The sequence below is a fragment of the Agelaius phoeniceus genome, chromosome 9 (assembly GCF_051311805.1).
Source record: "Agelaius phoeniceus isolate bAgePho1 chromosome 9, bAgePho1.hap1, whole genome shotgun sequence".
Taxonomy (NCBI): Eukaryota; Metazoa; Chordata; class Aves; order Passeriformes; family Icteridae; genus Agelaius; species Agelaius phoeniceus.
This window is the reverse complement of record NC_135273.1, coordinates 18,730,737-18,801,552: the sequence shown is the minus strand read 5'-3', so window position 1 is coordinate 18,801,552 and position 70,816 is coordinate 18,730,737. Positions and strand designations below refer to the sequence as shown.

General features: G+C 46.3%; 2 protein-coding genes across 2 annotated transcripts; one reads left to right on the top strand and one right to left on the bottom strand.

The window, feature by feature from the left end:
• Positions 1-14,986: 14,986 nt before the first annotated feature.
• On the bottom strand, positions 14,987-36,147 carry SCD (stearoyl-CoA desaturase). Its single transcript, XM_054637629.2, has 6 exons — positions 35,734-36,147; positions 31,701-31,983; positions 24,945-25,075; positions 21,427-21,632; positions 19,947-20,179; positions 14,987-18,724 (listed from the first exon to the last, which is right to left on the bottom strand). Exons 1-6 carry the CDS (start codon positions 35,758-35,760, stop codon positions 18,525-18,527), a joined length of 1,080 nt encoding a protein of 359 aa, XP_054493604.1. The 5' UTR covers positions 35,761-36,147; the 3' UTR covers positions 14,987-18,524.
• Positions 36,148-51,014: 14,867 nt separating this feature from the next.
• On the top strand, positions 51,015-70,513 carry PKD2L1 (polycystin 2 like 1, transient receptor potential cation channel). Its single transcript, XM_054637434.2, has 15 exons — positions 51,015-51,762; positions 55,561-55,674; positions 57,003-57,130; positions 58,237-58,493; positions 59,346-59,570; positions 59,951-60,179; positions 60,548-60,718; positions 61,429-61,610; positions 62,598-62,718; positions 63,297-63,395; positions 64,132-64,253; positions 64,569-64,686; positions 64,916-65,052; positions 65,799-65,946; positions 66,989-70,513. The coding sequence occupies exons 1-15, from the start codon at positions 51,468-51,470 to the stop codon at positions 67,172-67,174; spliced, it is 2,532 nt and encodes an 843-aa protein (XP_054493409.2). The 5' UTR covers positions 51,015-51,467; the 3' UTR covers positions 67,175-70,513.
• The last annotated feature ends 303 nt before the right edge of the window (positions 70,514-70,816 follow it).

Genomic DNA, 70,816 nt, shown 5'->3' with positions numbered 1-70,816 from the left:
ACCAGAGAAGGAACTGGTTCTTTCCTTAAAGGGAGCACTCTACCCATCTGAGGAGGGGCAAAAACACAGGTTTTAGGAGACTGGACCCTCCAGCCCTCTAGTCCCTTTTCCATTTTTAAGTCCAGGCTAGAAACACCACAGGAGATAGAGAGCATCAGTTCTAAAGGAAAACTTCCTTTTGACTAAAAAAATCTCACAAAGGACATTTTAATGGAGAGATTTTGAGCATAAGTAGTGTAAGAACCATTAATAGTGTTTCACCGTAATTAAGAGAGTGAACTTTCCATCTTGTGTGGCAGAAGAGCAGACCCCCAGTGTACCTCACCTCCAAGAGTATGTCTTCCAGCTTTGCTGGGCTGCAAGGAGCAGATCTGTGTGCAGCCTCTACCAGAGAGTTTTTTTCATTGGTGTACTACTACCTCTCTTAACCAAGATATCAGTCAGTCATTCAAAAGACCTGGTAGTGCTTCCTTAGGCCAGTTTGGTGCCTTATGTGTCTCCTCCACTCCAGCTCAATAGACACATATCCACACTGTGCAGGATCCTCCTGGCAACAGTAGGCATACCAAAGCAACAGTGAACCTCTGTTCCTCATTAGCCAGCCACTTTCTAATCCAAGCCTTGCTATTTTTATCCAGTTCAGATTTCTTCACTCCGTTATTAGATAAATAATGTGGCAATCTCTCAAATGTCTGGCCAAAGGCAAGGCAGTTTGCAGTCATTTCTGGCCCTACTGCCAGAAATCAAATGGCATCTTGCTTGCTAAGCTGACCCCAGTAACAGGTTCTCCTCTCAGAGGAAGCATCTGGATATCAGGACTCTATCAACATTTCCACTAAACAAGGGGTCTCTTTCCCCTTCTCTCCCAAAACAACTGCATTAATGATGTAGTAGAGGAGAATTCAGCAGCATCCTGTCATGTCCACCATCTTCCCAAACACCAAAGGAGCAAGTGCCTTATGTGCCTCAAGGGAGGTTGTAGGACCTCCAAAAAATCATTCACTCCTCTGAGATTTCTTCCCTCAATGTTACAACAGATGGGAACAGTGTCCAGTGCCCTGTCCTCTTGTGACCTTACCCCCAGTGTGCCCTAGATGTGATGCCTCTCATTGAGAGCAGAGGACCTGGCTTGGACCACCAGGAGACACAGCTGGGGCTTCATCTGAGGCATGTCAAAGCACACACATTCAAAATGAGCTGAGCCCTATAATAACGGAGAAGGTGGCCCCAAATATGTTGTTTGTAGCATCAGCTAAATGCTAATTTGGAGCTGGTTTTCCTCCCACTTTGCTGGGCTATCTTGACAGAACAAAAGCCAGAATTCCTGAGGAACTAGCAATTACTACCAAGTTTCCAAGGGCAAAACTCAGAAAACATCTTAAAAAAAACAAAAAACCCCACAAAACCAAAATCAACAACAACAACAACAACAAAAAAAGTCATAAAAATTTCTGGTTTCTGAAAAATAGAGTCCTTCCCCTCTGAAAACTCTGCTTCACACTGTCTTTGGTAGGATTTCCAAAATCACCTGTATATAAAAGCCTTGGGCTGGGTATCCTTTATGCAAGGCTAAGATGGTGGATCATTCTCTTATGGTCAGTCAAATATGCTAATAAATTTCTTTAAGGCCTAGTTAGGGGCTTAGCCTGTGCATTTTAGAGTTTGTACTGAAAGTAGCACAAGCTGGAAACTACTCTGCTGAAAAAAGGTAGACTGCCTCCCACTGAACTTCAGTTATGCCCTATCCCTCCTTTCAGGTGGGGGGATTTCTAGGGAATAGAGGGCAGCTGAGCAGTTGGACTTTCCTATAAAAGGGGACTATGGGGGTAGAACTTCTGGAAGACTGGGGGATGCAGGCATGTAGGGTATTGATGATATGTGCTAGGGAAAGGGTGGGTTGCAGCAAAACTGTAATGCAGGTTTGGAGATTAGGCCTCAGAAACTCTGTGGTTTAGGCCGTTGCTTAAGGCTAAAGCAGCTGCTAGAGAAAAGGGGAAACAGATGAATTTGAATACTACTTATTATAACTGGTACCATGGAGGGGAAGGGGAGCAAAGCAATGCATGGTCTGCTCTCAGGGAGGGAAGCATACTTGGATGAGTATGCTATTTTAAGTGCCTTTGTTCCCTCTTCCAGAGGCACAGGAAAGCTATGGCTTTTAGGTCTCTGAACATCTTAATAGTTCATTGGTAGGCTCTTCCCTGTGTCAGAGCAGGTCTGCTGTGGGATCTCTTTGGGCAAGCCAGGAGTATTTCTCAGCTGATGACCTCTCAGATACAGGGGTGGAGGAGCAGAGCTCCAGGAAGTGCCATCACAGGTCTGGAGACTGAGGCCATCCTTGGATGAGGTCTGTCACTGACCTGCTGTCTTGGCTGGGTGATGTCATCCTTAGTGAAGGTTGGTGTGCTGGCAGTGCCTGGTCAGGACATTTCACTGAAGTAACCCCTTGTTCCTCACATGTCAGAGCATGTGGGACTGTATCAAACAGACATTTGCCTGGCACCACTCTTATCTGAGGGTCACTGTTCTCAGGTTTCTGTGCTCAGCCAAAGATTTGGCAACTCCCTGGTGCTTGTAGCCAAACAGAAAATCTGGCATTTGTGTTAGTGTGACCATGTCCCTGCAGGACAGGAACTGGTCTGAGGGAAAATGAGAGTTTGATATTCAAACAGTGTCCACTGGGACCCCTACTAGATCTGAACAGATATCTCTGATATCTGAAAAGCAGGTATTAACCTGAAAGGCTACCAGTAGCTATACCCCTGCTTTTTCATCCCTAGGCAAATAAACAGTTTGCAAACCTTTTTATTACTTACTGATGTGAATTTTTAAAAGGTTTTTGGGCCCACAATTGACTTTTTTCTTCATTTGCAAAAAAGATCTTAATCAAGATTGCAGAATCAAATAGGCTGTGGATGGTTCAAACCCAACTGCTCTGCCAAGCCTCTGGCCATATAGGATAGGTCCAGAGTTAGTCCTTTAATGGGTGCAGCAGGATCACAGGCTGCAGCAGGGGTTTGTTGCATAGGGCTAGGTGCAGTGGGATTAGTACTTCTTGTGAAGAAGGAACAGGAAGATATGGAAGAGGTTACTCAGCTGATCAGTGGCAGAGTGAGAATAAGCTCCAGTTCGTGTTTTATGCATCAGGGGGGGAAAAAACCCACATTTTTAAAATTCTCATTAGACTTCTACAGGGGTAAAGGGGAGTGGGAAATTTCTGCCCTATTGATGGAGAAGCTGATATGCTCACCTTGTTGCATACAGAGCCAGACCAGAGACACTTCTTTAAGGGGAAGGAATGGATGTAACTGGGGTTTAACTTGAGTAGGTGTATAAATTACCTCATACAAATTCCCTTGCTCTGTAATTAATTTATCTTCTAAAGTGATGGGATTTAATCTTAGTGTTCTTGCTGGCTCCCCTCTGGCATTTCTGGCAATATAGCCTTGGAGAGCTCTCACTTGATGCCCTAAGGCTTTCTAAATGCCACAAGAGGTGACTTCTGTTTAGGTTGCTGGCAGCAGCAGTGGGGAAGCTTTAGAGGGCACTGGAGCCGTGCCATCAGCTGCCATACTTGCTGGTGCACGGGCAGAGGTGAAGGCATGTTGCATTCTGAAGCTGGGAGGCTTCTGGTGGAAGTGTGGGGGTTTGACAATGTTTTGGCACTGGTAGAGAGGATTAGAAATTAGTTCCTCTAGCTCTACGGGTGCTTACACCCCAAAGGCTTTACTTAAAGTCTGAGGCAGAAGTGGAAGTAACAAAGCTAAGCAAAGTTTTCGGGACTGTCTCAGCGGGACTGATACCACCCATTTGACACAGATGAAAGAGATTAGAGGAAAAAGGAAAGCAAGAATTGAGAACATTGAGTGAGTAAAAATTCATTAGTAATATCATTAAAGCATAGCTGAGCCAGCTCATTTTCCCTGTTCTTCGATCACACACTATTTGGCTTCTTTCACTTGAGCACTAAACAAATCCAACAGCTGTAAGCAATGTGTAGGCTCAGGAGGTCCCACAGCCTGGAGGGCCTTCTTTTGCCCTCCAAATGAGGTACTTGGCACAAAAGCAAACATTTCATTATCTGCCCATGCAGGCAGGTGACAGTGGGAAGTCAGCTGCTGATTGCAAATGTTTGCTGACCACAGCTTGCCAGCTCCAGCTGCCAGCACCCAGAAAGATCTCAAAGCCAGAACCTCATCAGTGAGGACAATGGTGGGGGAGGGAAAACACTGGAAAAATCTGTTGCATGTCTTAATAAATCATAATGTTGCTGATATCAGTGTGCTGGTACTGAAGGAGTTACTGGAGGCCATAAGCTCATCAAGCAGCAAGTTTTGCTTGAATGGCTGGGCATGAGCTAGCACTGTGCTCCTGCATGCTTGAAGGTCAGGTGTGCACGAGGGATTTCAGTGATCAGGCTGAAACAGCACCAGAAAATCTGGAAGGAGATTTCATCTGTCAAAGCTTTTGTTTCTTTAGTTTAATCACTTTTGTCATGTTTTGGACAGATAGTTTTGAAAATATAACCTAGTGGCAAGAGACTGCATTTGCTTCTCAGCTTTGCCATGAATGCTCTGGGCTGCCTCTTGCAAGGAAGCTCTGTGCCTGTATTTGTAGATGGGGATTTCACCTCTTGGGTTATAAACTCTCTCTGGGGAGGAGCTGCAAGATTGTGTGATGTGCTCAAACCTTTCAGTACTTACATGGAAGGAGTGCTTCACAGAAGGTGAGGTTATTGTAGTTATTAAAAATAGAGGTCCAGATATAATCTGGCTGTTCTTCTATAGCATCTTCAAAGCATCTGCTGCTGGTGGTGGTTAGTCAAAGGATACCTTTGGTCTGACACAATAAAGCTAGTTTTGTTGCAATAGGTAGTCAAACAACCTCACATTCTTTTTATAGATGGAAAAATCTGACTGTTGCTTAATTGGAGGTACAAACTTCAGAGCCCTGGAGAGATGGGAATGCAGATTACCTGGAGGCAGATTAAAAGGGAGGCTTATTAAGATAAATTGTCAGGGGTCTCATTTATTTGCAGCAGTGTGACTTCCAACATTTGTTACTTTTCTGCTTTAGAAGTGATGAGTTTGCACAGATTCTCTGGACATCTGTGGAAACCACAAGGCATGTGGAGATACTTTAGTAAAACAGCAGACTCGAGCAATGCCCATGTTTGCAGAGTGACAAAGTGGCAGAGTTGGGTCTGCCAGTTCACGGTCCCCAGCCATGCATGTATTGAAGCTTGAAGGGAAGACAACATGTGGGTGGTGGAGCAGAAAGCACTTAGCTGGCTCTTACATGGGACCTTCTCCTTTTGAAGAGATCTTGCCCTTACAGACATGCACGTGGTTCCTGTCAAGACCCTCCACAGGGCTGAATTTGACTGAATTTCCTATAGTATATTTCTGGGGGAGGAACATGTTCCCCACAGCCACCAATTCTCTCTGGCAAACAGTAGCATGTGTTTCACTGGGCTTTCCACGTGGTTTGTTTTGTCACAGAAGCTGTCCTGTGCTAGCACTGTCTGTCCTAGCTGGATCTGCAGGTGCCACCATGAAGAGTTATGCTTGCCACACTCTCTTTAACATGTTTTTCCCAAAGAGGTTGTATAAGGTCCTATTTTCTTTTATATGGAATACTCGTGGGGAAAAACTCTGATTACAACTGCTATTTCTTAAAATATCTTTTATTCATCAGCTGCTGTTAATAGAATCAAGATGTTATTAGTAAAGCAGATAGCTATTCACACAACACATCACTCATTCATGTTCACTCGTTAGTGGGAGCAGCCATTAGAAGGCCAATCCCAATGTGAATGCTTGGAAGCAGAAGGTCATCCCGGCTCACCACTGCCTTCTGGGCAGGTCTTTAGAAATTCGTTCAGAGGACACTTTGTTTCACCACCTGCACACATAACTCTGTAATCTTAATCTGTGTAGAGCAGCCGCTGCCCTCCTGGTGTGATCCAAGTTATACAACCTGGTGCAGGTTCTAATGTGTGCTGGCAGCCTTGTAGAGCATTAAACACTGGTGGTCTAAGTTTATAATTTTATAAGTTTATAAGTTTCTTGCATGAGGATTAGTTATCTCTGAAGCTTATCAGCCCCTAGGAAACTTTCATATAATATCTTTTAGCATATATCTATCTTGACTGTGTCCTGTAATATTTCCCAGTAACTATTTCCACACCTGAATCTATAGAAGCCTACAAACTTGTACATAGGGGGCTTCTATGATACCAGGAGATAGTATTTAACTGGGGTGGTGGTGGAACATGTACATCCTCTGCAGAATATGTGATACTGTGGCCTAAGGTGGGCTCAAATTCATTTGGAATAAACTGGAAGGATACCAGTACTTGGGCACACTGATGCTGTCATCTTCCCATGGATGGAGTTGACATTTACCTACTCCAGCTGGTTTAAGAGCCTGTATGTGACACATAGAAAGACTCTCTGCCACAGCTCCTCTTCATGTTTTGCAGGCTGGTTGGGGGTCCCCTGGTGTTCCAGCTCTCTCATACATGGAGCAGTGACCTCCTCTGACAGCTGTGTTGTAATGCCCAGCATGGTGAAGAACAGAGCTCCCTGCAGACCCTAGAAGGGCTAGGGAGGAGCAGTGTAATTGCATAGCACCCAGTAGATACCAATTTACATCTCTGCCCTATATGGGAACTTACCAGAGCAGGATGGCCCAAGCTTTCAAACCAGGAGAGAGCTCTGTGGATCCCAGCCATATGGCATGCAGTGCTGGTTACTCATGAATAGGTTTGCTTGGGGCTTTCCTAGATGTGTGGTTAATGAGACAGTCTGCTCCTTTAGCAGGTCTCAGTCTGGCTCCTTTTTGAGCAGCACTGGCTCACACTGGTGCTTTTGCTAGTGCTCCTGGTTGGCTTTCTGTGGTCTTGCCCAGATGAGTCTTGGTCTTCTGCTTCAGAAAGAAAAAACCCTGTTCCTGGCTGCACAGCAAGCATCTCCAAAGCAGTCTGAGCTGTAGATGGAGTAGAGCTGGCCAGCCTGAATGTAAAGCCAGCAGCTAGCCTGAAGAAAGGAGTATTACCATCTTGGGTGCCCACAGTGAAAGAAAAGGGTAAGTGCTCTGACATTCTTCCTAAATCCAGCCTTGCTTTTTCACCTCCATGGAGTCTGGCCCTCTGAAGAGGCTCCTGCCCTGAAAAGCCAAAGTGGATGGGAATAAGGGTTGGGTTAAAGGAGCACTGAGATAGAGAAGTTTGAGGGTTCTTGATCACCATTACATGGGCCCTTTCCTACAGCAGGATCCCTCAGATCTTATTCCCCATCTTACCCAGAGGGCTGGCTTTCAGTGCAGCTGAACCCAGTACATCTGATCTATCAGCAGCCTGATGCTCTGATCCACATCACAGCCAGTTGCAGGGCAGCCAGGATGCATGGGGGAATCTGACTACTGTAACCAGGGAAACAGGAGAAGTGGGCTTTTTAGGAGGAACCAAAATGGAGAAACATTCTGAACTAGTAAATTCATTCACCACCACAGCCCAGTGAAGAAAAACAAGAGGGTTGTGCTGCTGTGTATGACAGCTCACTGTGTAGCTATTCCCTGTGATGGGGGAGGTGAAGTTGGCAGGTGTGCAGATTAGCATACATCCCATGTGTTTCCCTCGCTGGCATTTGCTGTTAGTTTGTGACAACATTCAGAAGTCCCCCACACAACTATAAATTTAAAACATGGGGTAGCTTGTGTATCATATGATAAAAAGTATAAACCAGCAGGAAAGTGTGAAAAGGCCATACTGACATGTCAGTAAAGCAGAGTCACTAGCTGTGGATTTAAGTGCTAAGTGAAGTGCTACAGATTGTTTCACAACGCCGAGTTTCTTACCCAGGTTACTACAGAGCTGTCATTTGGGAAATCAGAGGCACATGCAGCCCTTCTTGACAGACCATGCTCTGCATTGACTTCACTGGGAGTTTGCAGTGCCAAGTGCCTTCTCTTCTTTATTTATTTGTCACTGTCATAGACACCCTGCCAGCCATGGCAACTGAAGCATTTGTTACTAGTCATGCCCTTAACTGGAATTAGCTCCCACCCACTTTTCCCTGCCGGTTCAGTCAAACAGCTCTTTGGCAGCTCTTTGGTTATTTCTCAGCCTTTGCTGCTGGTTTCTCTGCAATGGTACTCTTGTAATCACTATCTTGCAGTAAGAACAGTTTTGTATCAGTGTCCCTATCTCCCCCAACAGGAAGAGCTGCCTAACCCTGTCCTCTAAGCCATGTAAAAGCTATTTGCAAGTACACCAGAAAGGAGGCACTTTTTCAGTTGTTATAAATCTGAGCTTTTACTGGGAGGTGCCTTATCTATGCCAGCTAGTCTACAGTGTCTCATACTTTACACTGAGGATGAAGGTAATTATCTTTAAGCTAACTCACTTTCTAAGAGAGCCCTGTTCTCTTTTACTACTGCACTGTGGCCTCCTCATGACCAGGAATCAGTTCTTTCTCTGCAGTAGTCTCCTCACAGAATGGAACTGAGTGCATTTAATAAACTAATGTCCTCTGAAGGGGTTTGTGTTAAAGCTGCAATACCTGATCACAGACTGATCTTATAAATATTTACTATTTTGTATGCTATTTTATGTGCCTGGAACAGTCTTATGCATTCAAACACTGATAGTGAACAGCAAGCACATTTATGAGGATGTGTGTGGTACCACCCTTGTGCTAGAGCTGATGTCACGAGGCCAGGAAAGCTCTCTGCCCTGTCTCTTGGGCACCAGAAGAGGCCGGAGGCCATTGGCACTGATACCATGCACTGTGCCCAGGCAAACATTTGGGTTGGAAATGTCTGTATGTGCTGGCCACATGGGAAGGAGGTGTATCTTGAGGGTGCAACTAAAGGGCAAAGAGGCTGAGTTTAGAGCTTTCCTGTGCCCCAGCTTAGTGGCTCTACTGCTGCATGGCAGAGCAGCACTGGGCAGGAGATGCAGAAGTGTTTCTCCAGCCAAACAGGAATCTGTCACAGCACAGCCCATACTGCAGCTCAATGAAAGTAACTCACCAGGGCAGGGAAAACTCAGCTAAGGGGTTACTGACAAAGACGTGTCAGGCAATTAGTGATCCTTGCAGTATGTCCTGTACCTGCTCAGATAGAAGAAGGAGCTAAGAATGCTATTAAGAAATTAAATGTGTCCAGTTCTCATGGCAGAAGCATTTATTATCAGTCTGTGCTGTTCTGTTAGTTCAAGGCATCCAGATAAGGATGAGGGCATAGAACAAGCTAGGAGAGCTGTGCCTCAATCCATCAAATCATTCAAAAGCATTATGTATTTAAATGTGCAATTGGAACTGATTTGAGTCTCTTGAGAAAGAAAACCTCTACATGCAGATCCTGGGATAAGGTGGTTTAGCTTCACTGTTTCAGTGTCTTTCATTGCAAAGGAGTTTTGTTATGGCAAGGGTTTCTTGTAGTAGCAAAGGATGGGATACTGTGCTCTGGTTTTCCTCAAAGACTGAGGGATGGCCTGAGGACCTGCCTTGTGAATTTTGGAGAAACAGGAATGGCTGAACTCTAAGTAAAGCAGGTAAAATGGAAGGTTTCCATGACAGCTCTTTGTCTTAAAACATCCCTAACCATGCTCTGGCTTCCCTGTGCTGAATGTGGAACATGAAGACTTTTGTCCACAGAGGACAGCAGAAAACCTGGGAAGGAGGAAAGCAGAATTTTCCCAGTTCCTGGAGGATTAAGAGACCTGCACATCATTACGTAGGAAGTCAACAGCAGAGTGGGAACCAAATAAATTCACTAGTAGTGATTCAGACTAGAGGCTGGCCCAGCCCATATAAAACTGTATCATCCTTCTGACTGGATAAATTCCACTGAGAGAGCCACCTGCCAGCAGAAAATGTGGTCATCATAGTTGAAACACTGTTTGAAACCAGAAGGAGAAAAAAGATGTTCTGGGCATTTTGAGATTTCCTGGTTTGAATATTTTCAGTTTACTATTGCATGGAATGGACAGAGTCAAATCAAAGACAAAGGAAGGCAAACACTTAAGGCTGAAACTGTCTCATGAGCAATCAACCACACAAGAAAGCTGAGAGCTTTTTGTCTGTTTTCAGATAAATCCAAAAAGTTTTTGTAAATTTTTTCTTCAATTTTTCACCTTCCTGAATCCAAATTAAAGCTAGTTGTGAAACAAAAATTTCCCTTTTTGATGCTTCTCTATTTTCACCTCTTATGCTCTGCCAGCATATGACTCAGTTTCACTGGCACTAGAGAGACTAGAGAACAAAGAAAAAAATCTCATAAACACAGAAAATAAATACCACACAAATATTAAAACAAAGCTACTGCATTGTTACTTGCAATTCTAGAGATGTCTTTCCTGAAAACTCTCATGTCTGCAGAATCTTCCACAGCATCAATTCCAGTATGTTACGTGGCCATTAGTCTGAAGGACATATTCATTTATGAGTCTGAGATGGCTTTGTTAGTCAGGAGTGGCAAACTCAGTTATAAGCCTCTTTCCCAAAGATGCAGTATTTATTATGTGCCATCAAACATATTGATAATTTGATGGCTGGCCTTCTTAGAGGCTTGGAGTTCTCAAACAAAGCCTGAGAAGAGACCTGGAAGATCTGGAAGAAATGACGTAGAGGAATGGGAGTGCTGCCTCCAAAGCTGGGGGGATCACGGGATCCACAGTGAGTACAGCCCTCTGTGTCCCCATGCTGTAACAGGAGCTGTCATGAAAGCAGAATTTAGAGCAGGGTAACTACTGGCAACTACTCCTGATCCCGCTGTACAAGCCTGACATGGCATATTTTCCATCAGTGGCAGCCAGAGAGGATGTTTAGGAGAGCCTGCAAGCTGGGTGAGGCTGTTCCAGGTCTGCTCCACTCAGACCTGTGTCCGTGAACCTTTTGTGTGTGTCAGAGGGCACATCTTTGCTTTTACCATCTGGTTGTGGACCTTGTTTGCTGTAAGTCTCCCTAAAGCACTGGTGAACCTGTTGATGCTGTGGAAATTGGAAACAATTTCCAGAAGTTAATCACCACCAGTAGGAAAAAAACCAAATTATACTTATATGTCAAGTGCATTTCAAATTTCCAGTAATTCTTGGGGCATTTTAAAACTCCTTAGCTACAAACAAAGAAGCTTAGTCATAGGCCAAAGCCACCAAGATGCCTGAGATGATATATTTCTCACTCTGAGCACTCAGAGCCCATGCTTAGAGTTGAGGGCTTTCCTCATTAATATCCAGGTGTGGAACTCATTGCACCAAACTCATGATCTAAAAGACAGGCATCCAAAAACTAATCCGGGTATCCGTATATAGAAGTTACAGATGCACCACCAGCAGATGATTCACCCTTTTCTAAAACAGGTGTCTCAGATTGCTGCTGTGAGTCACTGTGAGCACCACCTCCGTGTCTCCTCTGACTAGAGGATGCTTATTTAACCAAAGTGGATTTCACACATGTTTAAAATTGCTGAAGTTAATTGAAACCTGTCCCCACCATCATTGCCCTTTGAAAAGAGACACATGATGTCTGAGTCATCTTGAAAGACTTTTGGCTGAAGGGGGATAGTGGACAGGTGAGTGAAGAGCAGCCTGATGTTCTGCACCTGCTTGAGGTTAGAAAACATCTTGACCTCAGTCATAGTTGTAGTCATTCAAGGCTTTTAAAATAATTATCTTTGTTTACTAATGATGCACTTACCACTGACCACCCAAGAACAACATATCCAAGCATCATTTCTTTGGGATTCAGGATCAAGCCAAATCTATTTTAGCTGATAATATGGAGTAAAATGTGTGATATTTGAATCACCAGTATGTAATTAGGCAACTCAAAAAGACAAGGAAGAAGAGAAATATTATGATTGTGTGTCTTCCTGTTTCTGAACATTAAAAGTCACATGGAAGGGGTTACCAGAATTATGTGATTAGCTTAGAAATTTTTAATTTTATATCACTTTGTAAATGTGACAGAACGTTAGACTGCTCTGTAGATGAAGGAACACGTAAGGATCATGTAATTAGGATGATTTTGTCAAAATGAGAACTTCACTTAGCACATAAGGTGCCTGAAGGTCATAGGTATTTTCAAAAGGGATAAGCATTTTTTCTGTTTAAGTGATTAAGACCAGAGTTTTATAAAAAGCTATTTTAGGAGAACTGAAAAAAAAAGTAAAACAAACAGCTGTGTTTGTTACAAAGCCAAAGTGGCATGTAAGAGCTGTCGTCACTGTGTTCTCTATTATGAAATACTATTTGTTCTGCAAAGTGTTGTATCTTTCCATGCAGTTTAAAAAGAAATGCAAGACACAATTTTAGAAGGGTTTTTTCTTTAGTTAAGAATTAACTGAATAAAAGTGAGAGAGGATTTGCTTGTTTTCATGTAATGCCAACTTTCAAAATACAGTTACAAAACTACCAGATTATAACACAGTTAACGTTTATATGCATGAAAATCGTACTTTAAAGCCTCTCCCACAAATCTAAGTATTCTGCTTTATGAGTGATACTTTTGGGTTATTTATGTGTATGTACATATAGGTCCGTATTTGAGTGTGACTACATGCGTCCACACGCATACTGAATTACAATGATTTGCCTTCCGGATTTTTTCTACCGTCTTTTTAAAGCTAAAACCGGAGCTCATTTTTAAACACGACTTGAAGTGCTCGCATTTCCCAAGACTCCAGCATCTGGCGCTTTTTTTGAGAAAGTCCGACGAGGGTCAGAGGCGGGGCTGGGAGCTGGGAACGGGGCTGGGGCAGGGCGGCAGCGGGGCCGGGCCGGGCCGGGCCGGGCCGGGCGGCGGGGCGGGATTGGCCCGGCGCGGTCAGGCGCCGTGGGCTGTTGCACACACGCGGCTCCGGGCCCCGCTGACCGGCAGTAACCCCGGGGAAGCCCAGCCCACTGCGGGTGTTCCCCCCGATCCCGATCCCGGCCCTGCACCGTCAGCTGGCCCTGGCTGTGCCCGGCCTCCTCGCCTACGAGGGCGCCTGCCTGCGCCGGGGCCTGCACCGCCCCCTCAGCGCTGCCGCGGCCCCCCCGGGACAGGAGCTCCCTCAGGGGCTGCGCTGAGGCGATTGGCCCTTCAGCACATGCCGCTCCATCCGTCCCTCTGCTCTGCACGGCTGCTGTGGTGCCATCTCCTCCACGCGCTCTCCTGGGACTTTGTTCCCCTCTTTCCGAAAGTCCCCACGGCCTTGTGGGGCCCGCATGGAGGGTCGGCAGCAGCTGGTGCTTTCTCACTGTGGTTGGAGCGCATGGCTCGGAGCAGAGCTGGTACCCAGTCCTGCTCCTGGGGGGATTGCTGCCTTCCTTGGGCACCCTCCCTGGTCCTGCTCCCAGGGCCCTGGGCTGGACACACTGGGTTCCCCACAGCTGTGTTCACTGCATCCCACCCCTATGGAGTGAGTGGATTGCAGCTGGAACCTGGTTTCTCCTAAGGATCACGTTGGCATCTTCAGCATGTTGTGTTTAGAGCAAAAAGATGCAGCAAACTCTCCCCTGACAGCCTGCAGCCCTCCCTGCTCTCCCCTCCCTTGGGTCTGAACAAGCAGGCACTTGTTTGCCTGCTCTCTCCTACTCAGCAGAGCTGGCTTGTACATTAACTCTTCCTTTCCCTCTCCTCTGGTGGGTGGGAGATTTTCAGAGGAGCAAAGTTGGGGTGCATTGGAATTGCAACCCAAATGTGCAGATTACATAGGAGAGCAGGAATGATCATGCGTGAAATACTTCTAGGCAATGACCTAAAATGCTGAGCTGGCACTGCTGAAGGGCTTGATACTGTAGGAAAACATATTTTGGGCAGGGGATTTAATAACAGTCTTTAACGAAGAGGGAGAGGTTGCGATTGGAGTTGCACTCATGAAATCTAGACAGAGGGATCATTAACTTTATTTTTAGGCTTGGCTGAATAATCAGGAGTTTTGAAGACTTGCCTTCTCTGTTTCACTTGTTTTAGGAGGGGCTGTGCTCTCACAGCTGGGATCAAAAGTGCACCAGATTACCAGAAGAAGCACCTCTGTGTCACTTGTGGGGCCATGGTGCTGTGACCAGCTGATGAGCAGGAGCATTTGCTTTGCTTTTTTCTATAGCTCAAAGCAGCCATGTGTCAAATTGGTTGGGCTGGTCACATACTTCCATGTGGAAGAACACAGCTGCTGGAAGAGCCTCCACCTTCTGTCTTGAGTAATTCTCTTTTCACCCCCCAGTCCAATTTGCAGTGTGCTGGCTCTGGCCTTCCCACCAAAGGGCTTTCCAGCAGCAGAAGCTGCAGCTGGAAACCAAAGCATGGGCCTTTTTTTCCCAGGGATTCAGCATGCCCAGCTGCACAGGTCTGGCGGTGCCAGCAAACATGGGCTGGACCAGGGGTCCCAGTGTGCTGCAGGCGGCAAAGATGCCACAAACAAGGCCACCCCCTCTGCCTGCCTGTGCACGGAGCAAGCTGGTGCCACACGGAGATGGCCTTGCCCGCCACTGTGATCAAAAGGCATTCGGGTGGCGGTGCAGGGAAGGTACTGTCAATTAAAGTGATACTTGGTTAGGGGATTTCCCCCTTTTCCTTTCACTTCCCTCCAGCTGCAGAAGGGGTGGGGATAAGCAGGGACACTCACTGCTGTATGAGGAAAATTCCCCTGCTGAGGCTGATGAACCCGCCCGACGGGCGGCTGCCGGTATTACGTGTTGTGCCGCATGTGTATCCGCCAGCCACAAGGCCCTGGCAAGGGGCCCCGGCTGGATTTAACCTGCAGTAACCCCAGGCGCAGGGGCAGCCTCGGCGGGGTGTGCCTGCCTGGCCTGCGCTGGAGTATGAAAGCCATTATAATCCACTCATTCATGATGCTTAAAGAGCCAGAGGCGTTTTTCCCTTGGTTCTCCTGGAAGAGAGAAGGGTTTGGAAGCAGTAAGGCACAGCATTCCGGTCCTGATGGCGTGTGTATCTCGTGCTTTACCAAGCCCTGCCCACCATGTCATCAGTCAAACAAGTTTTAAAGTAACATTTATCATTTTTATTATGAACAAATAAAATTTCAGATCAGCACAACCAGATGTCTGTTTCCATATTAGTAGAAATTATTTCAAAAAAGTTTTTTTTTTCCAGTACACAAAACAGAGATACTACTATGCAGAAATCCCTAAGCTGTGAAAAATCGTATCCTACTCACATTTCAACAGTGACAGAGCTTAGACAATGTGCAGATTCAACTTTCCAATCCTTCCCTGAACACTCAACACTTAGACTTCTGCTCTTCACAATACCAGCAGGGCTGGGAATGGTTTCGGAAAACAAACCAGTCCATGCTTCTGCCAGCAGCGGTGTGTGTGGTTCGTACTGTTCCTTCCTGTGCTCGGCTGGTCAGCAGCGAGCCTCACCCACACCTCTGGGAGGCAGGGTGCAACACCCCGTTACAGACAGGGAAACTGAGGCACAAAGTGTTTTTAAGTGACTTCGTCCCAAATCACGCAGCGAGCGAGTTGGTAAACTGGGAATGGGTCCCAGCTGCTTTAGCCATGAGGTCCCACTGCTGCTTTTTCTGCTTCCACCTTTCACAGACTCATTTAAGCTAAACATACAGACGATGCGTCCAGGACACAAACATGCCACCAAAAATATATATATATTTATAGGTATATATATATATATATCTCAAACAAAGTTCTACTTAAAGTGTTGTATCTGTTTCTTAATCTAACAAAAATTCTTACTCAAGTACATTCAAAATCACCTGCACCCACAGTTCAATGTAGGCAATTAAATAATTAAGAAACCCCTTGAATGTTCGTAACTCAGAAAAAAAAAAAAACAAAACGGCAAATAGCTGTCAATACTTTTATGTATATTAAAGAAAGATTTAAGGCACCCAGAGATATTTGCCAATCTACCTTTAAAGTGACTGGACAAACACCAGGACTGTTTGGTTACTGCTCCTCAACTTCCACTCTCGTTCCAGATTCTGGACCTGAATCAGCACTTGAAATTTGAAAGGAACCCTTGATGTCAAGCCCTGCTTCTCTGCTGAGAGGATGTGAAATACAGCTGCATTTCACAGCACGCATCTCTACTGTAGAGTATGTCACACTACACCTTTAGGGCACCAGGAGCAAGGAAATAATTTTCCCCTTCTCCTCTCCCCTCACCCCTTTCAAATTACTGGCTGGAGCACATTCATCCTCTGGGGACTTCGATGAGTTCAGAGGGGTTTACACTAGAGCAAAGTCAGCCCACAATTACAGAGCTAACAGTGTTTCTCTTTTTTTGGAGGGCTTTTTGGTTTTTTTCAAATGGTAGGATACAGCTCTAGCCACAACTCCCTTTGGTCCAGCCAGCACCCAGGCAGTCCACAGCCTCAGAGCAGTAAGGACGCTGTCTCCTGAAACCAGGAGCTGAAGGACTCTCTTCTCCATTTGTCCTTGTTCCTCTTGGCTGGAGACCACATCACTCCTAATGGCTCAAAAACTCAAAGGGTCCCATTGCTGAGCAAAAACAAGGTCGTGGTGGTGGCAGGGAGGGGAAGGTGAGGAGACAGGCTCATTTTCTGAGTAACAAGCTTGTTCTTGTTAAGGAGAACATCACAGAGCTATCCTGGCTCCTGGCGAGTTTCACTGCAGCAGGAAGAAGCAAAGCTGCAGACACTCACTCCCGTGAAGCTTCCCTGGCTGCGACGTGGCAGAGCTGAGGTGAGGAAGTTGGCATCTGCACTGTCTCTGCCTTCCCTGGCCTGCCTGAATAAGGGAGATGCTGCAAACCCCACTCCAATGTCACTTTGTTCCAGCTACCTCTTGTGCTTTCCTCCAGCTCTGATTGATGCATTGAAGCAACAAAAACAGTTCTATTGCTACAACTAATAACAATAATAGTAATAAAAATTAATAATAACTAGGAGAATTAAGGGGGAAAAAGCACGTTCAGCTCACTGAGGGGCGTGATGCTGTAACATCCAGAATGTAACCAACTGCCTGAACTCAAGCTGGTCTCTGTAACTTGCAGGAAACAACACCCACACGGACTTTTTTCTCCAGCGCCCTCCAGCTGCATGCCCACATGGGCTCAGTGATGTAACTGCCCTTTCTGCAGGCTCAGCCGCCCTCGCTGCCTGTCTCACTGGCAAAGGAGCGCGGTGGCGAGATGGCTCGCCGAGGGGGCTGGGAGGCAAGCTAAGGGACTAACAAGGAGCTCCTTCCCACTCCCTCTAGGCAGCAGGGAATGGCAAACCTACATAGCAGACCCTGGGCAAGAAAGCACAGAGGTAGCTCACATTGGTGGCAGTTTCTCACCTTGAGGTCTCAACTTCCTTAAGCCCCCTGTGCCACCTGGCCCCACAGTGATGTTTCTCAGGCACTTGTTGAGTGGAGCCCCCGAGGATGAAAATACCTGGTCCTGCAGACACCTTCACTCCTCCTTACACCTGCAGGTGCTCCCTTGTCCTGTCTCTGTGCTCAGCAAAGATGTGGATCTGCCTGCCACCCAGAAGGGACCCTGTTTCTCCAGCACATAAAGCAGCTTAGCTCAGAGGTGGAGCTTTGGTTTACATCCTTCTCCTCCTCTCCATTTTGGCAAAGTCCCATTTGCCAGCAAAAATTGCAGTGGTGGAGGTGAACAAAACTCACTATGGGCTGGTCCTGCCCCTTGGCAGCCAGTGGCACACCCTTCCATCTGTCCTCCTCCTCACCGTAGCTCTCCAAAACAGCTGTGGAGCTCAGAGTCATGCTCTGCCTTCAGTCCCTCATGGCACAGAGGGCAGTGCAGGGAGGGAGGCTGTGACACCAGAGGGAGTGCAAATTAAGGCCACCAGTACTCCCTCTCCAGTTCCCACTGCTGTTACAGCATCCCCCGGCCAGTGGTGGACCTGGGGATGTGAGAGAGTCTGGGCACTCTTCTCTCCCCAGCCAGAGTGGCTAGGTGGTGAGGAGCAGTGGAGAACTTCCCAAGAGACATCTTGGAAAGAAACAACTCTTCTTTCTGATGACAAGAGCAAGGGATGGGGCTGCTTTTCCCAGGAAGAGCAGTTTAGCCATGTCATGTCAGTCAGCAGCCCTTGAGAAAAGAGAAGGGACAGTGGCAGAAACTTTGGGGGGAAGGTAGTGGGGAGAGGGTCACTGACTTTGGCTCAACTCTTCATCTGGCTGGTTCAGGCTTCCCTTAACTAAATAGTACACAGCCAACTGCAATGGGCCTCCCCAGGCCACTTCCTACCAGCTTCTCTTCCAGGTTGAGACTGGGAAAATGTAAAGCAGGAGACAGGTTAGAGAGGCTGGAGAGGAAAACAGAAAGGGAAAGGAGAGGAGGGAAAGGGTGGCCTTGTGTTATAACGGCAGAGTCCTAGGTCTTAAATACATCCTGCAAAATGCAGCATGGGAGGGGGGCGTTAAAACTCATTATCATTATCTTAAGCAAACTGGTAGCATTATTCAGTAGTTAGTTAACAGAACATTAAACTTTTGTCCAGCGTGTTTGGAGGGGGTGGGAAGGGAGAAAAAAGGAGGAAGGAGAGGTGTGGATGTGTGTGTGAAAGGGAGCAGGAACTCAGCCACTCTTGTGACTTCCATCTCCAGTCCGCAATTTCCGAGCCAGGATGACCTCCTTGGAGACCTTCTTGCGATCGCTGGCCAGCCCCAGGAGGCACATGAGGTCAATGAAGGCTGTGGTTAAGTTGAAGCGCCAGCCAAACTCACTGGTGGAGTAGTCATAGGGGAAGGTGTGGTGGTAGTTGTGGAAGCCTTCTCCTGAAAAACATGACCAGGGAGAGGATGTTGCAGAGCACTAGGTGACAGACCCTTTATCTTGACTCAAAGCACCATATTCTTGTAATGGGCTCTGGATTGAGTCCAGGTTCCTCTCTCCTCTCAGCCCAATTTCACCCTTCTGCAATCTACCCCATCCCATCTGGGCATGACCCAGCATGCCAGGGCTGAGACAATGACAATCACAGAGGATTTTTGGTGCTTTAGAGGAAAATAGGCATATGGCAGGGAACAGTGAAAGGCCCTGGTTCCCCAGCTGCACCAAAAAACCAGAGGATTCCTAATAGTTTTTCCCCTCCCACCACAAGAAATCTTCTAGTATTAATTCAGCTACCAGCTAGACCAGCAGCAAGCCTCCAACAAACCAGGCTAATCAATACTTCCACAACACTGGCAATCCTCATGTCAAATCCAAAGCACATTTCCACATGGGGAAAAAAGCAGACATTAAGCAGACACTTCTATTAAGTAATCTACACCAGTCAGCCACTATCTGTTCTGGACACTGTCAACATTGGCTTCAGTGCTCACCCCTTCAAAGACACTGCCTTGACTCCTGCTCCTACCCCTGAATCTCTGCAGTTCAAATCCCTCTCTACTAAAATTCCACAAGCAGATCCTTTGGTGGTGGAAATCACTGGAGCCCCACTGAGGTACAGTGGTGCAAAACAGATGAGGATTTAGGCAGGGGAAAACCGATAAGAGCATATGCTGATCCTGGGATGTACTTTACTAGATCTTCAAAATTTCAGTAAAAAATATGAAAGCATCTATCTTGTCTTACCCTCAAGTACCCCCAAAATCACCAGCTGTCCTGAGAACATGTCAAAATGTGAATCTGCTGGCTTTCAAGTTGACAAATCTCAGAGAGATATGCAGTGACAGCAGCACACGTTTTTCAGTCTAGTGAACGTGGCAGAGAGACCTCTGAACAGGGTAAATAAAATATTGTCATTGAGATAAGAAGGTGCTAAGTGTAGCAGAGTCCTTCCAGCCTGGAAAGAGTCTGATGGGAGCTGATAACCCCACTGCCCTTATGTACTCACTGGCCAGCACAGGAAACACCCTCAGATGCAAAGGCTGAAAGGTGCAGGGGAAATAGGGACACCTGGATTGATAGAAATTCCTAGAAGCAGTTGCAGGCCCAAGAGGCAGTCCCTGTTCTACAGTCCCCCTGCAGCAAAGACACAGATGTTGGACATACCTATGGCCCCCAGGCTGACCAAGGGGTTCTCCCGTGGGTTGATGTTCTGGTCATACGGCCGGTTGCCAAACATGTGAGCAGCACTGTTCACTAGCCAAGTGCAATTGAGCCCTAAGGTGTAGCGCAGGATGGCTGGAATGAAGAAGCTGATGATGATGGATTCATCCCAGAAGTACCAGGGCACTACAGATGGCAGTGTGAAGCACAGCAACACCACTGAAGGCTTGTAGTATCTGGAAAGGAAGGGACCAGGAGGAATGGGTTCAGTGGCAGAGGCAGGACAGGAAGGAATGATTCAGTCCTCCATTTGAAGGATTCATGCTCAGCTATACAGGGAAAATCAGGTGCAGAAATGCCTCATTCCTGAGCCTTGTATCTTTTGCTCTGGATGTGCAGAAGCCATGCCTGGAGATTCCCAAGTCCTATCATCAGGTAAGAGACTCAGACTAAATCCTGCTTTCCTCACATCTGCACAAAGCAATGCTCCCATCACCATGGGGGTGAGTGAGAGTCCAGACACTCAGACACCCAGAAAAGCTGCTGCTTTTGGCTTCATCTGTCATTTGCTTCTCAGCTACATTGATCCCCATAAAGGCAACTCCATGCTTCCAGAGTCCCACACATAGTCCTTTCTCTGGCTTTGGCCCAGTGCTGCAACTCCTCCTTGCAGACTTGGCTCTGCCTACAAATACACCCCATCAACAAGTGCAAGCAAGTGGCACAGGTGAGCATGTGGGCTCTCTCACACTAGAAGAATGGGAATAGAGGAAGGTGAATCGCTCTGATGATCCACAAGAAAACTCAGTCTGGGACTGTACTAGGAACTTCCTGACTTCCTTCCTGACTGTACTAGGCTGGTTACTATATGGGTTAAGTCCCACATCCCTGCAGCCTTTGCGATAGGCTCACCTTCTCTGTGTCCTAGTATAGCTCCAGATGGGTGAGAGATATCCTACCCAAGAGGCACCAGTGAATGAAGACTGTTCTTCCCAGATACTGCACCTCTCACATCTCCATTTTCAACCCTTCTTTCACCATACTGTTTCCAAAAGACTGAGGGAAGAGGGGCACATACATGGCCCATACAAGGTGTACAATCTCCAAGGATGTCTCAGAGGCACCTGTGTCTGGGCTCTGGGCCAGCCAAAGCAGCAGCTGGGCTGTGGGGTGAGCAGGTGTGGAGTAGCTTTGTGGTGGGAATCTCAGCCTACTGCTGGCAAGATGCTGCAGGGTAGGCAGGCAAGAGAAGGGTGTGGGAGGGCTAGAGGTAGCACTGGATTCTAAACATTTCTCATAGGAGAGGAACAGCTCATTTCTCACAGCTCATCTCACAGAAAAGCCTTGGGCATGCTGAAGAATCACATTTCTCACATGATGCCCTCAATCCTCTCACATTCCATCAAAGCCACTTGAATTCCCAGTCCATTTGTCCCTGCTCCACTCCCCATGGCTCCCCACTAAGGCTGACCCCACTACTCACCTGCGCTGGAACATCACCACTTTGTCAGCCTTGATGTCACTGAGGTCCAGCTTCTGTCCCTTCTCGATGACATCGGGGTGCTTGCGCACAAGCAGCCAGCCAATGTGGGAGAAGAAGAAGCCCCGCATGGCGTTGTGTGGGTCTGCATCTGTTTCGGAGAACTTGTGATGGACACGGTGGTCCCGGACCCACTCGTAGATGTCATTCTGCAAGTCAGCAGGAGTGAAAACTTAGGGTCAGGGCTGGAGATGTTCCCTTAAAATTACAAAGTGGCCCGAAATGCTTGAATACTTAAATCCTATTGACCTGAACTTGTATCAGTAGCATTATGTCTCATTAGGGTTTGAGGTTTCTGAACTTAAAACAGAGGTTGAGTTTTGGCTGCACCTTTCCATTTTTTTGGGAAGCAGCTCCAGGAGTGCCTCATTGCTGCTCTTTGATTGGCCAACTCTGGGCTGGGGGGGTTTCACCACACCCATGGTGCTGCAGGCTCTGATTGGTCAGCCTGTGCCCCACCCCTGCAGGAGCTACTCTCATTGGCTGGCTGGTGCCTCCTCTCCCATGCTCAGCTCCTGTCCCATCCCCATCCCTGTCCCCATCCCCATCCCTGCACAGTGCCAGGCGAGGCTGACCTGCCCCCTCCCTCTACCTGACATTTCCCATAGGTCATCCTGCCTTGCTTGTCCTGGGATTGCCTAATCAGATGTTTAACTTCGGGGGGGCAAGGCTTTTTTAAATTTTTTTTTCTACTGGAAATCAAACAGTCTTAAAATTGAGGTCCCTTTTTAGAAGGAGAACAAACACACCCTTTCAATGACATTTCTCAAAAATACCTCTCTTCAGCCCCATTACTGTTCAATTTAAGCAGCAAAATCAATACTGTTTGGAACATGTCAATGCTTTTATCATTTGTATTATGAAATGATTGCTTTGGCTGGTTTTAAGAATAGATTCTCATAAGCCTATGATCATTTCTTTGTATCAAGATTTCAATGAGCTTAAAGCCATATATTACACCATCCTAGAAAACATGAAATAGAGATCTAACCATGGCTCTATTACCTGTATTACACAAGAGGCTCCTTAATCACCTGCATACCCAGGACTTTTCCTGAAAACACTTTGAAGAGAGGGAAATGGCATAACCATCCCTATTTCTTGCCTTGAAAGACTAAGGGACTTGTCCACACAGGGAGCCTGTAACAGAGACTCAACTCCTCAAGTCCTTTTCAGGTATTGTAACCACTCCTCCTTTACTGAGATAAAATTATTTACCTGCAGGCCATTCAAGAAGGCAATGATAGACATGGGCCAGGGTTAAAGTCTTGCTTGTTTCCTAATAGTGGGAACTGCCACCTTCCTTCCAGCCAAATATCTCCAAGTATCAGCAGCCCTTGCTGATTGTGGCCAGAGCTTGGTCACTTAGTATTCCCCCAGAAGAGAGTGGCCCAGCTGCCCTCTCTTTCTAAGTAAGCAGAGAAACTCAACCAGTACCTATGCTGGAAAAGTTTCACCCATGACCCAAAGTCTCTTTCACATCCCAGCCCCTACACAGCACCATGTAACATGAGAAAGCCCAGTCTGAAAGTTGACAGACAACTTGGGCTTGCACATATGGGAAGGTTTTCCCTGTCTTGCTGGAGGCAGGAGGCACAAATTTGGAAAGAGACCATGTAACACAGCTGGATCATGGTATGACTTCATCTACCATATCCTGTCTACATACAAAATCAGGAGTTTCAAACCTGAAAAATCTGTATCTTGACCCAAACTTTAGCACATTATCTTTTCTACAGGTTTTATTTTGGACCCACCTCTAACTGCAACCCTGACTGAAAATCATGACTTTCTGAGAAGAGCAAGCAAAGCCAAGGAGAATGTCTTCTTCCTTGGCATATCCCAGCTACAAGCTATAACCATGAGACCTTCTGTTGTGCTGCAGCTGGCAGGTCTTGTAGGTGGAAAAGCCAGTTAGAGGCAGAATTCATAAATTCTCTGAAATTACAAGTCACAGGTCTCTGAGCAGCCAACAGGCGTTTTCTGGAGGACCTAAGATAAGACAGTCCATAAACTTCCGTGATCTTAAAAGTTCCTGATCTCCTCTGCTGCCACTAATAGGAATGAGAGAAATTCAACATAAATCTTCTCTTGATCTCACTGAAAGTAACTACTAAAAAAAATCCATGGGGAATAGTATCGAGTTTTCACTAAAACTTTGGATTAGTTCCTATTGAAGCTGAAATATCTGTCTGTCTCTCATCTTTGTCTATTCCTATCCCCTACAGCAATAGCTCAGCAAATTCTTTCCCCCTCTGCCCCATAACCCTGTGAAAGATGGTCTTTGTACAGGACTAGCTAATACACAGCAACCCATCCTGTTGCCTCACTGAGTACTGGACCACTGGCTGGAATCAGCAGCTTGGTCCCTCCCCTTCCTCATCAAAGACAGCTGTTTGGTACTATCAGAGAAGAAGAAGTTCAATGATGTTTTAGAAAGTTTTTCAAAGCTTAAAAAACCACTCTGTTTTGATTACATGTAAAAAAAATAATATCCTCTGGAGAATTACTTAAGAGCACAGCACTGATACTTTTGTGTTCACCTTTTTATAGCAGGAAGTGCTGCATTCTGACACCTTCCTGAGTACTTCCCACAGACAAGCGACCCTTCAGTACAGTTGGAGGATGGAGTGTTGTTAGGGCTGACTTACAGCAGCAAGCCTGAGAGGATTTATTTTTCTGTGCCATGCCAATCTGGGTTTTCACTCTGACTTCTACAGATTTGCAGTTTTGTTTGTTTTGGGGACTGTGAAGTACTCTCACAGTAGTTAGGCAATATCCTGAGTTTAGAGCTCTTTGAGAGGTGAAGCAATCTTCCAAGGTGCTTAACAGTGCCTGCAGTCACTTGTGCCACTCTGAATGGGCCCAACCCTCCTCTCCTTAAAATATCACTGACCTGGGACAACCCTCTGGAAGCCAGTGGAGTGATTTGTAACATGATTAGTCCTAAATATCACTCTTCTGAATGAGAGAAACATCCCCTAAATCCCAACAAGTTCTTGGTCTTTATTAAGTAGCAAATTCTACATCCTGTAGAATTCTACAATCCTTGGCTTAGCAGATGTCTTCTCCTTTATCAGCCACACAGCAAAAGGAGAGTGAGGCAACACCAGGAAAACACTTAACACTTCCACACCTCTTTCATGGGACCTGGTGCAAGCACAGGGAGACCACACCTTAAGAGAAAGGTACATTCCTGCTTCGGAGATTTCCTACCCCTGGTTTTGGCCTGTTGTCCTCTCAACACTGGGTTTGTCTCAGAGTCAGCCTCTGATGGGACAAGATAAAGACAACGAGACAGACTCTAGCACTGCAGTGTTAGATGGAAAGGGCTGTCTTCTTCCTAACAAGAGGCAGTAGGAGAGAGGAGCCTCTTCATCAGATTGTGTCCCCTGTCTGGGACAGGGATTCATGGGAGCACTTCCTTCTGAGGACCAGTGGGACACTGAGGAAACGCTTACCTGGAAGGCCATGGAGTTGGCAATAGTCAGGAAGATGCGCAGGGGCAGCGTGGCTTTGTAGGAGCGATGACTCCAGAGGCGGTGAGATCCAGCTGTGATCCCCAGAGCACTCACCACGAAACACAGAAGAGCTACAAAGGAAAAGAAGGTGTTTGAGCAGTTGGAGCAAAGCTTCAGGCAGAGCAACACAAAGGTGGGCCTTCCCCCAAAGCTGTATAAGCAAGAGAGGAATCCATGGAGAGCAGACTGGGGCAATAAAACTCAATGTGAGATTGCCCAAGCTACCACAGGCCTCCTAGACAATGTGGACAAAGCAATTCAGCTCTTCATCTCTAACAAGGAAGGAGGCTCCCCCTTAGAAGACTCACAAGGGCTGGTTCTTCAACATAGTGCCATCTGTCATAGTGCAGAGTAGTCAAAATTGTATAAACTGGCTGCTTTCATAAAGCACTGTGATAAAAGCACTGCAGTCCACCAGGGAACAGTTTCTCCCTTTCCTTCCACCCCAAATAATCCAGGCTCTTGCTTTCCCATCTCACCAATCCCCACTAAATCTCTTTTGCATTACTTTCACCAAGAGATGGTAGATAATCTTAGCATTCTTGAGTGGAACAACTCAAGCCCAGGGTTAGGCTTTTTTTCTGCTCCCTTTCTCAGCAGAAGCTGGCAAAAAAAAGATCTAACCTATCCTCCCGCTGAAGTCTGGGCTTCACCTTCAGCTCTAGCACTCGTTTAAAATCTGCCCAGGGGCTACTGTTCCTAGGGTCTTTTTGATCCCTCCCTCTGCTCAACTCCTGCATCTTTCTCAGAAGGAAACCCCAGGGCTAACGATTCCTTGCAAGTTGTGCCCATGGCAGACGCAGATGTTGCTGGGCCCTTTTCAGCTTTGAGGCTGCTTCATGTGTTCCCTCTTCAGGCAGGGCAAAAGGAATTCCTCGCCCCTTTGGCATCTAGTAAAAAACCACATCCCTCTCCCAATACATCATGAGTTCATATTTGCCTTGGTCTGTGTGCCTGTTTGCCCTCCTGGGAATTCTGGAAATTAACCTCAGCTCCAGCACCTAATCCTAAAACCAAAATGGAGAAAAGATCCCAAGAGTTTCATAGCAGCATTACACTAGGAAAGTAGGGTAAGAAGAAAATTGGTTCTGCAAATTAACTCTTCCTCTAAAGGAAGGGTCAGGAAGTTTGGTAGAAAGAGAGCATTCAACAGCTGGTTTGCTCTGCAAGCTCAGACACAAAGAGGGAAGGGTGCACATCTGTGAACAGGTCAACTGATCCACCTTTAGTCCTCAGGGGGAAGCATTGCCTTCTTACCAGTCCCCCAGGGCAAACTTTCCTGGTATAAATTTGCATATTTCAGCCAATTGTATCAATCATTAAAAGAGTTCCTTATTCCTTCATATAAGTCCATGGATAGGAATTGCTGGTAGCATGCTTGACGTTCAGCCATTCAGTCCAGCCAAATGGCTCTAATCAAGTTTATCTTGAATCCAGAAAACCAGATACTCTGACAGAAACTTGTCTGGAATCAGAAATCTGATGCCTGTGCCAGGCATGGCCCGATTCTTTAATTCAAAATAATACAGGCTTTATTTCTGCTCATCTCCTGCTTCATCTTCCTTCTGTCACCTCCTTTTTGTTTTTCTACATTCCCAGCCTAATCTCTTATCCACTAAAAGCCTGTCTTGGCTGATTTAACATCATCTTCTGGCCCCTTAAACTTGCATGAACTCTTCTCACTTCCATCCCACTGCACAAGAGTGACCTTCCCTGTCTGCTAATCTGACTGTGATTCCCCATCTTCATCTTCTCCCTTGGTTCCCTGCCTGCTGCTGAATGCAGCACAAGCCTTGGACCAGCACACTCTGCCTTGTGTCTCCCAGCACCTTGGCAGTCTTTCAGAAGAGCCAAGCATGCAAATACAGCAGGATCCAGCCTTTGCAAGAGACAACAGAGCTGAACAAAGCTCACAAAGCTGTCCAATACAGACAATTATACAGACAATTCTCAGAATTTGCCTGTGGATACCCCTGTTGGGAAAAGATGACACCAGCAACAATGACATTATCAGCAAGCACAGGGAATCACAAAAGAGATGTGATGGGGACACCAACAGACTCCAAACCCAGACAACCCAGTATCTGCTTTTGAGTATCCTTTCCTGGAAGGTTTTGTAAAAAAATTGGAAAAGTACCACTGCTTTTGGGTGCCCCGGCATAGAACAGACTCAGCCTCCATCCAAAGCCCATGAACCTCAGCAGCTCATGCTGACTTCTCTTGGACCTGCATCCCAGGTCACTACAATGGCCATAATTCTCTAATTATAATCCTGTGCTGCCTGGCCTCATGCCCATGTACAGAAGCTGTAGTTTAGCTAAGGGGCAGACACTTTCTGTGGCAAAGCAACTGATTCTCAGTCTGTGCATTGGTGGCACCAGCTCCACAGAATGCCAGACCCTACCTGGAGACAATTCGATCCATCAGCCATATCTAAGAGTTTATGTGACAGTGACAGGATATGCACAATGATTGAAATCCTTGTGGAATACAGAAGAATCCAGCACCCTTATGATTCAGAGAATTCACCCCCACAAACAGGTACCATGATGATCAATCATTGCATAGTCAGGGAATCTGCATCTCACAGGGAAGAAGAAAAACTCCTCCAAGATCATCCACTAAGAATTCAATTGGAAAGAGAGTAGAGAAGGTGAAATAAAGTAGCACAGATTTTCACACCTGCCCTGTGATGCTGCCCCAAACTGAAGGACTTAGGGACTCCATCAGCTGAGGATTCAAAGTAATCTTCCATACTGCGCTTTGAACTACATGAGATTCAAAATATTGGCAACTCACAGGTGATTTTCCCAGTGACCCATTAAACTGGAATACAAAGAATTATGACCACTGACAGTAATAAGCACTCAATGCTCCAAAAATTAAACAGAAAACATTCTGCATTCAGTCATAGCTATGACTCATTAGGCTTTACCTCTTTAGGGCCCAGATTCAGACCCAAGCTATGATGAGAAACCAGGAATGTGCTGAAAGCATTGCCACCTGCAGTGAACACCAAGGATGTTTACATGTAAAGAGGTGCTCCTGATGCAGCATGTGTCCTTGGGCTTTTGCTCTGTGCAGGACTGTTCCCTCCTTGCTGCCCAGTCCCTGTTAGATGGGTGAGTCCTGCTACTCTCAGGAGAAAGATACCAGGGGCAATGAAATTCACAGGCTGCATAAAGGGAACAGTGTTTAGGAGGAGCAATAGGATCTGCTGTCACTGAAACCTAACTTCCCTGCCACACTCAGAGAAGCACACCACCTGCTACTTAAGCATGGAAGGAACACTAAGTGGTAAGGTGTTGCCAGCTGTAGTCTTGATGGGAAAGTAAAAAAACCACTGTAAACACTTTGCTGGTCGTATCTCTGGGGGTAGTATTGGCTGAGATTTTCTGACTGTCAGAGTTGCCTAAATTACCCAGCAAGGTTCACCTTGGTCCAAAGATAATACAGCAAGAACAAAAAATGGTATCAACCCATGCTTCTAGAGCCTCTGGCACTGCAGGGATCTGAGGTGTTGACAGAGCACCATGTCGAGAGGAACCATTCTTGTTTACAGACACTGCTGTCCAGGCCAACAGGAGCTAGGACAATTACTGTCAGTCTGCTGCATCCAAGGGCTAAAAAGACTACCCACAAATCATGTTTCCAGCAAGGATCTGAGCAATTAGAGAAGAAACTGCACATCACCTTTGCATCCTGCCCTTTAAGACTCAGTCTCTGTGCCATTTAGCAAATGACATAAAATGTGCCCATGATCCTTGAAAAGACTAAGCAAGACTTTGAGAAGTGCAGTGGAAAAGACAATAAATAAAAGGGGAGCTGGCTAGAAAGTCAGTGCTGGACAGGCTCAGAGAGCTCTTGTGATGGTGAGCTCTCACCTGATCAACAACCCGAGCTCATTCTGGGAAGCTCTGTACCAGAAAGAGATCAGGGGAGACAATGCACACAGCAACGCAGAACAGCAAACAATGATGAAGGCAGGGCTGGGGAGCTTGAGAGACAAAGAGGAATCAGCACACAGAGAAATGAAAACAAAAGAGGACAGTCACCAATATAACTGGTTTCAAAGGGAGAGGAACATCAAGGAGACGGTGGCCTGAATGAAGTAGGTGTAAGCAATGGATAAATTATAGAAGGTAGATGAGCTACCAGGCCTCACAGCTGCCTGTTGCAACACAACAGAGAACACCCGAGACCATGCTAATTTCATATTATATGTACACAACCTAAGAAAGAAATTATTTGAAAAACAAAGAAACAAGCAAAAACTCCATCAGCTCCAGAACTACCATTGCTAGAGCTGGCCTGCCATGAGCCCATGGTGTACTGCCAGGAGCAACCCAAGTCTCTGCTGCACTATCCTTGTGTGTAACATGGGAACTGTAGTCCTCTCCTTGCTACCAGAGGGTGATGGAAAAAAACAGCAAGTCACTGACATGACATCACAGCCACAGATTCCTTGTATATGCCAAATAAAGGTATGAGCTGAGAAAAGGGCAATGCAAGGAGCAAGAAGCCTTGTGCTGAGAAGGTAGACATGTGGAGGATCAGAGTATTCCAGTTCCAGTTAGTGCTGGAGGAGAATGGACTATAAGGGAACTCTGACTTGGCTCTAAGGTGCCACGAACAGTGGTCCTTTCCCGGAACAGGAGTGCAGGACAGGGAGCTTGGTGGAGCTACTCCAGCTTTGGTACGGCCAGATAGATCTTCAGCCAGTCCAGAACAGTGCAGTTCCCCCAAACACCATGTCCTTCTCCCATTCCCAGAACATGTCACTCCAGAATCCACCATGGAATCTTGCAGTGCCTCACAGTGGCAGGAGAGCACTTCACATCAGAGTTGACTGAGCGAGGAGAGCAGGAAAGATTGACATCAGATAAAAAGCAAAGCAGATTCCTGGGAAGTGCCATGAGATGCCATACAGACATCCTAAAGAGGTGCACAGTTGCAAAGACACTGCCTCAGAGACCATTTTGGGGTAGGGTGGGGTTTAGCAGAATGCAAAACAGCATTAACTTTCTGGATAAAGATGCTCAAGCCCTCATAAGTATCCCAAGGGCACTCAAGGGAGAAGGGTTGGATGGATTTGGAAATCATGGAGCATATCAGCAGCTTGAAACGAAGTCAGTAAATTCAACTCACTTTTTTTCCTTCTCCTTGCCCCAACATCCTGAGGTTATCTGACTGGAATTGGAGGACCCAGGCTGTCAGCTCAGTGAGTGGGAGAAGCCAGCAGTCTTTGCTTAGCCTCCAGCCCAGGGATGGAACACACAGAACAAGACCAAGAGCCCTGAAATGCTCCTCCAACATGATGCTAAGGCTGCATGTTCTGCCCAGCTCTGACAGGCCAGGGGAAAGTACAGCCTGTCAGGTTTTCACAAGGGAAAGGCCCAGCAAAGTCTTCTTTCACAATACCCCCCTGAAAGGCCATGCTGGCTGCACAAGGGAACACATCAAGGCCTCTGCTTTTGCAGATGCTGCAGCCAGACCCTGGCTGTTGCCTCCAGTGAGGAGGCAGACCCCTGCCTGTGAGAGGCTGATAAGGATAAGAGGAAGAGTCAGCTTGGCCATCCAGGAAGCCACCTCCTTCCCGGTTCAGATGTGATACTTGTTGCACACAGCCATCAGGAACACAGACTTTGAGAGGGTGACAGACCAGGTGGATCGCCCCAGGCCCCATCCATAGCCAGCCTGACCAGGAAGCGGGAGCACTACTGAACCCAAAAGCGACTCCAGCAGACCTCAATCTAGACTGTTGCTTTTTGTTTCAGGATGTTCTGTTTCACAGGGAGGCAGGGGCTGGATACAATCTCTCGACCTCCCTATTGGGAGCCATTTGGTTTCTGGACTCCTCCAGGGGTCCACACAAAGGCTCCTGGAAAGCGAAGCTCTCCTGCAGAGTGGGCCCTGGGCCCAGCTGTCTTTCAAGCAGTCAGAGGAGAAGTTTGGTTCCTACCCAGGGCAAGATCTCTGAGAAAGCAGAGCTTTCCCTAGCTACCTTCTGCTGGGTTGTGCTTTCCACTGGAATTTGCTGCCTGGAGAGCATGCTTATTTATTTTCTGAAAGTCGTCAGGCTTAGTTCCGGGATGACAGTGGCTAATCTGTGCTTTTTTAAGAATGATAAAAGACCTGAGCTTCAGACTTAATTCTTGACTTTTATCTTCAGCAAAACTGTATTTTGTCTCTTTTCCCTCATACACACATTGAGACTCTGTGGGATTTACACTTCCCTGGTAAGGACAGGAATGGTTCTCATGTCTGGGCAGCAGTCTCATGCCAAGTAGTGCTCTGTACCTTGCCTCCCTAAAAACCCGTTAAGGTGCTCTTGCTAGCATCTTTCTTCCTAACTTTCTGGCACTGTCACAGTACTCTATCAAACAGTTTTTGTGCTTCACCCCAGAAGCAGCTACACATCCAAGGATATTTCCAATCCTAACGTCTGTGAATCAAGTTTGTTCTTTGAGCAGACAAGGCAAATCCCTGCCAAATCTTTCCTTCTCATGTGTGACCTTACAAGAGACACTAGCAGGTCCTTCCACAGCTTGCTACAAATCTGGTGGAAGAGCTTCTAGAAGCTCCCTGCTTCTTTTTCTCTCATCCCCAAGTCTATGGGCCTGGAGGGAAAAAAAAACCCACCCAACAGATTTGGGAGTTGCAGATGCCCAGAAACAGACAGAGGAATGCGCTTACCCCACGCCAGTGTCTGGATCTTTGCAGAGGGTATCAGCGTCAAGGCGAACAGGGCCCCGAGGTGCAGCAGGCTCATGAGGATGATATTCCTCCAGACGTATCGCAGCGGGGGCTTGGGGCCCTCTTTCTCCCGGTAGGTCTCATCAAAGATATCGTCCATCATGCCCCGGTCTCCTGCCAAGTCCTCATGGTTGAGTAAGTCCTTCTCCTTCTCTCTCTCCTTACTGGTCACCCGGGAGGTGACTGTGCCACCAGCAGTGGTGCTGGAGGTGGAGGAGAACTCCTTGAAGAGGCAGCAATGGATATTTTCAAGAAAGGAAAGAAGGGAAAACAAAATAAGAAGTTGGTGGTTATCAATTCAAGAAATAGAAACACATGCATCTAGGCTGGCAGTGTAAGATTCACAGCCTGTAGTTTCCCTGGAAGGCTCCACTCTTTCAGCTGAGCCCTTGGCACAAAGATCCTGCTCTGGCCACATGGAGTCATGGCCTGAGAGGATGGGGACCTGGTCTTTCTGGAGAGGAGGTGAATGGTAGGTAGAGTGCCAAAAGTAAAGAAAAATACTTGAAAGCCAGTCTCTTTTCCACCAGTGGCTTTGGTGAGATCATTTGCAGACTGCAAGGATTTTTGTTTTTGTTCAGTTTGATTAGTGGATGGTTTTAGGTGGGTTTGTGGTCTGGGCTTGTGCATAAATGGACAACAATAAAGGAAATCTTGTGAATGAACAAATAGGTGGGAAAGAAATATGGTCTGAAACACAGTTTTATAATAAATCAATGGGCTGCTCCTGAAATCCTACTTATTTGTCACCTCACCTAGGATCACAGGGGAACATGAGGAAGATCCACAAGGGGATTACTCTGGGGTGCCTCCTTATCTTGCCTGCCTCACCTTCCAAGATGGGTTGTGGCAAGATCAACATGCTTGAATATCAGTGGATGGAAGCAGTCAGGTGAGGTACTTCTAGTTAGAACTGCAGCTACTTATCCTGTGCCTGCTGCTAAGACTCTTATCCCTCTCTCATTTCCCACCCACAGGCAAACTGAGGCAAGGGAAGACAATCCTCTGATCTATGGCCACCAGCATGTAGAGAGGAAGTTTTAAGCAGCAAAGTTGGCTCAGCTTGGCTCCTGGCTCCCTTCCGTAACTGTGACACAACATTCCCTCAGAACATGCTTGTTTGCCCTGGCTGAGTGACAGCCTTCCCCATCAGGCATGCATGACAAAAGGAGCAGGCAGGACTGACCCTAATGAGACAGGTCAGTGAACCCTGAATCACCGATTTCCATCTCCATCCAGACAGCCTGTGCTTGCTGGTACTGTGCTTGCTGGTACTCGCAGCCCTTTGTCAGCTCCAAGCCCAAGTGCCCAAGGTGCCCCAGCCCCGGGGGTGCCAAGCACGTGGGATGCAAGGGTGTGTCCCACACGCATCACCCCATCCCCTGCCCCCTGGGACACATCCCTCTGCCACCCAGACTGCTGCCTCCATGGGTGAAGGGGCACTAAAGGTCAGCCAGCAGGAACAGGAGGGCTGAGACTGAGGGACAGAGCATGGTCAAGCTGGGAAAGCTCCTTTCCCAATAGAAATCTCTGCTGAATTAGCAGCAGATTCCCACTCAGGTGTTCAGGATTCGTAAAAGACCACCATCCTGCCATGGCCTAGTTTCCTGAGGGAGGCATTAAAATCAGGCCAGGCAGCTTACGTGGCCACCCCAACTCCTCCCTTTCCCAAGGGTTGAAACTGGAGGGTTACAGACATACCTTCCGATGGGGAGGAGCTGGCAAGGCTGACAGATTCCCCACATTTGGGAAGTAAAATGATCTCTACAGAGGAACGCTTTTAATTTTTCCTTGGGAATCAAAGTTTTGAAAGGAAAAAAACTGGACACAAAGTATCCTGCTGCCTTCACTGCAGGCAGGCAAGCTGCTGAGCTTGGGACTGGCTCTTCTGCATCCTGGCTATAGGCTGTCTCTGCCTGCTTTCCTAGTTAACGTTTTAAGGGTATGATACTCTCATCTGCTAGAGAATTTAGAGGTAATCCCCACACCAAAAGAGCCATGAGAAATGGCTTCTAATCCAGAGATTAGGCAAGGAGAAGTCCTGCCTGTTCCCAAGTGTTAGATATTCTCATCTAGCATTTTGGCAGAAAGGTACAATTTTCTTTCTTGGCTGCAAGACAATCTACCAAAAAGACCCAAGACTTGTCTATGCAGGAAAAATTCCCGGCAGTGATTGGTGGTATAATTAGACAGGTAACACACCCCATATGGACATGCTGCTTCCAGAGTAAGAATGTGGGGTTGTAGTTGCATTTTTCTCCTCCATGATAGCTTATGTCACTGTCAAAGATACATGGGGGCAGAGGAGGAGGAGGGAAAACGAAAAGAAAACAGCAGAGAGGAAAAAAAAAATCTCTTCTGGAGTTGTAGTAGCCACATGAGGAATTTTACCAGCATACCTATGCTGCTGGAATTACACTGATATAATCAGGCTGGTCAATTCTCACATGTAAACTAACCTTGAACAAAAGGGCTATAAAGCAGCTGTGAAACAGCTCCACCGTTACAAACTTGGTGGGAGGAGCATGGGGGGATGAGGGAGGGAGAGAGGTAGAAACGGGGGAAACGAGGAAAGAAAGAGGATTTTTGTCCCCTTATGACCACAGTGGCTCCTACCCAGGAAAATGGGATGGAGATTGATCAGGAGTTTAGGGCTGAGAGAGGGAGGAGGCCAGCTAAATAATTTTCATTAGCTTTCCCTCATTTCTGAATGGCTTTGCAGCTCTCATCTGCAGAACAGATGTGTTTCCCCATCTACACCCCCACCTCCCCAGCACTGAACATGCCATAGGTGATCCTGGCATCCAGCCAGCTTATACAACCAGCTGCAGCTCAAAGGCTCCTGCACCGGGCACCATGAATGGGCCCCAGGGCACTGAATCTCGGGTCCGGCATATTTGAATATGCCCAGCATGACCCAGGGACAGGATTCTTTCCAGCTTCCAGGATATGACCCAAAATACATGCCAAAACCATGAAACATGGTTTGAACACACTGCCTTTGACATCCATTTTGGGAGGGGAGAAAAGCAAAGTTCTTTACATCACAGCATCCCTGGAAGGTCATGGCACCTGCACAAAAGCACCAAGGGAGACCCTGGGTGCTGGTGACATGAAAAAGCAGGGGTACGATTTACATCCACTTCTAGGCATTGGCAGAGGGGGGAAGGATGAGAAGGTGAGAGCACAAACACCAGAATCAAATGCCTGCCTCCTCCCCTTGGGCAAAGGGTGGCTGCCATAAGGGTCAAAAATAAAAATCTTTAAAAATCCAACAGCTCCACATGTCTTACTGGTGTCAGGTTATTATTCAGACCTTCTTATTCCAAAAATGGGCAGTCTCCCTATTGTATGCTTGCTTGGCTCAAGCAATGCAGACACAGTCATTCATTTCATCTGGGCAACCGGCTTTCACCTTGCGTCTGTCCTAGAGACGCTTCCTGCTGCAGTATTTGGTTTTAAAACACTGCGAGTAAAAGCCCTTTCTTATCAAAAATAAAATTAATTAAGAAATTTTTTTAAAAATCCCAATCTGAGTATTATCAAAAAACTTATGACTTCTTGGCACAAAATATGTTCTTGAATAGCCTTTCATGCTATTCAAGCACCCAGCATGTTTCGATAGGTGTTTTCAAAATAACCCTGTATTTTATGCTCAGTCTACCTGAGGGCACAGGATCCAGGAAGATCACCTCAAAGGCGGATGTCTCCGCTTCATCCGTGGGCTCCCCACCGGGCATGGGCGATGTTTTAAGTTCCCACTGAACCCCTTCGCCTCCCCGGCTGCGAAGCGGTGCGGAGAGGACACGGGCACGCACGTATGAATACGTGTATGTGTGCACGCACAGACACGCGTGGATGCCCGCACCTTCTTCCCCAACACAGCAGCAACGCAGCGCTGTCGGAGCCGCGGAGATGAAGGAGGAAGAGGCGAGGGGAAGACAAAGCACCCGCACCCCGGGGCCCCGCTCACCTCCTCTTGCAGCAAGTGCGCAGGCATGGGGCCGCCCTGTCTCTGCTCCTCGGCGCGGTACGCGGGCGCGCAGGTCCCCGGCGCTGGCGAGAGGCTGGCTCCGGTCGGCTCCTCGCTCGGCGAGCTCTGCAGCTCGCGGAGGCGGGTGCGGAGGTATTTAAGGGGGGCTGCTTGCTCGGCGGCTGGCGGGGCTGGACTCTGCGCACCCCGGCCTCCCGGTGACCCCCTGCCCGCGGCTGGGATGCGCGGGGTCAGCGCGGAGGGCGGCGAATCGCGGTGGGGGCCCGGCTCTCGACGTAGCCGGGGGGAGAGGCGGGGCGGAGCGGGCAGAGGGGCGGGAGGGAGGAAGGATGCTGAGGAAGAGGAGGATGACGAGGGCCAGGCTCTCTCATGATGCCTGGCTGCTTTTTTCTTTTTTTTCTTCCTTTTTTTTTTTTTTTTTTTTTTTTTCCTCCCCTCCCTCCCCCTTGCGAGCTGATTGGTTGCGGGAAATTTGGTGCCACCTCGGCTTGCCCTCGCCATTGGCTGCCCGCAATCTGCTGTTCGCTCCCCGCGGCGCGCACCCTGCGCGCTCCGCTGCGCGCCCCGTTGCGCTCACGGTCCCGCGCCCCGCTCCGCGCCCCGCTCCGCGCCCCGCTCCGCGCCCGCCGGGGCTGCTGCGGTCCCCCGAGAGCCCCTTCCGCCGCCGGAGGGCTGCCCCTGATGAAATAAGGGGCTCCCGAGGGGTGAGGGATGTCAGGAGCCCCGTTCCCCTTCCCCAGCTGGATGTGGGTTGCGGCGGGGGAAGAAGGGGATTCAGCATGAAGCATCTGCTCTGTACCGGGGATCTGTCTGGGGTGCAATCTGCACGTGTGTGCGCGTATAGAAGTCACACATCCCTGCAGAGAAAAGTAGCCCACAACGTACGTCCAGATAAGCATGTATGTCTGTGTAGATGTTCATCACGATATGCGCAAATAGTTTGGAAACTGTTGGCTGTAACATTTTAAAAAGAATCCTGTCTGTTGTCCCCAGAAAACAGTGCCTTCAGCAGAGGATGGAAGGAAGAAGTAGTAGCTCAGTTTGCCATCAGCTATTTTCCTTAACAACCTTCCTGCTAGCCAGTAGTGCCAGCAATATCCTGCCTTTATCCAAAATCCAAGATCTATCTGAAATTCAAACTCTATCCCACAGAGACCTTCACCATTAAAAGTGAAAACCAGCGCTCTTACAAATCAAACCTTTTCGGTGGCAGAGCCCGGAGGCAGCTCTCCTAACTCCACCGTGTGGTCACCGTGCCAGACACCTCAATCATTTAGCACCAAGGCTTGGGCTACCCTAATGCCATCACCCTGGCCAAGACCTCTTGTAGCTTCTTCCCCTACTCAATAGTGTGTCCCGTGTTCAGTTTCTGTTCCCTGCTGACACATGAGTCATTTTGGGAGTGGAGCAGGGACGTGAAAAGGCAAAAGTGTGCCCATATCCTCTGACATTTATCCTGTCTGGAGCCCTCCTGCAGTGATGGAGCTGACCACACGAGGTGCAGACAGACAACCAAGATCTTGCAGAGTCCATGCCTGGGCTGATCCTGCTCAGACTTATCGTGACTTATTCAGTGGCAGCTGTCAAAAGTGAGTTGCATTGTAATCACTGGACGGGAAAAGTGAGAATGAAAAATAACAGGGGCCCATTTGTTCTCCAGATTTAGAGGCGTCCAGCAAAGGCGAAAATATGTCCCTGCTTTTTCATTTCACAGTGATGGATGAAGAGGTCTGTGAGAAGTATGTGTTTAAATTTGATATTAGGATCTTGAGTCATGCCTACCTTTTGAGACAATATTTAAATAGAGAGCCCAAATCAGAAGATGTTCCTGGATGGTGAAAGCGGACATGAGTCAGGGAGGGACTTTCAACCGTCTCTTTTAAGACTCTCCGTTAAATGTTTGGTTAACAACACTGAGGAGAAATTATGTTTAAATTAAAGATTCTACCTATTTTCTATGTGAGTGCTGAAAGAACTACCAACTGAGCTAAAAACTGCCCCTAGGAAACCTGAGTCCTGCTATTTCCGAAAGAAAACCAGAAAATAAATAAATTTAAAAAAAATAAGGTGGTACTTGATGATTTTAAAGAGGTACTCTCCAGCTCATAACACATGGGGAAAATAATCTCAATGTCATGAACCAGGGGCAGACCTGGAATTGCTACTGGTGGGTGACAGTGAGGCTTTGGGGAATTCAAGGTTTGCAGTTTTACAGATACTCAGACCCACCAGAGCCCTTTCCTTTTCCACAGGTTTCTTTCCTCAGACATGGAGTACAACTATGAGGCATTATACAGGGCAGCTAGACTTTTACCATCTAAAATTGAGAACACATTTGGCTGCTCCCTCACAAAATGAATAAGTTTTCTGCATATTCCCCGGCCCAGTTAGCCTGGGGGGTGACCCGCACAATTTTTTTTTGCATAGAGGGAAAGATGGATCTTGACAGTCGTTAGGGCTGTGCTCGCCTGGCAGGTTTCAAGTGTTTTGTGCCCTGCACAGCTTGGCCAACTTCTCCAGTTGCCATTTTCATCACCTTTGCAACATGTTAATGCTCCTGAATGTGGCTACAAGGTTCAGGCATTGACACCTTGGTGAAGAAGTGGAGAGTGTGGTTTGTTTCTCCAGTGCTTGGACTGCTGCAGATCTGGCCTTGCTGTCAAAAAGCTTTTTGGCCCTATGTGGGCTAGAGGCTTGGCCATGCTGTGCCAGCCAGGCTCCCTCCTGTGGAGAGCTGCTGGCCATGCCAGTGGCCTGCACTCTGCACACCCCTGGCCCACCACCCAGCCCTGCCCATCTGAGTCCCAGCTGCAGACTTCTGCCTCAGCTCTGCTGCTCAAAGGCTTGAGACAAAAGGGGGATCACTGGGCAGCCCAGGTGGGAAAGCAGAAATGTTTATATAAACACAGCAATACAGCTTAAATCAGGCTTTTCCACTCTAGTTTGTATCTCTCTAGACCGGTTTTTCCCTCCTGCCAGGGAGAACTTCCCAGCTGAGCCTTCAGCAGAATTACATTGCTCGTGGTGTGCACCAACACTGCTTCATGAAGATTTGGCTTCAGCCATCGCCCTCAGGAAACAGATTCAATTTTTCTGCATCTGATGACTGCTGCCCAGGGTCACAGTCTTTCATAAAAGAGCTGATGCAATGCCAGGGCCATGGTGCATGGCAGCAATGAGCAGAGCTGTGTCATGGGCAGCACAGGCCATGAACTTCAGCACCGGATTTCTTTGGAAATACATGGTCTAATGCAAGGCTGTTTCCACCTTCCTAAGACCTCCCCACAGATTCACAACTCAGCTGAGGCACTGGGCTAGTGAAAAATTCTTGCAGAATTCTTTTTGTCACAGGGTCTCACAGTTTTTCATCAAGACTGGGGACAACAAGGCACAAACCAGCAGTGAGGTTTACCACAAGACAGTATCAGTGAGCAGACACTTTAAGAGAAAGAACTGTCACATTCCAGTCCTGGGATGCACTAACCACCCTGGTTTTGCTACCACAGTGCCAGAATGCAGATAAAAACATCAAAACTAAGCTAAGATTCTTTTGCCATAACACATTCCTTCCTAGTCTTCCCTAAAAAAACCCAAAAAAACCCCAAAAAAACCTTTTCCATTTAGCAGTAAGTTTTGCAAGGGTATTTCATCTGGTGTTGACATCTTGGAAATTTTATTGGATCTCCTCAGTTACCCTCCCAAAACTGTTGAAAAAGCCATGCACTCAAAAATGCTTGCTGCAAGGGCTTTGCAAGGTTTGTTTAATGTTGTTTATTTATATTCTTTAACAACATTCCCTGTCTCCCACTTTGTCTTATATTTCACAGCTGGAAGTTGAAACAAGAAGAGGGGACTCAAGTAATGAGGGAATAAGCTGAAAACTGGGGAAAGAAATGAACCCTATGACAAAAATAAAGGCTTGCAAAAATTGATTTTCTGAAGAAGTATGAAGCAATTCCAGCTTTAGAGCTTTTTCTGGAGATAGGAGAATCATGCTGTGGGTGTGGGTGCTCCATTCAAAGGGCACTGCTGGGGTAGCTTTCCATCCTTTCACCAACACTTTCTCTCCTCCTTACTCTCATAAAGAATCTGCTCTTCAAAGGTGTTGAGCCCAGTCTGCAGAGCAGATGAACACTGGCATCATTCACCACTGCTGCCAGCAGTCTCTTAGGTCAATGGTGTCTCTGGTTTTGACAAGTTGACTTTTGGGCACAGTTATGTGTTGCAGAGAAATAGGGTAGGGGACCATGGCTTCAGAATGAGTTGGGACAGGACCTGGCTCAGTCTACAAGAGTTCATAGTTAATGCCTGCTCGAAGGATGATGGCAGCTGCAGGTCTTTCAGAGTTGTGTGTTTCAGGAGTTCAGGTGCCAGGGATCAGATGCCAGCTCGTGGGATCACCACCCTTGTTTGATGTTGTTTTCTCCCCATGCTTTCTTTTGGAAGGTGATGATTCTTTGTTATATTTTCACACACTCTTTTTTGTCCAGGAGAGGTAGCAAATGGCTCTCATATTTGAAGTGGAAAGCTAAGAATTGTTTAGTCAGTCACCTGGCTCCAGACACAGTGACTTGAGGAGCCTGGTATCATGGCATTTACCAAAAGTGCTGTTTATGTTTACAAGAACTGGCAGCATCCTGGTCACTTGCATGCTTTCTATCATGTTCTCCCCACTATACACACACCTTAAAACATCAACTGTTGCTCTATAAATTTCCACAGATTCCATAAGATCCCCTGCTCCATCCTCACTCTTCAAGCATGGCTAAGCTCAGTATGGATTACCTGGGCTCCTCAATGTATCAATGGCCAAACCCCCAGCTGCCTTTGGAAAGGCAAGGGCTGGAAGAAGAAGCTGATGCTTACCTGACCACCCTGCTGATGCTGAGTGGGAAATGTGGGGTTAAAGGGAGTCAATAAAGTAGCTGAAATCAGTCCTGTCTCATTGCCAAGGTTAGAAGGGAATGCAAATGTAACTGGGGTGATGGCCATGGCTTCAGGCTGTGGCAAGGATGGCTAAATTCCCTGTCATTGATGGGAGAATAAGCTGTCAAGATAATCTTATCAGCATCAAGAATTAGGCTGATAACATGCTGATGACTGGGATAGGGTGCTTGTCTCTGCACTTTGCTCCATCCCTTGTGGTCTGACTTGGTGCCACACACCCTGCCCACCCTCCTCCCCTCCTGTTACCCCAAACAGGCTTTGCTCCCAGTCCTCGGGCTGCCAGCAGCAAGAACCCAGCCGGTATTGTCTAAACAGGGCCATACAATGGGCAGCATTGTTGATACTGGATTTTTGCCCTCATTGAAGATGACCTCACAGCCCACCCCTTGGCCACTTCAGCCAGCCCCTCGGGACTGTGAGGCTGTCTTTTGAACTCGGGTAAATAAATTGGGAGAGGAGGGGGAGAAGGGGATGGGGACCAGAGGAACACAGCGGTCTTTGTGTTGCCACCCTCTCTTCAGCACTGGTGCTCTCTGGTGTCCTTCTACCCACATCAGATATGGCAGGCCAGGTGCCAAGGAGCCGCATGCCGAGCGCCCATCCCCGCCCGGCGCTCGCCGGGCAGCGGCACCTCTGCGCTTCTGCAGCCTCCCTTCCTCGGGTGGCAGCGCGCTCGGCTCATCTCGGCTGGCCTGTCCCCTCCTCCAGGCCTTCCGTGCCTTCTTCCGCACATCTGCAGCCTACATCTCCTGCCCCTCTCTTCAGGCTGCGACCGTCCTCCTTAGGAACGCCATTCCCTGCTGCCAGCACCGTGGGAGCGCGGAGCAGGGATCTGCAGGAATGCCCCCTCCTGGTGGCAGATCTGGCCCAGCTGAGGTGGCGGGGGCAGTGCCGCAGTGTGCCGTGCTCCGTGCTGTCAGCCCGGCTCAGATGCACCTCACACGTCCGCGACACCGGCTTGCGTCTGCGGGCGGATCTCCGCCCGTGTGGGGAGAGCCGCGATGCTGCGTGGCTGTGAGCGTGAGCCCTGGGGACACATTGCCACATAGTCAGCACAGGGGGAAATTGCAGCACCGGGGAATGGCGGGGGCGCATCCAAGGTCAGTTTGCAGCTGCCTCCTGCGCAGAGCGGAGTGTCCCATGCCACTGTTTATCCTGTTTGTGTGCGTGCTCTGCATCATTGCCATCTACCCTGTCTGCTTGCTGCAACAGCAGCCTGACCTTTTGATGACTGTCCCAACATTTAGGAGAACAAAAATAGTTTACCAAAGTTAAAAATAACCTGGGGTCTAAAGATCTGGGAGGCATCTCCCTTACATACTTGCTGGCTGAATCTCAGATATTCATTCCTATCCTGGAGAGGTTTCTGATAGACTCCTGTTAGGGGAAGCAGGCATACCCAAGCAGGGAGTGGGGTTGCCTTGAGAATGCACACATGCTGCTGGGATAAGAAGCAGGAAGGACAAAGGAAAAACCTGCTGGACACTCAACCCAATGCTCCCTACTCTAGGCATATCAATGGCATACAGGTGAAAATCTCAAAGATGGGGTGTGCCTCTCCCTGTGTGCTGCTTCCAACTTTGTCTACATCCATACCTCCATCCATACCTGCTTTTAAAGTGAATGTTTTCTTTCCTCTTGGACACCAGCACTAGAGCAGAGAGCTTTGTACTCCTCCAGAAGCCAGCATTGCTTTTCCTCTCTTCACTCTCTGCTTATCCCAGTAAAGAGCTACATATTGTCAGCAGCATTTTATTGGTTTGGGGATATTTTTTTGCCTACGGATGGTGCTCCTGTCTTTGTCTACGTCCCTTTGCAACTGAAAATCCTTCAGGATTCCCCTCTGAGCAGAGTGCCTCCCCACCATGTTGCATAGGCTGCAGCAGTGTGCATGGCTGGTCCAGTAAAGGATATTTTGAGTCCTTAAGGAGAAACGTCCTACAAGCTGTTATGCTTCTGCCCAGCAAAAGGTCCTACAAGTTGTTAGGTTTCTGGCCAGGAACATTTTTAGGTTTTCTTGCTCCTTTACTTGCCTGCCTGGTTTTGCTGCCTTTTCAGGTCTTTAGAGAACTTGTCTACCCTGTCTCCTCTAAAGAATGGAGCTGAAAATACTCTTGCCTTTCCATGTCTACATCCTCACTTAAAGTAAAGGGCTGCAGATTTCAGGATTCCTGTTAGTTTTGGTGGGTAACAATGTCCCATATTAACCTGGTGTTTGTGTCTGGAGTGTTAAGAGAGAGAAAGTTCTGTTGCAAGTGTAAAAGAAATCCTGAGCAGGTAACACTGAGGGGACCCTGCAGCCCAAGCAGATGACAATCTGCTCTTAGCTACTTCTGCTTCCTTTTTAAAGCATCCTCATTTTGTCTCTAAAGTCTTGTGACAGTACTAATGCAGCAGTCTCATTCAAAATGTCAGTCTACAAAGGCTTCTTACAAAGTCAGGTCCTCATGGCACTGGAGAGGTGAGCAAATGATTGATTACCACACACATTCACACAGCAGGCATTTGGTATGTTTTGGAAGGTGCTTTCCTTTGTCTGAGCTGTGTTTGAGAGGATTATGTTTGCAGAGAATTCAGTTATAAACTTCAAGAACAACTAGTGTTGAAAATTACTTCAATTTTCTCTGATAATGCCAGCTGATTTTCTTCCTGATTCTTCAAGAAAAGAAAGCAAGGTAAGGGTGAAGTAGCAGAATTTTATGGCTTTTGGTATAGAGTTACATGACATTATCACCACTGTTCTTATCCTCCTAATTTTACCTAGATGAAGATGGTTGTGGAGGTTTTGGGAAACTGGGCTAACAGCCCCCACTTTCAGTCTGAGGGTTGCTGGAACAACTCTGGGATCCACAGGTACTTTGAATTTCCCTGCTGATGCACATGAAGAAAGGCAGACCAAACTTCTTCCTCCTGTAGACTGTACTGGACTAGGAAGAGTAGAAAATGCGTTGGAGGTCACCCTGATTAGATTTCCAATAAGATCTTGGCAATATCTTGGGATACATGGACTGAACTAAATAATAGGATGCAATTCATTAGACAAGTACAAAGCTGTGGTTTGAGGTGAAGAGTCAACTATCCCAACGTGCACTGGGAGAGTAACGTGGTGAGACAGCAGCTCTGCAGATAAGAGTCTGTGGACAGCAGTGGAGTGTGTGCTCACAGTGCCACACTAAGCAGGGCCAACTGGAGGTGTACAAATAGGGGCATACTACAGACACAGGGAGTGACTGTCTGGTTCTGCTTGGCACTGGGGACACCCAAGGCCTGAGGGATTTCTTTGTTTGTCCACTGTGCCACTTTGCTTTTTAAATAGCCTGCTGACTCGGTGGTGTGCCTTGGGAATAACAACTCTGAAAAAGGATTTGCATGTAAAGATTAGCAACTCTAAAACGTGAAGAGCCTCCCTGAACAGTAAAATTATTACAGAGGAGAATCCAGACAGAATCCTTTGCTGCCTGATACTCCAGGATCCCAGCTAACATGCCTGAATGCTGAGATAGAATGAGTCTGGAAAGCACTGGAACACAGGCAGGAGCTAACTGGTGTGCAAACACACAATGTTGCCAGAGACTGGTTTGGCCCCAACTCCTTCTTCACCTCCTCTTTCTCAATCACTCAAGTATATCCTTTAAAAAACTAGCTTAATCAGGTGATTGGCTCATCCCTGGATATCTATCACATGCAGCACCTAATCCCAAAACTGATGACAGACTCTTGGTGTTCAAATGGCCACCTAAGCCTTTCCTATCTTGTCTTTCTACCTATAAAATATTAACTTAATGGATTATTTGGAATTACATGATGAGGAATAAGGAAAGAAAAATATGTACTGTGCAGCATGGGACTGTGCAAGTTAAATGGATATAACTGCATTGCAGACAATTTATTTTCATCTAAACAATGATTTGGTTACAGAAAACCAGAGAATCATTTGCAGCTCCTGAGAAATCTGCTTCTCTGGTCTCTAGCCAGGACTTGGCCAGTACCTTTCCCCAGAAGAACAGTGGAGTGAGCTCAGGATGCGCTGAGGTAAAGCTAGAGCAGCTCTTTAGCGTCCAGAGGATTCCTGTCTTGGTTTCCAAAGATTTCAGGATTCCTTCTTTTGCATTTCCTCTCTGGGGCTCGCAGCTGGATCTCAGGAAGTGTCAGGCCTTCAGATGCAGGGACCCTGCCCTCCTTCTGGTGCTGCTGAATGTATCACAACCATTTTTTTCACCCCTGGGAACAGGGTATCTCCTCTTCAGCGTGTGTTAATGTGAGCCTTAGCCATAGACTGTGGGAAAAACAACATCAAAATGTCAACTGCTGACACTTGACAGCTGCTAGAGGAGGGGGAGCGGGATACTACTGCAGCAGGTATCAGAGATGCCTGATGTTTTTCCCTGGACGACCCCGATTTCAGTGTCTTTTATTGCTAAAGTTTGCTCCAGGCATGACAGGAACAGGCAGGGTGAGTTTCCCGTCCAGGAATGAGTTACATGACAGTTAACCAGTGCTGAGGATTTACGTTTGAACTGCTAATCCAATTTTATACCCCCAGCCCCACCCTTTGGACTTCTCCTAAATTATTCCACATGGGATATTGGCATTGCCTGCCCCTGCCAGAGGCCCTAAGAGGTGGAAGTATTCCTAAAGTCAACGTGCAATGATTAAACTGCAAAGAGCATGGAAACGTTCAGCAGATGGCTGCAGTATGTCCTCCATAGTATGTGTCTGCCACTCGTGCTGTAGCTTGTGCATGATCTGTGCATGATTTGTACTGATCTGTGCATACACAGATCAGTAATCAGCTAGAGAAAGTTTCCCAGGTGGAATAAATTGCACTCCCTTCACAAACACCTGCACTGTTCCTCAGGTGGGATTGGTTGATGGTGAGTGCTCTGCTGAGCATTAAAAAAGCCTGGCTGCCTTGCTCCTGGCTGTAGGATATTGCTGCTGCTTTGTCCTGGCGAGGACAGGCTGGGTCTTGTTGAGGCTGTGCTGGCTCTGCCCATGTTGTCCTTGTTAAGCGGGGTGACAGGCAGTAATTGACTGAGTTTGATAAAGGACAAGCCCAGCGTGGTATGGAAGGTGAGTGCTGATGGGACTGGGATTTCAAGTGCTTGTGGCTGCTGGGGAATGCAGTTCCAGGCAGAAAGCCAGCTGAGGAGGGGGCAATGCCAGCGGGGGGACCGGCGGAACGAAGGGCACATGGCGGGCATGTCCCGGGGCTGCGCTGCGCTGTTCGGGGGAGCTGTGGCACCAGGGCAGCGCGGGTCGGTGCGTGCGGCCTCTGCCGCGCCGGGAAGGCACCGAGCGCTCGGGCCCGGGAGAGGGAGCGCACCGGGGACACCCGAGGGGCCGCGGGGCGCTGGGGGCCGTGAGGGCCGCGGGGCGCTGGGGCAGCAGCAGCACAGGAGCCGGCCGGGCCCGCGGGGCGGAGCGCTGCCGCCACCTGGCGGCCGGGCCGAGCGAGCGGGGCCAGGCCCGGCCCGTCCCGCGGGGCTGCGGCGGCAGGAGCGGAAGGGTGCGCCGGCATCCTCGGAGCATCCCGCGGCGCTCAGCTGAAGAATTTGACCCCAGCTGCGACGGGCGCACCTGTCTGAGGTGGGCTGGGCTGCCATCGGTGAGAGACTTGAGCACCATCCTCGTGGGATTCCTCCAAAAAGGCAGGAAAGATAACCTCGCTTGCATCACCGATTCAAGCAGGGCAACCCTGTGCCAGTTTGTAGCCATGTGCTAAGCACTGTCCAGCAAACCTCGGTGGTCACAATAGTGAGTTTAAGTGCTTTACTGAACTCATAAGCATGCAACTGAGGAGTAGATGAAAAGCACTGAAGTATAAATAATAGCTAATGAAACCAAACAATATTTCAGTGCAAGATTTACTGTGAATAAACTGTAAAAAACCACAGGCATTACCTACGCTTCAGAGATTGAATGCTTTAAAAAGTGCTGGTGCATCTAAAAGTGGGAACACCAGCAGGCACACAAATTCTGGAGGAGGGGAAAAAATTCCACAACAGAGACCTTTTTACTAGTCTCCCATTATATGAATTATGCCATTCCATCAGAAAACTGAATGTAGCACTGTCATTCTCCATCACACTTGCTTCTGTTAACAAAGCTGATGGCAACGACAATCTCATCTCTCATATTTGATGCATCCTGCTATTTTTTTCCCAGATGCATTAATGCAACATGTATTAATGCAACATTCTCCAAAAACCAAGCATTCAGGAATCAGCATTCCTTCTTCTCATTGCACTTATTCAACACAAGATTGCAACCTGCTGTGTTCTCAGGGATATTATACAGAGACTCTCTTGCATCTGGTAGATAGCTGGATTGAGGAAGAAATCTTTGGTCTGAGTCCTGCTTTGTCTTTGCAGGGACAGTGGCAGGTGTTTGCTTGTGATATGCCATGGACACAGACTGTGTGTGTCCCTCTTCTTGCTGGCTGTGATAAATCTGGGTAACAGGAGCAGCCTGTATCCAGACACCCTGGTACTGACAGCAGCTTATGAGAAGTGACTCCTTGAGCCCCTCGATGGAAGTTTCCTGACTTGTTACAAGTGTGGGTCACCTCTGGGCGTAAACTGTGGGTTGGTTGCCACCCCAGAGCGGGTTTCATTGCACAGGAGGAAATACCTCTTGTTTTGAAGCTGGTCCTCCTGAGGCGCTTCTGTTTGTGAGGCGTGGTGCTCAGCTGGGCGTTCATCACTGCCCACGGTGTGTCAAGCACAGACTTTCTCCCAGCAGTGCCAATTGGCCCAGACAGTTCCTGGGAGCACAGAGCGTGTCTGCTGCACGTGTGTGGGGTAACATGCCCACACATGGACCTGCACAGCTGCACGGACCGCACTGAAGTCTCAAGAAAACAACACCCTGCAAAGTGACAGTAAATGTTCTTCGTAATCAAAATTGTATTTAGAGATCAAGAAAATTTAGTTCTGTGTTCTAAAAAGAGGGAAAAAAATTAACGTTATCTTGTAAAGGACGTGATAGCTTCTTCCTATACCTGCTTCTTTCTGCTCAGGTGGAGTTGCACATGCACAGTCCCTGTGAATTTGCAGCCAGCCAGTGAAGTCCCCACTGAAGGCCACTGCACAGGTACATGAATGTAAGAGAGCTCTCCAATGTGTTAGGAAATATGTAAGTGTTAGTACATATGTCTTTGTACAGATGTTTATGAAAACTTACTGCTAAGTTGTACATCATGGTAACAAGTTTTTATAGATCAATTTCAATCTGTCCTTAGCTAAAATGTTCTCTCTCTTCACCTTCTCCTCCTCAGGCAGATTTATCTTGACAGATTGGAGACGTGTAGGGCTGCTTACTCAAACAATACTTATATCTTGATCTGCAGAAAGCACCCTTTGTGCTGGTTCCTCAACAAGTTTCTCATGAGATGGCTGGATTCCCTAGCCTCTGAACATAACTAGAATAAGAAAGGTATTAAAATGTAGATAAAATCCACCTGTTTGATGCAGAAAAAGAGATCAACAGAGAAGACTTCATTTAAATGAAAAGTAATGAAAACACATGAACATTAATACACTGTGCTGGGAAATTTTTCAAAATGTCTCATGAACAGTTTACTCAACACCAAGGTACTGTGCTTGGAAGTCTGGTTTTTTATTTCTGATGTTTAACAGTTGATTAGTGCTGTCACCACCACTTTCCCTTTCCCTATTCCTGATGCAATCCATAGAGATAACAACTATCTCTAGCTCTGTTTATCTTGCCTGGAAGTGGGAACCAAATGCTTGTGTTGATGAGAACCTGCTGAAAATGGATTATTGCCAAGAGAATTAACATAGCACCCTAAGTAAGAAAACAGGAACTTGGATATTGAATTGTTTATGCATGGTTGTGTCTCTTTGTTTGTTTGTTTTAGTTGCAGTGAAGAGTGACTATAGAATACTGTGTATTGCTAAACTTATATACAAGATTTCTCAAGGCATCTGTAAATCTTTAAACCTCAATGATGATGATTAAGCTCCTGGAAGAAAATTAGAATTATTGTTCAAAATCTGTGCTGAAACTGATTCTGTTATAGAGCTGGATACTTCTGTCCTGGTCCTCTACCAGCTCTATTCAGCACAGAAATTTGATCTGTAACTGTTGTCCCAGCATCATCTCTAGCTGGTGGAAATGTTCCCACCAGGCAGGGCCACTTCAGCAGAGGCTGGTGAGCTCCTGGACAGCCTGACCTCTTGGGTCTGGTGAGCAGATTTGCCTTCAGTCCCAACAACTGACTGCTCTTGTTAACTGATAGGAATTTTTTCTAACCATGACATCTAAACGCTTTGTAGTTCTAATTCAGTGTTTGAGAGTGCTTTTTGGGGGGGAATTTATGAACACTTTGGTGCTCTCTTCTCTTTAAACAAAGGAATTAAGTGTGGGATACTGTTTAAAGGTCTGTGTGCTTGACACACTGGCAGAAAAACTTCAGTGGCTGTGGCACTTTGTCTTATTCTAACATGCTGAATCCTGTAGTGATAGTGGTTTCTGGTTTCAGAAACAGTCTTCCCTGGGCATCTCTGAAAGGTTTCCTCTAGGCCTGCTGAAAAATGGATTTCAACAAAGAAGGAAAAAGAAGAATGGAGAAGAGAAATTCTGTTGGCTGGTTTTCACAAGAATGAAAGTTTGGTAAATAAGGTCCAAGGCACTGTAAGGAAAAGAGATGTGAGATAAATGCTCACAGATGCTACCAGACCTACACTGTTCCTTAGCCAGGAAATACTGCTGCTCCACATGGCCTTACATCAAACACCACAGAGGGCACAGCAGAGTGATCTATGAGGTCCTAAAGTCTGGATCATATTCTCCCCCAGCTGACACATCTCCTATCATTCAAGTTTACTGAAAGGAGTGTTTTAGACCCACATAAATTGAGTCACCTCATGCTGCCTGTAAAGTGTTGCGTGTGTTTCCTTAATTATAGAGTGCTCTTGGTTCTACCTTGTGTTAGGCTCTTCAAAATCAGGTGACACAGGCATGACCTGTCTTCTGGGCTAGGTGGGTGACTTGGTCTTTCAATACAGGACAATGTCACCCCTTTCACCACCTGCTTTGTGCCCCAACCTCTGAGAAGGCAGATCTGCACTGCACCTGGCTCCTGAAGGATGGGGTGGGATGTGCTGTGCCACAGGCAGCAAGAGCTGCACTGTGGAAAAAACCCCCACATTGCCCCAAAGCAGCACTCCACATGTAAGTCATGCTACTTGTGCATGGTCAGGGGTGTCTGCTGTGTGGTCCCAGGAGGGCAGCTGGCTCTGGCAGGTGGCCTTGCACTGAGGCCTCACTCCTGAGATTGCTGCTGCCTGGGAGCTCTGCAGATACTTCCCATGACACTGCTTTCATCTGGCGAGGGAGTAATAAAACACAACAGGCCCAATAATACCAAATTCAGTCAAAGGACCCAACCCAGACCTCCAGTGACTTTCCAGCCACTAAGGGTGCCCTCTTAGTGCCCTGTGCCAAGTTAGGTCTTGTCTCACTGTTGTTCAAGCAGCTGCTTAGTGCCACAATCTTAGGTGACATCTAGGGGACATCTCTGTATTTCCTAGGTGGCTTGGCAACATCAGAGTCCAGAGAAAACACCCTCATCTGGGCCTACAGGTGTGAGAGTCATGTGGCTTCCTTGGGTAATGCCAGAAAAACAGCAACCCTAAGTACCCATGGAGAGGCATCTCTTCTGAGTTATGTATTCAGACCTGAGGAAGGACCAGGCTCAGGCTGCATTCTCTTTTACAGTCTCATCACCAAGACAAGTGTGGTGTCCTGGGGTTAAGCTCTGGGACCCCTCAGGGTACAGTCACAGCCCTGCAGACCTGTGGTGCCTGGGATGTCTGCTCGCCGGTGGCCAGTGGCAAGGTGGGCGCAGGCAAGTCCCAGCCACTGTTATTGCCAGTTTTGCTTGTTTTTTATCTTAATGGGGTTTTTGTTTGGTAGGGTTTGGTTTTTGTTTGGGGTGGTTTTTGTTTGTTTTGGGGAGTTTTGTTTGTTTGGGGTTTTGCTTGGTTTTTTAGCGCTTTGTTTGGGTTTTTTGCTTGTTTGTTTGGGGTTTTTTATTTTGTTTTGTTTTTGTGGGTTTTTTTGTGGTGGTGGTGCTTTCTGTTGTTTTTATTTTTTTTCTTTCTTTCTTTTTTTTTTTTGTTTTTAATCAGGCTTGCCTCAGGCTAGCAGGCACTTCAGGGCTTGTAGAAATACAGCAAAAGCAGGAGATTCCACCTCCTGGTTTCCAAAACGACCGCTACAGCTACTCCCGCGTTTCACCCCTGCTTTTGCAATCAGCAAGGAAGAGGATGCTGTGCCACCTGCCCGCCTCGGGGAGTTTGTGTCCTTTGGCTGCAGGTGCGGGTGCTGCCGCCCCGAGCGGAGCTGCCCCGGTCTCAGGGGTGCCCCCGAACTGACCGGGGCCGCTCCTCGCTGCCTCCTCTTCTCACGGCGGCATCCGCCCCTGTCATTGCCGCTGTGAAGCCGGGAAGGACTCCTGCACTTGCCGGTGTTCCCAGGGCGACTGGGATAATAGGGCTGACGGTGGCTCCTAACAAGGGGTAGTGCCACCCCTCTGGTCGGTGTCACCAGCTAAGCTGATATAAAAGAAAGAGAGGATGCTTACTGTCTGTGGGGAGCTGCTGGTGTGCCCTCTCCTGGCTGCTGAGGCAGACGAGCTGTTTGGCACTGATTATCCCTCTGCTAACTTTTAATTCCAATCTGGGCAGGCAATCGTCACAATTGCAGCTAAAAAGTACTTCTGCTGGCAGTGAGTAGTCATGAATTTGTCTCACCTAAAGAACAGAGCTGAGAGCCACTTTAAAGTATCAGAGGTGCATGAACTGGAGACAGTGGGAAAGAAAGCTTGGGACAATCCTGTTTACAATGGCTCTCCCTCTACCTCCTTGAAAATTCAAACCATCTACAACCCCAAGTCTGTCCTGGAGAATCCCTACGAAAATTTTGAAGAGGTTGGGGATCCACAACCCTACCAGGAAGAACAGAGCAAAGCTGTGAATGGGAAGACAAGTCCTTTCCTCAAGTGCTGCTTCTACATCTTCCGAGGCATCCGAGGTAAATCTCTATCGCATTAGAAGGGACTTATTAGCCCTCAGAGCAATGGGGAGGGGAGGAAGAGAAGGGATGCAGAAGGTAGAAACCTCAGAGTGTCTGTGTAGCCCAGGGACCTGTTCAACATGCAGTAGCATTACTCCAGAGATCATCTTTGGCTGACCTGAAAGGAGCATCCTTGCTCTGTGTGCCTTGCTATAGCTTCATGGTTGGTCCTGTCACCTTTACCATAAGATAAGAGACTTAGTGGGTCCCATGCTCAAGGTCATGCAGTGAATCTGTTGGCAGAGCTTAGGTGCTCTGAATCCCCAGGAGCCATCACTGTGGTGATGAGACTATTCTGTCTTTGTGAGCATTTTCTAGATAGAATGGTACTGGCCCCTGTGCTACAGTAACATAAGAACTTATAGCCCTATCTACCAGAGAAAATCTAGCACTATCAGGACTGAAATGCAGGGGATTACAGCAATGTGTCAAATAATGTTTTGCTTGAAGATAGCTGAAAGAGGTGCTATTTTCCAGTTTAAAAGACAAAGGGGAATAAAATATTATGTAGGCTTATTCAGAGGCAAACAAAACTCTGGGGGCAAGATAAGTCTCCTGTCAGAATACAGTCCTGGGTAAGGGCATTATTTGAACAGTTTCTTATAGAAGGCATAAAATCACAATATTTTAAAAACAGGAAAGATAAAGCAAAGAAAAAAATTCTTGCCAATTTGTCTTTTTTTTCCTCACTTGGAAGGCAAGAACCCCTCTCAGAGCCATACCCTCTAACAGTACGAGTGGGTGAAAACAGTATAGCTTGGTCCTGAATTGCACAGCCCCTCTGTGATCAATGCTTTTGCCATTGCCATTACAGTCTAACACTACTGTTTCACATGGAATTCAGAGCAGAGGCTTTAGAGATTTCTCCTGGCCAAGGAACAGTGCTGAGTGGGTTTGGTAGCTAATTACAGATTGCTCTTAGGCAGTGTATCATTTACCTGGTTTATTCTGAAATGCTTTCTTCTAGGCATTGTTTGAGACTTAAAATGGAAAAACATATCCATACTTTAACATCGAATTTCCATTTGTGAGCTGCCAGAGTTGAATTTGGAGCATGAAAATGATGGTAACTGTCAAGATACCACATCATTTTCTTCTTCTGACTGTTGCAGTGGTGTGTCCTGACAATAAGGGTGGTAAATAGGCCTGTAGGAAATACCAAAGCTGGGAATCCAAAGGCCAGTGCAGACAGACCAAAGGTCTCTTTGAGCCTCACAGAAGTGGGGACTTTTTCCTTGAAGAATTTGCTTCCTTCCTTTGCATCTTTACTAGGTGCTCATCATTTTTCATTGCCTCTCCATTGCTGGCTTTTCCCTTTCCATTTAATCACCTTGGTGTCTCACATGGAAAATAGAAATAGTACATATAAGTTAGTCAAACAATGAGAGTTTAAGAGGTTGGAGTTTTTGCTTAAAAACCATTTCCTGGGATTACATGTCCATAGCTAGAGGCAATAGTTGATTATTAAGCTTTTTTCTTGTCCTCATCAGTTACTGTGCTGGGTTAGTAGTGAGCAGCTGCTGCACCTAGTGCCACTGCTCAGGCCTGTTCCTCTCTAAGCAGTGTCCAAGCAGCGCTGTGTCCTGGTTCCTGCCTACCTCCTGCCACCTCTGCTGGTTCATGGCCAGCCCACGGGCAGGCTTGGCTGGGTATCTGGGTGTATGGTGGTTGATGAGGAATACCCAGCTTCCCACTGCCTTTGGAAGAGGATCTCCAGCTGTACCTGAGACCCTGAGCTAGTCACTCACCTGGGTCACAAGTCTGGTGATAATGTAGGTGTTGCCAGTAATTCTTATCAGTTACTTGTTAACTATCAGGAAGGTGAGACTTATAAATGGATTGCATTCATAGCCTGTTTTCTAGGCTCTGTTATTTTTTCTTTGCTCAGCCACGTGGGTGCTGTGTGGTCATTCAAGGTGCCATAAGGAAGACTGGATATCTTCTAGCCTTGAGTCCTTCTACTCCAAATGTCATGTCCAAAATAGCTGCATCCCCAAGGGGGGAGGTGGTGCCAAAGGAGACACAGATGGGGACATGCTTCATGTATGAGGTGATAGATTTCCCTGCCATGTTTCCTAAAGACATAGCTGAAAATAAACCTCAGCTGATACAGTATTACAACTACTACATGCAATCTGTAAGGAGACTGGAGCAGCCTCATGGTCCTCCAGGTATCATTTTGGGCAAGAGTCTGAACCAAGTTCTCAAGGATATTAGAGTCTCCTTGAATTTAGGTGTTCCTGAGTCCACTACTGTTCTAAAAGTAAAGAAGGCCTTTGCATTTGCTCCAAACATATGGATAGTAGGGGTTCCCTGCTCATGGAAAAAACCCCAAACAAACCTGTTAAAAGATTGTGGTGTAGTCATATCTAAGGATGAAGATAGTAATTTAAAAGTGATCTGAAGAGATGGGCAAATTGTTTCCCCATGTTTTTGTCCATTGTGAAGATTCCTGTAGATCACATGATACTTTCTCCTCCATAGGAGTTAGTCCAGATCATCTCCAGGCTCTCATTTCTGTTGCTGGTCTGGATTGTCCAGAACTGACTCCTGGTTTGTCTGCCCAGATGTGATGGCAGATGCTGCAACATCACTATGATCACTATGGTAGTTAATGGTGTAGAAAACTGTCTAATCTCTTGAGATGACAAAGAGCTATCAAAATGACAAGATAAATGCACACAGACCACTAGAACACTTTTGCTTACTCCAGACAAAAAAGAAGTTTGTCATCTGCCGGAGATGACTTCAAGTGTGGGGCCTTTGATCAGCTTTGATCCTGGTTTGCAGGAAGAAAGTTCTTTCATCCTACTGGGGATAGGAATCAGGGCTGAGCTCTCTAGGAGCTGCAGAAAGCAGCAAGACCATGACAATTATTGACAAGGCTTTCATCACTAGGCTTTCAATTGAAAGTTCTTATGCCTTTCAACTTCAGGAGCATTCCAGAAATCACAACAGAAAGCCATTACAAAAAGAACAAACAAATACGCTAATGGTATTAGGTGGTTCATCAAACACAAAATATCAAGGCTCCTTTTAAAGGAAACATTTCTCTCTTATTGACAACCCTGGTGACATTTAATGAGTTGTGTGAAGAAATAGGATCTTTAGCTGGTGCAATTAGTGTATTGGATTCAGCTAAGCTCCATTGTTAGATGTCCTGAAGATAATTTGGCTCTAAATATTGTGCTGAAAATACTGAGTTGTATTGTTTGATTTTTATGACCAACAAGAAAACTGCAAGAGTTTTTAGGTAAGCAAGAGACAAATATTTGGGGCCTAATGGTTCAGACTAAAAGGAGTAATAGTTGTAAAGCTAACACCAGATGCAGTTCTGCAGTGGAAGACCTCTCAGAAGGTCAGCTGTTGGCACATGGGTGACTGAGATGAAATATTATGGTTTCAAGAGCATTTGTGACAAAGACTGAACTGCTGCAAAGAGTAAGCTGAAACACAGTCAGGAAAAGATCAGGCTGTAATGAACAGAAAACAGACGAAACATAAAATCAAACAGTGATTTAGCAAAATAAAAAGCCAGTATATTTCAGTGTTAGCTGCAAATCTTTTATTCATGCTGGAATGGTTCTTCTTAGGGGTATTTAGCAAATTTTTATTGGACAAGTTTTGAAATGAAAAGTGGCTTTGCCTTGAAATGCCATAAAACTTCAACTCCCGACAGCGCTTTTTTGGAGCAGGACTGCAGCTCCTTGAGAATGGCCATGAAAAACTCTACAGTTCCTTCTTTATACCCAACAGGTCTGTGGGGCACTACGCTGACTGAGAACACAGCTGAAAACAGGGAGCTGTATGTGAAGACCACCCTGCGAGAGCTGCTGGTCTATGTTATGTTCTTGGTGGACATCTGTCTCTGTAAGTAGCTGTCATATCTCATAGGCACCATTTCTGTGTGCAGCATGAGGGGAATAATGTGAGATTTTATTACTAGTCTTCCTTGCTCTGCTGTAAATGTTACATTTATTGTATGGGTGCTCACAGCAGCAAGAAGTTGTCATTAACTTACAGAATTGATGCTGCACAGAGAAGTAAAATTACTGACCAGTGCGAACTGATGTTGGTTAGACTTTAGCAGTACTTTCTGATTGGCATAATCAGTTCTAGCCACTGACTCCACAGTCCTAGGAGAATCTGCCCAAGGTCTTTTCTCGGCTTCACAGCAAATGCTCAACCCCCAGACAGTACCTCTAGAAACTTCCTGGTGGCAAAGACAATTCAGGGAGATTTTCCCCTCTGAGACTGGATGGGTGGCTGAGGTGATAAAGCAGATGACAGCTCACCCTGTTGTTCTTGAGTGAGTGTAATGTGTCCCTGTAGTGAATGGCAATGCTAATATGGACTTTGTGCAGTAGGACAATGGCTGTTTGGTTCTGCAAAGGTTCATTCGTTATCACCAGTGAGCACCTGTGGCATGGGACAGTGAGGAGGGTTATATTTCATGGACCCAACAGCAGGAGAGATGGACAGACAATTCCACCCTAAGTTACTATCATGCTGTGCCAGGGAGACAGTGCTTCAGTCACCCTTCCCAAAGAACCAAGACATGCACACAGACGTACGCGGTGTCGCACACAGACTCATCCAGGAGGTGTGGGGGGTTGTGTCTTGACTGGCAGGTACTTTATTCTCCTGGTGTCCTTTCAAGAGTAGGACATGTTCTTAGTGATCACCATGATGGATGTTTTCCTGAAGGAAGGAGCACTGGAGAGTTGAAACAACATGTTTGTGGAAGTTAGAGCCTGCTCCTCTTGGGGTTTCTTGGTAGATGAAAACTTACCTGGAGCTTTTCACTTGGGAAAATAAGGTGGTCTTTGTGCCTTCATGACTTCACATCAGAAATTCAAAATATAGGTCATGGACTTTGTTCTGAGAAATAAAATTTCCCTCAGAAATTCTGTCTGGGAACAAAAACTGTTATCCAGAATGTTCAGTTGTATCTTCCAATGGTCTTCTTTTACAACTTAACTCTTACATTTGGTCAGTCTGACCATTTAAACTCTGCAACACAGAGCAGATAAATTTGTAAATCTCTAAGAAAGCAGAAAACCCTAAAATTTATTCTCCTGTGTCTTGTTTAGCTTACCTGTGAAAATATAAGGTACACAGAAAGTGAATATATAAATGCAGTTATATCAGGTGCCAGTACTCAGGTATAAGAAAGGACTCTCCTCTTGTTCTCTTAGTGACATATGGAATGACAAGTTCCAATGCCTATTACTACACCAAAGTGATGTCTGAGCTCTTCCTGCAGACCTCTACAGATGGCCGTGTCTCCTTCCAGTCCATTGGCAGCATGGCTGACTTCTGGGTGGTGAGTACAAATCTGGCCTGCCATGGGGAACCCTGAAACTCAGCTAGACTGGGATATTCAGCTCCCTCTGAAGTACTATCTAGTGATTTCAGCATTTTGCTGCCACAAGCTTTTACCAGCTACTAGCAATAGTCACAATAACATTTGCATGCGAAATATTAACTGACATCAAGTATAGTTTATCCCTGAGCACTGTGTCCAGAATACTGGCTAGGCCAAGTTTTGTGTGTGCTCAGAAGAGTTCATTTCTCAGTAAAACAGGCAGGACATAAAAAATAATTTTGGTGATATTGCAAAGATAGGAAGTACTTGCCTAGAGAAGCCAAGGGATTTACTTCAGGTTTCCTTGTGACACAAGTGGCTTTGAATCCTAGAGTTCAATGTCTTCAAGCTGGTGTCTTAGTAATAGGCTATGTCCGTTTTCATGATATTTTGAGAACATCAAAATTAACCTGCCTGTAATTCATGCCTGGGCTTGTCTAATCTATGGATTCTTTAGGAAGAAGCTGGATTAAAATTTGCAGTGACTTTTATCAAAGAGAATGAAGGGGAAAAACATCTGGGGTCTAACATATTTCTGTCAATGAATGGGTGAAAGAATAACAAGAGCCTCAGTGAACGCCATTGAGGTATTGCAACCGCTTATCTCTGACAGCCAGAAGTTATTTGTCAATTAGAGTTGCCTTTTTCTGTCACATTAAAACACTCCAGCCAACAACAGCTCTATTGTTTCCCCACCACTGTTTCCAGGACGCTGGCATACGCACTTTTCATCATTTGCAACTTGTGCCAAGGCAGTTCCTTGAGACTTGTGCTGACTGAAGTAGAAGAGACAATGAGACTTGTAGGGCTTTTGTCTCTCCATTAGGTACAGAAGGTGCCACAGACACATTACAGGCCTGTGAGAAACCAATGATGACCCTGCTGCCCAGCATCCCTCCTCTGCCACCAGCCCTGGTCTTTCCTCTCCTTAACATGCAACACAAACTTTGGCTGCTTTCCATCTGGGGGACCAGAGAGGGGTGGGTCAGGTCTCACTACGTCAATCCCAGACTAAGAGACTGTGTGAGCTACAAAGGAGTTGTTCTCCTCTGCCTCCTTTGCAGTATGCACAAGGTCCCCTGCTGGACAACCTGTACTGGACCAAGTGGTACAACAATGAGTCCCTGGCGGCGCACAGCACGCAGTCATACATCTATTACGAGAACCTGCTGCTGGGTGTCCCACGCATGAGGCAGCTGAAGGTGAAGAACAACTCCTGTGTGGTCCATGATGACTTCAAGGAGGAAATCTCGGGCTGCTATGATGTATACTCTGAAGACAAGGAGGAAAGGGTCTCCTTTGGGCTCATCAATGGAACAGCGTAAGTACATCTAATCCAAACGAGTCTCTTCTCGTTCAAATAAGAACTGCTGAGCTGCAGGATGCCAGGGGTGAGTTCCTCACATAAGGCTGGAATTACCCTTGCAGTCAGAGGCAGAAAGTCCTTTTTGTCTATCAATAATGTCTAGTGTCTCTTTAGGGGAAGTACAACAGAATGAGTTTTCATGTTGGGAAAGCCATGAAAAAATCCAGTGGGAATATAGGAAGAAATTGTTGCCTATTTTTAAGAGAGTGAGAATAAATAAAGACCTTTGGGACCAGATCCATCAAATGGCAAGCTGGCATTTAGCTGGCAAATTATTATTTGCTTTCCTCTGGGATTTCAGGAGCCAGAGAAAAGGGAGTGCGACTCTTTCATCTTGACAACCTGTTTCTCTATAATAATGTGAGGTAACTGCAGTTTAATATCTCTGCTCACTTCTCTCTGTGTGAATCTTGATCCATGAATGAGAAGCTATTATTCATTAGGAAATACGAGTACAAGAGCGTTCTAAGCAGATGGTTGTGTGGGATGTGGTAGAAGGTAAGAGAGTAGATGCTGAGAATAACCTCCATGAAAACAAGACTGATATAGCCAACAAACCCCAGCATTTTACCTCCATAGTATTGCAAATCGTGTCGTGTCACTGCTGGGAAGCACTAAACCAGAAAACTAACCATAATGGTTACCAGTGTTATGTAGGGTCAGATCAGGAGTAGGAATTAAGTGCCAATTCTTCAATTGCTTCAATTGAAAATTGCTCTGCCCCTTGAAGATATATTTTTTCCAGTGCACAAGGCCATATTCAAGCCTGGGCAGGTGAAGCCTTTCTTTGTGCCTTGTCTGTTGCAGGTGGAGGTACCATTCTGAGGAGGAGCTGGGTGGTTCATCTCACTGGGGAAGGCTAACCAGTTACAGTGGGGGAGGATACTACATAGACCTCAAGATGACCAGAGAAGAGAGTGCTGAAGCCCTGCAGGTCTTGAAGGAGAAACTGTGGCTGGATCGGGGAACACGAGTTGTCTTTATTGATTTCTCTGTGTATAATGCAAATATCAATCTGTTCTGTGTTCTGAGGTAAGCTGAGTCCAGATGAAAATTCTTCGGCCTCTTGCATCTTCCTCAATGCCTCAATTTGTTTCTTAAAATGCAAATATTTTATTATGGCTCACCAGTGGGGTGGTGACCACCCCCCTACTACTACTGAGTGATGTCAGTAGAAATTGTATGGTTTAGTGAGAAGTCTTGGTCTTCCTGAAATAACCAGTCACACTTCTTGTCATCTTTCACCCTTTCCTATCATAGGCAGTGAAGCAGCAGAGATAGGGCTGCAAAAACACATACACAATGCTTCCACTCATGGTCTGGTGGATAGCTCATGCTGAATTTGATGCCTCTCAAAATTATCTCTGAGCTTCCATCCCTTAGTTTGAAATTGTTTCCTTGTCCCATTCAAGGTTAGTGGTTGAGTTTCCAGCCACTGGTGGTGCCATTCCCTCCTGGCAAATCCGGACAGTGAAGCTTATACGATATGTCAGCACATGGGACTTCTTCATTGTTGCCTGTGAAATTGTATTCTGTGTCTTCATCTTCTACTATGTGGTGGAAGAGGCTTTGGAGCTCCGTATCCACAAGTTTCAGTACTTCACCAGCATCTGGAACATTCTGGATGTGGTTGTCATTCTGGTGAGAATCCTTGCATACTTTTTGGGGAAAGAATGGCAGAGGTGTGTAAGAGCCAAAATAAATGAAGGAAAGTGGAAATTAGTCTAGATAAGACAAGAACTGGCACGCTTTGCTCTAATACTAAAATGAACAGCAGAGTAAATGGACACATGCTCTTCTGTCTGGAAGAACTGATAGGAGAAAATTCTTAGAGATGCCCAGAGACTGTGAACTCAGGGTATCATTCAGCACATCAAGACCATATTTTCATAGCCCACCACTAGACTGCAGCTCTGAAGTGGGATTGCAATGAGTTCTGTGACATTTTAATTTCCATGGAAAGCACAGGAACAGTGATGACTGCAGACTACTCCTCTTCCTCTTTGCAGCTCTCCATTGTTGCCATTGGGTTTCACATCTTTCGCACCACTGAGGTGAACAGGCTGCTGGGAGAGCTGCTGGAACACCCCGACACCTACGCAGACTTTGAATTCCTGGCGTTCTGGCAGACGCAGTACAACAATATGAATGCAGTCAACTTATTTTTTGCCTGGATCAAGGTACTGTAGGGGATCTGGGAGGTGCCAGGTCTCCAGTCAGGCCTCTCCTTCTGGATAGCTTCAGGGTTGTCTCTTCCATCCCTCTGAGTAAATGAGTGTAACAGCTATAGAACAGAGAATTTTCCTTGAAGTCATATGTTCTGTTTTGCAGTAAATCTGGGCAACGTTTCACCCTTTGTTCTGAGGTTGGTTATTTAGAGGTAACAGTCAGGGATATGAGTTCAGACACTGTGGTGTAAAAGTGGTTTTAGAAAATGCTGAGTACCACGTAACTTTGTCCATCCTATACTATTTTGGTATTCTTGAGGATAATCTGCAAACCATGGTTTTTTTTCATGATGGTCATTCAAGAGCTGGAAATGACTCATCTGTTGACATGGACTTTGCATTTCAACTAAAGCATCTTGGTGTGGTGGAAAGCCACCAAGGGGCTCTTCATCAGCCTTAAGAGATTTGTTCTTCTAGCAGCCCCTGTTTATATTTTTCTTTGACAAAGGGAACAAGGTCATATGTTTATGAACCAAGAGAAGGATGGTGGCACACCTGGGATAAATGTCCTGAAGACTAAGCCACCATTCCCTAGCCACCTTTCTCTTCAGTACTTTGGTCCTGTAGTGAGCCTCTTGTCTTAGTAAGCATGTGCATGCATGAGAGGGACTGACCTAGCTGATGGTTTGGCCTAACTTTGTCCCCATTCTTCCATCCTGCAGATATTCAAGTACATTAGCTTTAACAAAACAATGACCCAGCTCTCCTCCACACTGGCACGTTGTGCCAAGGACATCCTGGGCTTTGCCATCATGTTCTTCATTGTTTTCTTTGCCTATGCCCAGCTGGGTTACCTTCTTTTTGGGACACAAGTGGAAAACTTCAGTACCTTTGTTAAATGCATGTAAGTGTGTAAGTTAGTACCATGTTTCCATAATTTTATTGAAATAATTTTAACTGCTTTCCACTCTTCCCCCCAGTTGCAAATCTCAATGACAATCAGACACCTGTTGTATCTCATTGTAATAAAGCCACAATAGTTAATAAGTTGCTCACAGCCTTCTGGTTGTGACTGACCTCTTCATGGACAAAAAAATGCAATAAGAAAACTGAGGGCTACAGGCAGATTTCTGTTTGTCTGGTGTTTATCAGTAAGGACAAGAGATATGGTGGATATTGGTAAGGATATTTATTTCCATAGAAGTCCCACAGATACTGACCAATATATCTGAGATGGAGGATGACCTGTGGGTGGATGAGCACACATAGAAGGGAGTGTTGGGGAAGTGAGTTAAAATCCCATCTCAGACAATCCTGCAGTCCATGGGCCTGCTCAGGTAATGTGGGATGTTAATAGAGGTATCTGCTACAGCAATGGTTTTCAGCTTGTGTCCCACAGACCTCTGGTCATCCAGGTCCTGCCTTTGAAGGGTCCACAAGAGAAAACAGAGATAAGGAAGCTTAGGATCAATGCACTTAAACATCCATCATTACTGGGGCTATGAACTACAAAAGGTTGAAGAGCACTGTCCAGTTCTAACGTCCCTCCAGAGTCTCACAAACTTTCTTGCAAAAGATGGTTTTGTTGAGTCAAATGCCTTTAATTGGGGAAAATTCAGGTTGTTTTGTTTTTGACTTCTATTTATACCAAAACACACTTTGGACAACCTGAATTTGTGTGGAAACCATGTTTTATTTTTCTCTTGCTCTAACCAGATCAGATCACTTCACCCCTGAAATACTATGGATGCATTTAACTTGCCACTCTGGAGTGACTTAGACTCTGCTCTGGTTTGTGCCTGTGCCCATCTGGGCTGCAGGGAGGTTCAGGTTCACCTCAGGACTGTTTGTGTGTGCCTTTGTGTGACCCTGTGCTCTTTCTTTCCCCCAGTTTCACCCAGTTTCGGATCATTCTTGGTGATTTTGACTACAATTCCATTGACAATGCCAACAGGGTCCTTGGGCCTCTTTACTTTGTCACCTATGTGTTCTTTGTTTTCTTTGTGCTTCTGGTAAGCAACAAAGTCCTCCTTGTCCCTGTACTGAAAGCAGTGTTTGAGAGACCCCTCCTGAAAACCCCTGGGTTAGGTGAAAATCCTTAGAAAAGGAGTTTTAGTTATAACAGCTTTGCAGTGAAAATAGACCACAGTAGGCAAAGGGTGTGTTACTACAATTGGGGATTTGATTACTAGGGTGACTAAGGGCCAACATCTCTTAAGGTGAAAACTGAAACTGACTGACTTCCTAGGCAATGGATGCAGAGGGATGCTCATAATAACCAGGTTAAACACCCAGTGTCAGGAGTCCATATGTAACCTAAGATTTTGCAAGAGAAACTACCAAAGGTAGTAGTTGAGGTGGGAAAGAATGTACTTTCAGCCACTGCTTTAACTGCAAAAACTTTAGAAAACATGTTGTGGCTGAAGTAGGTCTTTTCTTGACCCTCTTTAATTTGCCCAAGAGATCTCATAGGGAAACAACTCCTTGTTTAACTAAGTCTTGCACATCTGTGTCTGTTTCTTGCTGCTTCAGCTGCTGAGCAGGCAGGATGTCTCATGCATATTCATCTCACTGCTTCTCCTTTTCCTAGAACATGTTCCTGGCCATCATCAATGACACCTACTCAGAAGTCAAGGAGGAGCTTTCGAGCCAGAAGGATGAGCTGCAGCTCTCTGACATCTTGAAGCAGGTGATGAATAGTGAAAGCTGTGCTACTTTCTAGCTAAATCATGAAGCATTTTTTGGAAGTCCTTGACCTAAGTGGAATTTACTAGAGAGAAACAGTGGTTGCCAACTCCAGATCCCCCTTCTTTGTGTGCACAAGAGTCACAATTCCTTTCTGGGATAAATCAAGCTCCCAGACCCTTTGGCAATGGGAAGATGAGAATGCAGGTATTGGGTGAATCCTGTTACTTGATATAGTGTTTCTGAGAGACATTTCTTCCCAGTATGGTCTCTAGACAAAGCTCTTTCAGTCCTTCATAAAATGTACTTTGATTGATAACATGGCAAGTCCTGCTGTGCTAAGTTGAGCCTATTACAGTGGCACAATTCTAACAGGTTAAATCTGTCTTTCCCATGGGCAAATTCCAGAAAAGTTCCTGGAAGGTCACAATTCTGCTGTGAGATAAATATTCTACAAGGAATAGTATTTGAGACATTATCTTAAACAGCTGATGTGTTGGGAAATCAGATAAAGGAAGAACTGGGGTGAGAAAAGCAGAAGATTAGTGTGTTAGTGTCACTCTGAAGGTGTGATTCTAGTTTGGAGATGAGCTTCTTATAGCAGTGCTTTGTTTTTTGCTTGTGGAAAGCTTGAAAACTCCTGCTATTATTTAGCATATGCTCACCTGTATCACACTGCCCACTCTGCTCTACTTTTCACTGTTCTGTGTGCATGACTGTGTCTGTGTCTTTGGTCACAGAGCTACAACCGGACACTCATGAGGCTGAAGCTCAGGAAGGAGCGGATTTCTGATGTGCAGAAAGCCTTGCAGAATGGAACTAAACAACTGGACTTTGAAGACTTCAAGAACAGCTTGAAGGAGTAAGTGAGTCAGTTTGAGGGATGTCCACTTAGTCCTTTCTCTTAGTAATACAGGTAATTTAAATTTTCTGCTTTTCAAGACAAGAAGAGCGATTAGCTCAGATCTGGGCAATTTAAGATTAAAAAAAATTATCTGTCCTCAAATATTTAATTTCCTGTTCTAAATAGGTTTGTATAACTATCTCTTGCCCATTTGGGATGTTTAGGTTTATCAGTGGCAGGAGGAAACAATACACTGATTTCAAAATTCCCACTCTATTACAGCTTAATCATATAATTCTATGCTTTGAGCTTTCTCTTTCTATTCTTTTGCAGACTGGGCCATGCTGACCATGAGATCACTGCAGCTTTCTCCAGATTTGACAAAGATGGCAACCGCATCCTTGATGAAGAGGAGCAACAGCAGATGAAGCATGACCTAGAGGCAAAAAGGGTAAATAAAATGGGCAAGGAAAAAAAAATTCAGTTTGGCAGACATCACTGCAAAGTGGCCTCAGGAATCTTTGGGTTTATGCTATAAACTAAGCAGGTAACTAAAATATAGTTCCAACTCTACCTGCATGCAGCTGAGTGTATTGTTGCCTGTGAAGCTCTGTGTCATTGACAGTAAAGCCAGCCACAGAATTAGTATCCATATTTGCAGGAGTTTCTTTGTTTTCCAGGTTGCTCTGAATACAGAGATTGAAAATTTGGGGAAATCCTATGCTGACAACAACCTGGATGAGAATCTGACCTACATGGAAGCAAGGAATAACCACACTAATAAGGCCACCTGGGTCTCCAAAGAAGAGTTCCAAGTGTATGTTTGTGCTGTCAGTAGTTTAAACACCCAGCAAATGAGGGGTCCAATTTTCTGCTGCTTCCTTCCCTGATGTAACTCTTTACAGTGGTGCTGAGCAGTTTCAGTAAGATCTTGTCCCTTTTATCTTGCACATCTGTAAATAAGCAGGTCAGGAGATAACTGGGACTGTTCTAGTAATGTAGTTTACTTCTTCCTGTAGAAGACTGAGTTAAGAAATTTTGCTTTCTGTCTCTTGATTAACCTCTTCAGCTGTCATCTAGCCACAGGCAATATGCTGGCATGTTTCAGGTCAGAAGGTGGCCCAAATAACTGGGCCAAGGAAAGCTGATACCTTTACAGAAGGTCCTGTAGCAATAAATATCCTTGATTTATAGCCTAGTTGGCCTTTATCCTTCAGGTCCAAGAATAACACTTGGCTATTATGTCCATAGGAGGAGCACTGGATAAACACAGCAGAGAGAATCAGTATATCTTGATTCTGCTACTGAGAAACACTGAGCAAACCACATAGGGCCATATCAAAGGAGAGGCAGGTGCAATATTTAGTAGTGGAATTATGCTGTGTCTAGATCCATCCTAAAGAGAACCACTGATTACAGATGAAAACACAGTGTAGCAGTAGGTGACATAATCAGTGATCTGGGAGCATTCACTTCTATTTGAGGTCTCTTGGAGATGTCTGCAGCAAATCCCTTGACTCATCACAAGAAAAAGCATACAAATGCTCTCCATGTCTCCCTCAGCCTCCTGCATCGTGTGCTGCAGCTGGAACACTCCATAAACAGCATTGGCTCCAAGATTGATGCAGTGGTGAACAAGCTTGTTGTGCCAGAAAGAAAAGAGCTGAAGAGGAAGGATCTGTTGGGCAAACCACTGGGTGATGTTAGCAAGGTTGGTAGCCCTCCACCATGCATTTGAACCAGCTTCAGATCAGGTGACTAGCTCTGCTGGGAGAAAGGGCCTGGTATCATCTTTGCTTTTCCAATCTTCATTGACTTAAGATAAAAAGGCTTGGGCGCAGGGTGTCTGATCAATCCTTTTCTGTTTAAGCAAAATGACATAAAGCCTCTTGTTTTCATGTCCCCACAGTTAACCCTAATACCTTTAAACACACCTTCTGGCTCCTTTGAGGCCAACCTCAGCCCTGTGGCAGTGGGTAAAATTTGCCTGTTGTCAGTTGCTTTCTAGCTGTTCATCCTCAGGCATTAAAATGATCAAACTGTCCTTTCCAGCAAGAGCAGCTCATGGCTGTTGTGGACATCATGCTGCTGCTCCTTTCCAGCAAGAGCAGCTCATGGCTGTTGTGGACTGTGATCTTAACTTCTTGCCTGTGGATTACTTATCACACATGTGGTGGAAGATTGGCCAACTGTGTGCTTATAGCATAACACTGTGACTTTTGCCAAAGGGTGCCCATATTGAGTCAACCAGTGTATTTTGGACCTTCAGCTTTAAAGTCAAAGGCAGCAAGGCATGTGGGAGCCATGTCACTACTCTATGGTTTTGTGGCTTCAATAAAATGAGAATAGCCAAACAACACAAAGTGACCTAGCAGAGTCAGAAAGAAGTCTCCCTTTTGCAGAGTAGTCCTGTGATCTCTTTGCATCTGAAAGAGTGTTTTGGGAGGTCCTACTCATGTGAACATGCCCAAAATCTTATGCAAGTGTTTGTTTGCAGATTTGCTGTGCCACAGCATTTCTGTGAAGGTGCTCTAAAGGATGAAAAGGGATGAATCTCTCCTTATTGGTCTAAAGCTTGAGTGTGCATTCATCAGTGTATTGGATCTTTAATAGACAGGCAGGCTTGTTCTAATTTCTGAGAGAATGTGGGAAGATATTTTAGTATCATGCACAACTTGCCTCTCTCCTACAGTGTTGCTAGTCTTCTTGGGAGCTTTCTGACATTGCAGGTCACACTTTCTTCTTGTTGACAGGAGGAAGAAGCCAGTCGGGAAGAGCTGTGCCCCCAGAGCATAGACCAGCTGGGAAAAGAAGCAGAAAGTTTGGGGATGGAACACATACAGAGAAACAACATGAGTGGCAACTCTTCCCAAAATGGGGTCTATCACATCTTGCCCAAGTCAAGTGTGCTGGGGTCTCAGGTGCCCAAGCACCTCTAGCCAGTCTGATATGCACTTCTATAGCAGTGCTCCCAGTCTGGCTGCCATGGTACCAAGTCACTGTCAGTTGTTCCCCCACTATTAGGATAATCCAGAGAGCTGGACACAGACACCACTGTTGCCAGGAATTCTTAATGTGAAAAATCAGGGATGCTCTTCTCCAGTGTAACGATATATGACATCACAGAGCTAGAACTTCTGTCCCCCTTCACCTTCTCCCCTGTACCCATATGTCAGGAAGAGGTGAAATTTGGCACTAGGTGATGTATTAGGTTTCTGCCTCTGATCAGGCTGGCACAACACTGTTTATCTAGCCTTCCCCAAAAAGTAGGGAGCCCAGAACTCTGACCGTTTATGTCCAGATAAGCACATTGCAGCTTGTTCCCAACACACAATGGTCTGCAGGAGACAGATATGGCTGTCATGTAAAGAAAGCAGAATGTAATCACCAGTGTGAAATGGGAAGAAGAAATGTAGTTCTTTCTACCTGGTTACAGCCAGTTTTGTTCCGTTGTAGTTTGTTTCCAGATTACCTTGGTAACCCTCTCTGTACCTTAGGTTCAGGTGTTGAGAAAAGAGGTTACTGGTGCTTAACTCTGGATGACAATAAGATACAATAAGAGTTGACACCGGTGTAATTGGGAGAAGGTCAGAAATATTCTAAAATGAGAAGCACTTGGTGGAGTCCTAGGTCTGAGTGTTAGGGAACAAAATTCTACTTATATGATTTCTAACATAGCTGTTGACACTAAGAAATATGTCATTTATTTTCACACTCCTTAAATTGCATCTCAAGGTTCTTGCACCTTGCAAACTAGCACCCCTTTATGAAGTTTGATGCTTCTTGTTTTTGTGAAGGAAACAAATTTGCAGTTATGGGTGCTGACACCATTTGTGTTGAAGAATATTGTGAAAATGAGTGTCAGTTTTTTTACCACATGCAAAATACTTTTCTTCCAAGCATTTTTCTGTTTGCTAAGGCTTCTCTTTTTCCTTGTAATTGGTGCAGGCTATTGCTGCTATTACAGGGCCATTGTAAATATATTTCAAATACCTTAATGACTGGTATTCTGCCACAGTTAACCTCAAATAGGCTCCATAGGCTTAAAGCCAATAGAAATGTGAGCTGTACCAGACCACTGCTAACAGTTCTCATTAGTGCTACACTGTTTAGTGTGCTGTGCAGTGACAGGTTTAGCAGGGGCATTGTGCAGGGGCATCTTGTATTGCCACCTTTTTTAAGATGGATATGTCACTGCATTCTGGGGAAAGCCTCTTTGGCAGTGTCTGAAGGACCTCAGGATGAGCCCTGTCCTCAGATGGCCCAGGTTTCAGGGCTGCCACAGCCACAAGATAGTCTTTGTACATTGAAGCAGACTGTCAATCAACTACAAGGGCCCGGCAGGAGCTGTGAGAAGGAGCTTGTTGCCCAGCCCACAGGGAGCTTAGATTTCAAACAGGAGCCGTGGAGGCAGGAACTGCAGAGTCTCATGAATCACTTCCCTTCATCAGCTGGTCCTGCTGTTAGGGACAAGACTGTGAGATATTGCCATGTTTCTTTACTCCCAGTTCAAATGAATTCAGAATTGAGCAAAATGTCTTACCTTCAGCTTTTCTGGCTGAAAACAGAACAATGGTGTTGCTTATTTCCTCCTCCTCTCTGCATTGAAGCTATTATCTTGTTCAGAAGAAAACAGCCTGTCAGGAGAACTTCCTAAAATAGCTTTTTCCCCCCTCTAAATTTTAATTAAGCAGAAAATTCATATGCTAAACTGTGTTTGAACAGAGGAACTATGTGCTCTATAATGGGCTCAAATAGTGCACACAGCCCATTGTAGTCAATTCATCAGGTCTTCTGTGATTTGAAAGGCACAGAGGAAGGTTCTTACAAATTAATTTGTAAGACCTTGTTTTAGATCCTGGCTCCAGAGCAGACTACAAGTATACCAAGGCATAATTGCAAAGCAAGAAAAAAAATGGCTGCTCTTTTGAGGTCTCTGAAAGTGTCTGCCTTTTCCATGGACTCAAATTACTGGATGAGATCCTGAGTTCTGCACAGATATCAAATGCTTGGGATGCTGATCTTTTAGGAACTAAGTCTGGCACTTTGGGAGGGATCCAACCAGCAGTTGTCTGCTTCAGGTGGCTGAACCTGTGCTTGTGGCCTGTGTAAGATATGTTGTTGGCTGAGACTGAGCTTCTTAACCTAGAAATAACTACTGTGAGGGTAACAGGATCCTGAAATTGGGTTCTGACAAGAAAATGAAGGTAAAAATTATTATCTGTAAAGCTTGGCTTTACAAAACCTCAGATTTCTCACAAGGGAGAGTGTTGTTTAGCTGCTCTGTTCAACAGAGAAGGTGACTCAGAACCTCCCTTTCTGCATTGCCCAGTGTTTCTTTTCTGTTCCCCTTCCAAGCTGTGCCAAACCCCAAGACCAGCCAGACAGACAACATCCCACTGAGGCAGGGGTGCTGCAGCCACAGCAGCACAGTGTAAGAGCCCTGCCTGTCACCTTCACCCCCTGCTCCTTTCTGCACAGGGACTCCCATAACTATGAGGGAAGGCAGGTGAAGTGCAGAGGTGTGACAGCTGAACTCCGATCCATGGGACAGTGACCAAGAGCATCAGACAACCAGCTCCCAAGCACTGAGTCTGCTCTTTAGGGCAGCAGCAGGAGCAAAATGGTAATGTTCACATGCTGTGTTTGTTCACACCTGAAATGTGGGAAGCCAGTTTTGCCCCATAAAGGAAGGACATGGGAGCCTCCACAGGCCACTGCGGCTGTGAGAGATGTCTGCCTCTCACTCTGCCTGTCTCTGGTAAAGGCAGGAGACTCTATCCCAGCTTGCCAGAGCTCTCCCTTACTCTCTGGCAAGGACAGCCTGGGAGCTTCCTCTCCCTTGGACTTTGGGGACAGCAGTCAGCCTGCCATGATGAGGAGCCCTAGACCAGCTCTGGCTGTGATCAGACAAGAACTGCAGGCTATAGTGGTCTCCCAGGTCAGCTCTTTTCCCCCTTCCTGGCAGAAAGACCACTTCCCCCTGTGGTGTGATTTTAGTAGTGCTAGTGCTTCTCATTGTAAAACAACGTCTGTTACTGGCATGTGCCTGCATTAATCTCATATTTCTTGTATATTTTTATGCCACTATGCCTTGTCTGTTCTTTGTGCAATTGTCAATTGTGTTTTCAAGCTGTTGAAAAATAACATCAATACACCAAATGGTAAGTTCATACAGCTTTTCTTTTCAAATACATGTTGTCAGGCCTCCCATCAGGAGCTGATATTACTTAGATGATACATGTCTCATGGGTAAAGTAAAGTATTTGTTCCTCAAAAAAAAAGGTGCATGATTGTGTTTTGTTTCAATCTGTAGACGGTAGCCTTACAAACTGCACTGTGCCAGCTGTGCCTTGAAGTGGTTAAAATCTTTGGGAAGAGGTTTGGAAAAGCATAGTCCTTTGAAGAGATATCAGCAGTTATCACTGTTACTTATGTTGGCACTTGCAGTGGATGTTGTCTGAGGCCCACTCTGGCAGGTGTGTGTGCTCTTGATCCAGAGCCAAGGGGCAAGGAAGGCGTGTCCTAGCCATGAATTCAAAGTACAAGTGAGGCAGAGAGAGACTCATGGATGTATGCTG

Excerpts from the sequence above, each read along its gene's own strand:
- PKD2L1 (XM_054637434.2), top strand. The coding sequence starts at position 51,468 with ATGAATTTGTCTCACCTAAAGAACAGAGCTGAGAGCCACTTTAAAGTA. Across the intron at positions 64,254-64,568 it reads TTCAAGAACAGCTTGAAGGA|ACTGGGCCATGCTGACCATG; the intron begins GTAAGTGAGTCA and ends ATTCTTTTGCAG. Across the intron at positions 65,053-65,798 it reads TCCAAAGAAGAGTTCCAAGT|CCTCCTGCATCGTGTGCTGC; the intron begins GTATGTTTGTGC and ends TGTCTCCCTCAG.
- SCD (XM_054637629.2), bottom strand. The coding sequence starts at position 35,760 with ATGCCTGCGCACTTGCTGCAAGAGGAG. Across the intron at positions 21,633-24,944 it reads CCAACTCCATGGCCTTCCAG|AATGACATCTACGAGTGGGT; the intron begins GTAAGCGTTTCC and ends GCTGACTTGCAG. Across the intron at positions 20,180-21,426 it reads GTGGTGATGTTCCAGCGCAG|ATACTACAAGCCTTCAGTGG; the intron begins GTGAGTAGTGGG and ends CTTCCTTTCCAG.